The 72,089-nt window shown below is 45.1% G+C and overlaps 2 protein-coding genes across 4 annotated transcripts; one reads left to right on the top strand and one right to left on the bottom strand.

The window, feature by feature from the left end:
• The first annotated feature begins 1,032 nt into the window (after window positions 1-1,032).
• LOC126539799 (uncharacterized) lies at window positions 1,033-2,239 on the top strand. Its single transcript, XM_050186630.2, has one exon. The coding sequence runs from the start codon at window positions 1,205-1,207 to the stop codon at window positions 2,237-2,239; it is 1,035 nt and encodes a 344-aa protein (XP_050042587.2). The 5' UTR covers window positions 1,033-1,204.
• Window positions 2,240-13,993: 11,754 nt separating this feature from the next.
• LOC126539924 (protein MIS12 homolog) lies at window positions 13,994-58,475 on the bottom strand. Of its 3 annotated transcripts, none has more exons than XM_050186749.2 (5): window positions 58,268-58,475; window positions 54,738-54,805; window positions 52,077-52,175; window positions 50,094-50,240; window positions 13,994-14,304 (listed from the first exon to the last, which is right to left on the bottom strand). In XM_050186749.2, exons 1-5 carry the CDS (start codon window positions 58,329-58,331, stop codon window positions 14,065-14,067), a joined length of 618 nt encoding a protein of 205 aa, XP_050042706.1. In that variant the 5' UTR covers window positions 58,332-58,475; the 3' UTR covers window positions 13,994-14,064. The 3 variants fall into 3 exon arrangements, with proteins under 3 accessions (XP_050042706.1, XP_054931694.1, XP_054931693.1); XM_055075718.1 differs by lacking the exon at window positions 13,994-14,304 and adding an exon at window positions 25,739-27,827; XM_055075719.1 differs by lacking the exon at window positions 52,077-52,175.
• Between the last annotated feature and the right edge of the window lie 13,614 nt (window positions 58,476-72,089).

Below are 72,089 nucleotides of genomic sequence, written 5' to 3' on the forward strand. Positions count from 1 at the left end.
CTGAAGGCGGGCCTAGCAAAAATGAAGCGAGGAACGGCACCGGGACGGGATAAAATTAGTCAAATTACTTGCCAACCTTCCCGACTCTGCCTACTCCACACTCCTCGCTTACATGAACTCCATTTGAATCGGGGAAACACCCCTCCCAATTGATTGGAAGACCGCTCTGGTCACCTTCATTCCCAAAGCTGGTAAAGCCATCAACACAGACAGCCTCCGCCCCATCTCCCTTACTTCTTGTGTGGGAAAATTAATGGAGACGATGGTGCGCGACAGGCTGTCTGAGTTTCTGGAGAACAAAAATGTTTTCGCAGACACCATGTTCGGATTCCGCCCACACCGGTCCGCACAGGATGTCTTGCTTCAACTTGACCGAGAAATTCTCGACCCGATCGAATATCCCCTAAGTGACAAAGTAGTACTCGCTTTGGATTTGAAGGGGGCCTTCGACAACGTGACCCACGAAATTATTCTAACACATCTTTCCCAAACAGATTGCGGCCGAAACACCTTTAACCACATTAGGCAATTTCTCACTGACCGACAATCATACATTCGGATTCAGGACAGCGAACACGGCCCATACCAATTAGGCACGTGAGGGACCCCGCAGGGAGCGGTCCTCTCGCCCCTCCTATTCAATTTGGCGATGATGAGACTTCCCGCTCAGCTGGAGAGGGTCGACGGCATCCAGCACGCGCTGTATGCCGACGACATCACCATCTGGGCTAAACACGGCTCGGTAGGAGAAATGGAGGCCAACCTGCAGCAAGCGGCGGACATCGTAGACAACTATGCCCGTCGATGCGGCCTTCAGTGCTCCCCGTCCAAATCTGAATTTGTGCACATACGCCCCTCACCAAAGTGCACTACCAAAATCGACCTCTCCCTTAACAGTGGACCCATACCCGAACACGACGAGATCCGAGTACTGGGGCTCTTTATTCACAAAAATCGAAAAGCTGACACAACATTGGCCAAATTGCGTAAGGTGGGGGACCAGGTGGGCCGGATGGTCCGCCGATGCAAAGACGCCTTGCGGCTGGCGCATGCATTTGTAACCAGTCGAGTCCTTTACTCGGCTCCATACCTCCACCTACGCAAACTTGACGAGAATGCACTCGAAGTCATTCTCCGTAAAATCTACAAGCGTGCCCTCGACCTCCCGGTCAGTACCTCCAACCTGCGCCTCCTGGGCCTGGGGATGGTGAACACCTTTAAAGAGCTGCGAGAGGCACACTTGATGAACCAATACACGAGACTCTCTAAAACGCCGTCGGGTCGCCGCCTCCTTGCCCGACTACACATCCATCATTCAATACATACGGAAGAGCACGTACATATCCCATCACAGTGGAGGTATGCCCTGCACGTGCGCCCTCTTCCGGTCAACATGACACGAGAGGACCATAGCGGCAGACGCCTCGCGCGGGCGGAAGCCTTGGCTCGCCACTACGGACACAAACACGGAGTCTTCTACGTGGACGCCTCCGGCCCGTACCATGGGGGTTGGTACACGGCCGCAGTCGTCCACCAAAACACAGCAGTAAATGGACTCACTTTCCGTGCACACATTACACACGCGGAGGTGGTTGCCATCGCGCTAGCCGCCGCAGATCAACACTCAAGGGTCATCATCACCGACTCGAGGGGTGCTTGCCGCAATATTGAGCAGGGGCACATACCGTACCTTGCCTACAAAATTTTGCAAAACAGCGACTATCTCGGTGCCCCCTCGCACCGTACGATTATCTGGACTCCCGCTCGCACGGGCCTCGAAGGAAACGAGACGGCCGATGCCGTCGCCCGCGCGCTCACTTTCCGGGCATCACCTTCGTCCCCCACCGATCCGGACCCCGAACCCAATCCCGCCTATACTTTCAAAGAGATCGTTCAGCTCTACCAATCTGGCCATGCCATCTATCCCAAGCCCTGTAAGGGCCTCACAAAGGCGGAGGAGCGCATTCTCCTTCGCCTTTATACCAAAACTGTGCTGTGCCCGGCAGCCTTAAAATACTTTGACCCCGCTTGCACGGGGGAGTGCCCGCACTGTGGGGAAAAGTCCTCAGACATTTTCCACATGGTATGGGCATGTCAAAAAACCCCAAATCTAACCCCCCTACCCAACCTTTCCCGGGAGGACTGGGAGGCAGCCCTGCTCGGCTGCTCTGACCTGACGGCCCAACGGGCCTTGGTCGAGCGGGCCCGGGGGGCGGCCGGCGCCAATGGGCTCCCGTAAGGGGGAGCCCACCTAGTGTTGATGCAAACCCTATCTAAATAAATGTTTTTCAGACAGATTGTTTTCGACCGACGCTTTTGACGCTTCGGCGCGCGCCGAAGTTTTCCGACGCGTGCCAGTGGTTGGGGCATTAGGCTTCGCGGCAACTGGAGCGTATGTAATCGTAATGTTTAGCTGGAAACGCTTGCCGCGAACGCTATGCAAGAAGGCGAGCTTTGTGATGGGACCACGGCCTCTTGCGTAGTCCGCGAAGCGGTAGAGTCACTGGAAAAAAATTCAGAGTACCGCAAAGGTTGGGATTTGAATGGCAACACTGAGCGGCCACCGCCATATACCTTCCAAGCCGACTGCGTCGCGGGAAGGCCGCCGTGTGTGTTGGAAAAGCTTGATATTCAGTGACACATCGGGTTGAGAAGTTGCGAAGAACGAAAATAAAATGTTACTTTGTGCGAAGTAATGCAGCCGGTGGTTGTTTTGCACGCTGTTACGTTTCGCCTACGACGCGCGGTATAGCCGGCGCGGATGCAACGGACGCCGGGGCTTCATTCAAAGCGGCGGACATTTTGGCCCGTTCAGCGCTGCCGCAACGCCTCCCCGCCAAGCGTGACCAGGCATGTTTCAATGCCACGTGTCTTCGTGTGTGCGTGTGTGTGTGTGTGCATGTTGGTGCCCACGCTTGTCAAAGCGCGGCAGCCGGGGAGAGGAGCTCCCCCAAATGTGAAGCGAGGAGGTCTGTCAGGCGCCGGCCCGGCGGATGGGTCACCTTCTAGTCTCAACGTGCCCGAGCACCGCCGTCACGTGGCCTCATCGCAAGCCGTTCCTTCTTGACCTCGACTCCGAGAGTATAAAAGCAGCTGCCCCCGGACGCCGAGAGAGGCTCCGATTTCTTCTGTCGAGTAACGTGCTCTCCCGTCTCTCCACTTCGGTCGACCTGACCGCCCGCTCTTTTGCGATGCTAGAATAAACAAGTTGTTCTGTTACCAGTCGACTCATGCTTTGCCGGGACATTCGGATGCTTCCAGTTGTGCCCCAGGCCGCCAGGCCAACGCTACCCTTGGGGCTTGCGACCCAGATGCAACAACGGGTGCCAGCGGTGAGATTGCAACAACTGTCTGCCAGCGGTGAGATCGCGACAGCGGAGGCCAGCAGCGAAGATATGCGGTTGACTGTATGCTGAGCAGCACAACGACCATCCGGGAGCAGTGCAACGAGCCCTGTGTGATGACTGGTTGCCTGTAGCGGAACAACTGCGCTGAATTCTTGGCTGCGAGGTTTGGTGAGTGCGGGACTTTCTTCTTCTGAGTTTTGCCAGGCTTTTGTTAGTGTCAGAAACAGAGCTGGTAATTGTGGTTGTCGTTGCTGCCGGGTTAGTTTGCGGCAAGACAATAGTAGGCAGTAGAGAAAGCAGCATTCAGAGCAGCCATGGATTGGAAGTCGTTGCGCAAACCGAGATTGCTGGAGCTTGCAAGAGAGTTGGGTCTGGATGTCTCAGACAAACTCAGAAAACCAGAACTGCTAAGGGCTATTCTTGAGTTAGAAGCTGAGGATGACGAGCTGTCGGAATGCCTTGAGACCATTGAGGAAAGGGAGACGGCAAAAGACAGGAGCGCGAATGTAAAGAGCAGAAAGAGAAAGAGAGAGAGCAACAAGCGAAAGAGGAGCGCGACCGTCAACACGCTTTGGAAATGAAGCGTCTCGAGGTAGAGATGGAACGCGCTCGTAATGGAAGTGAGGCACACAGTGCAGGAGAACGAGTATCGTTCAAAATGACTGACCTGATGCGGCCGTTTAAGCTTGGAGAGGACATTGGTTTGTTCCTGGTTAACTTTGAGCGAACGTGCGAGAAGCAGGGGTTCTCTCGGGAAACGTGGCCACAGCGCTTGCTCACTTTGTTACCCGGCGAGGCGGCCGACGTAGTCGCTCGCTTGAAGAGAGAGGAGGCAGAGGATTTCGACAAAGTTAAATCGAGTCTGCTAAAAAAGTACAGGCTGTCAGCGGAGGCGTTCCGTCGGAAGTTTCGGGAAAATGAGAAAGGCAGAAGTGAGTCATACACAGAGTTTGCCTACAGGCTTATGTCAAACATGCAGGAGTGGCTCAAAGAAGAGAAAGCGTTTGATGACCACGAGAAAGTTCTGCAGTGTTTCGGGCTGGAACAGTTTTATAGTCGGTTACCTGAGAACGTGCGGTACTGGGTCTTGGATAGGCCAGACGTTAGTACGGTGGCTAAAGCCGCTGAGTTAGCCGAGGAGTTTGTGACGCGTCGGGCTCGCGGAGCTAAGGACGGTCAAAAGGGTGAATTTGGCTCCAAGTTTGAGATGCCGAAGTTCACACCCATGAGAGCAAAGGGGAACACCCGTAGTGCGGATGCGAGTGAAAGCAGTCCGACCGAACCTAAGGAGATGGCGGTAGCCGAAGCCGAACGCAGAAAGCGGTTCGAGACGAGGCAAGCGCGCGTGTGTTATACGTGCCAGAAGCCGGGTCACTTTTCGGCGCAGTGTCCGGAAACAAAAACAAAAGTCGTTATTTTGTCATTATGCAGCACTGACGAGAACATGAAGCTTCTCGAGCCTTACATGCGAGACCTCATCGTGAACGGGAAAGAGTGCCGAGTGCTTCGCGATTCCGCAGCTACGATGGATGTAGTTCACCCCTCTTACGTAGAACCCGATATGTTCACGGGCGAGTGCGCATGGATCAAGCAAGCCGTGGAAGCTTACAGCGTGTGTCTGCCCGTAGCAAAAGTGCTTATTGAAGGACCTTTCGGAGCACTTGAGACGGAGGCGGCAGTGTCATCTATGCTGCCCCCCTAGTACCCGTACCTATTTTCGAACAAGTCCGATCACCTCCTGCGCGAGAAGGGGCTTTTGTTTGGTGAGGCTAGCGTTCAGGCCTTAACCAGATCGAAGGTTCGGGAGCTCGCTGCAAAGGCGGTAGTTGCGGGGCCGACGTTGTCGAACAATGAGAAAGGGTCAGAGGCGCAGCAAGCTGATATTCAGAGCACGCCCGAACTGAATAAAATTGAGCCTGTAGCGTTAAAGGCACCAGATACTGGAGAGGAAATGCCCGACACGGGAAAGTTAGAAGAGCTATCTGCAGATTTGCTCATCGCGCCTACGTCAGACGGACTTAATAGGTTGCTAAAAGTCAGCCGGGCGGCTTTGATAGCCGAGCAAAAGAAGGATGGCAGCCTAGAAAACATACGCTGCTTTGTCAAGGAAGGTATCGCCAAGAAGAATGCTCGCTTTGTGGAAAGAGGTGGGGTCCTGTACCGGAAGTATCTAGACCGCAGGGGAGTGGAGTTCGATCAGCTGATCGTGCCTCAGTGCTACCGTCAGGATCTGTTGCGCTTGTCGCATGGGGGTTCGTGGTCCGGACACCTAGGAGTTAAGAAAACTAAGGACCGTCTCTTGCAAGAGTACTATTGGCCAGGGTGTTTTCGGGACGCAGACCACTTTGTGAGGACATGTGACACCTGTCAGCGGGTGGGCAAACCAGGGGACAAATCGAGGGCGCCGTTGAAGTTGGTACCTATCATTACGGAGCCTTTTAGACGGCTCGTTATTGATACAGTGGGACCTCTGCCGGTAACAGCCACGGGGTACAGACACATTTTGACTGTGATCTGCCCAGCGACAAAGTTCCCTGAAGCAGTGCCGCTTAAAGAACTCAGCTCAGTTGAGATAGTCAATGCACTACTGTCCATATTTGCGCGAGTTGGTTTTCCTGCGGAAATCCAGTCAGATCAGGGCACGGTGTTTACGAGCGCTTTGACGACAGCCTTTCTCGAAAGGTGCGGGGTAAAGCTGTTACACAGCTCAGTGTACCACCCACAGTCGAATTCCGTTGAGAAGCTCCACTCCGTCATGAAGCGCGTGTTGAGAGCATTGTGTTTTGAACAACAAACTGACTGGGAGCTGTGTCTGCCTGGGGTGATGTTTGCATTAAGGACCGCGCCGCATGCGGCTACGGGGTTTTCGCCAGCTGAGCTGGTGTACGGTCGCTCGCTGCGGTCTCCGCTTCGCATGCTTCGAGAATCGTGGGAAGGCAGGGGCGACGACCCAGTCGTGGTGGAGTACGTGCTTCGGCTCTTCGAACGCTTAAGAAGGGCACAGGAGTTGTCAGGTGAAGCAATGGCAAAGGCCCAGCAGAGAGCCAAGGTTTATTATGATCGGACAGCCAGGGCCCGTCGTTTTGAGGTGGGCGATGAGGTCATGATATTGCGCACGTCGCTAAAGAACAAACTCGACGTGCAGTGGGAGGGCCCAGCACGGATTGTTCAAAAACTGTCGGACGTTAACTACGTGGTGAGTCTGCCAGGAAAGCGGAAGGCACAGCAAGTTTACCACTGTAATCTGCTCAAACCCTATAAACAACGGGAAGCAGTGGTGTGCATGATGGTAAACGTTCCCGAAGAGCTTCCGGTCGAGCTTCCGGGACTAGGCTCAGTGACGAACAGGAAAGACACCGATCAAGTCATTAGTGACTTAATCAGTAAAGCATCGCTGTCGCCTGAGCAGAAAACCGAACTACACCAGCTCTTACAAGAGTTTCAAGGTCTGTTCTCTGAGAGGCCTGGTAGGACTTCTGTCCTTACTCTTGACATAGAACTTACCTCCCCAGAGCCAGTACGGTCCAAGGCGTACCGGGTGTCACCCCGCCAGACCGATATTATGGAGGCTGAGGTAAAGAAAATGCTACAGCTCGGTGTTATTGAGGCGGGTGAGAGTGATTATACCTCCCCTTTGATTTTAGTTGAGGTACCGGGCAAGGAACCTCGTCCTTGCGTCGACTACCGCAGGCTTAATTCCATCACTAAGGATCAAATTTATCCGATCCCTAACATCGAGGAGCGCCTTGAGAAAGTTAGTAGCGCTCAGTTTATTTCCACCCTAGATCTTGTCAGGGGTTATTGGCAGGTTCCACTTACAGAAGAGGCTAGTAGGTATGCGGCGTTCATTTCACCAATGGGAACGTTCCGTCCTAAAGTTTTGAGTTTCGGTTTGAAGAACGCGCCATACTGCTTTTCAAGCCTCATGGATAAAGTGTTGCGGGGACAGCAAGAATTCGCTTTACCGTATCTAGACGACGTAGCGATATTCTCCGCATCCTGGCCTGAGCATATGGCCCACTTGCGGGCAGTGCTAACCCGCCTGCGCGATGCGGGCTTGACAGTCAAGGCTCCCAAGTGCCAGTTAGCACAGGCCGAGGTTGTCTACCTCGGTCACGTGATTGGACGGGGTCGTCGCCGCCCCTCTGAAATAAAGGTGGCCGCTGTGCGAGACTTCCCGCAACCGCGCACGAAGACCGATATTCGGTCGTTCTTAGGTGTCGCTGGCTACTATCAGAGGTACATCCCCAGGTACTCTGATATCGCGGCTCCCCTGACGGATGCTCTAAGAAAAACAGAGCCCCAAACAGTCGTATGGGACGAGACAAAGGAAAGAGCTTTTAGCGCCCTAACAAGCCAGCCTGTGCTACGATCGCCAGACTACACAAAAGGGTTCGTTGTTCAGTGCGATGCTAGTGAGCGAGGCATGGGCGTTGTACTGTGCCAACGGGAAAATGGAGAAGTGGAACACCCCGTCCTGTATGCTAGTCGTAAGCTGACCAGTCGTGAGCAGGCGTACAGCGCCACCGAGAAAGAGTGTGCGTGTCTCGTGTGGGCCGTTCAGAAATTGTCATGCTACCTAGCCGGCTCGAGGTTTATCATTGAGACGGATCACTGCCCTCTCCAATGGCTGCAGACCATCTCTCCCAAAAATGGCCGCCTCCTGCGCTGGAGCCTCGCTTTGCAACAATATTCCTTTGAGGTGCGTTACAAAAAGGGGAGTCTCAACGGTAACGCCGATGGCTTAAGTCGAAGCCCCTAACGTAAGAATCAGCCTCAAAGTTATTTGTTACTGATGTTTTTCTTCCTGAGGCAGGATTTTTAACATATTACTTTTGTGTAGTGTTTCAAAGTGATGACGTGCTTTCTAGTGCAATTTTCCAATTTGTGGACGTGTTCTGGGTGCTGCTAGACTACTGTAAGGAACTAGGCAGTAGTATAAAAGGTGAAAGAGCCTGGCAGGGCTTAGTGAGGGTTGTGTCGTGCTTGCTGACTAAGCGGTTGAGTTTCGGCGTAGTTCTAACGCTTGCTGGGAACGAGAGAAAAATGGCAACTCTCCCGAAGTCATTTTGCAGTGTCCTGTGTGAACCTGAACGTGACAACGAGGCCTTCTCTGTGCGCTGCGCTCAAGAAACGCCGAGGGACGACCGACTTCGGTTATGAGCATCATCGAGCGACATCCCTCCGGACAGCGGATGCAGTCCCCTGACCATCGGGATCTCCTTCCCCCGGCGGGGCGGTCTGTTACGTTTCGCCTACGACGCGCGGTATAGCCGGCGCGGATGCAACGGACGCCGGGGCTTCGTTCAAAACGGCGGACATTTTGGCCCGTTCAGCGCCGCCGATACGCCTCCCCGCCAAGCGCGTCCAGGCATGTTTCAATGCCACGTGTCTTCGTGTGCGCGTGTGTGTGTGTGCATGTTGGTGCCCACGCTTGTCAAGGCGCGGCAGCCGGGGAGAGGAGCTCCCCAAGTGTGAAGCGAGGTCTGACCGGCACCGGCCCGGCGGATGCGTCACCTTCCAGTCTCGACGTGCCCGAGCGCCGCCGTCACGTGGTCTCATCCAGAGACGTTCCTTCTTGCCCGCGACTGCGAGAGTATAAAAGCAGCTGCCCCCGGACGCCAAGAGAGAGGCTCCGATTTCGTCCGTTGAGTTACGTGCTCTCCCGTCTCTCCACTTCGGTCGACCTGACCGCCCGCTCTTTTGCGATGCTAGAATAAACAAGTTGTTATGTTACCAGTCGACTCATGCTTTGCCAGGACCTTCGGATGCTTCCAGTTGTGCCCCAGGCCGCCAGGCCAACGCTACCCTTGGGGCTTGCGACCCATTTGCAACAACGGGCGTCAGCGCTGAGATTCCAACAAGATGATCGTTTGGACACCTGCCTTTCTGACCAATGTAGCATGCGCCACATTTCAAGGGGATTCCGTATGCAACCCTCAGCACGCGATCCACGTAACGGTTGCGGTGCTTGACTTCACACTGGGCTTTTTCTTTCTTGATAGGGGTGCTTTTCTTCGATATCAAACAAAGCTTGCATGGGGCAGAAAACACTACACGTACACCAACCCACTCACCAACTTTTTAAGTCGATGGGCGATTTGATGCTTGTATGGAATCACCCCAACCTTACATTCCTTTTCTGTGGGCTGCTTTTCGGTGACCATGGCTTCTCTGTTAGGTTTTCTTCTTTTTCTGTGGATTTCCTCAGCTACTGAGACGAGTAATCCATCAGGATAGCCCAGGGCTTTCAGGTGTTTAGTCTGTGGTGGCAGGACCGGTCTAATGCATTAGAGAAGCAGGCCTGAACAACAGACCTCTTTACCAGTTTACTGTGTGCTGTTGAAAAGGGCAGGAGTGGCTTGTGCGCTCGGGGTTCATATGTCCAGCAAACATGATCATTAGAACACACAAGCTTGAGGTCGAGGAAACGAAGGGAATCATCTTGTGGCATTTCATGTGTTAAGACCAGGGCGGATAGACATTCTTCAAATATACCATCCAGTTGTGATGAAGTGGAGAACTCCAAGGCACCACACTGTAAAACTACCAATAAGTCGTCCATATATCTGAAGATTCTGAGAACCTTAGTTCCTTCTAATTGTTGCTGCAAAGCTCTGTCTGATTTTGCCAAAAACAGGTCACTCAACAAATGCACAACACGATGGACACTCCTTTGTTCTGAAGATATATTTCGTCATTGCTTTCCACGTATATGGATTCAAAGTAAAACTGCACCAGAGTGAGGAAATTTCCTGTGCTTAACCCTGCTCGGTCTTGAAAGTCAACCTTACCGAAATCTTCAATGCATTCGCTGATGCATTCCAACAGCCTACTGTGTGGGAACGAGTAATAAAGGTCCTTAATGTCGATCGAGAATGCAACAAGCTTACCACATTCATTAAGCTTAAGAAAATTAATCAAAAACAGGTTCTCTGTGGATAATGACTACAGATTTCGTTGCAGGAACAGCCCCACTTCTTTCTACCATGCTCCTCTTTCTGAAACGATGATGCGGAAGAGAACACCAGATTTTCTAGTTTTTGCCGAAAAGAACATCTCTGAACCCGCGTTCTTGCTTTTCTTGATTTGTTTTTCCAAGGCATGTAATTCTAAATCCTGGCAAATTTGCTTCGCCCTAGTCTTCACTTTCAATAAATTCACACCAGTACGAGTGAAATACTGAGCTAATGGCATTCCGAAATTTTCTTATTTTTTATGTCATTTTCCCTCAGTTTTTTTCTATATAACACCTCGTATCAGACATTAAAATTGCAGTTGGCAGTAAGCGCTTGTTGTTTTTTCCTGTGTCCCTTGTGCCGCTTTGCGCTGCTTCACACAGTTTACTATTTGCCTTTAGTGTCGCTTACAACACAAAAGCTTAGAATATGTGGTATAATTTAGATGAAGTACCTCTGCAGGCATGAATATGACAAGAAACTTCTTGAATTGTAAACAGAGGGAGGCAGCTGCTGGAGCAGCCAGCATTTCCATAATGATGATTTTCTTCCCATTGTGTGCCACATGTGCACCTACATGTGGTCCAGCTTCAAAGTCCAATGCTCAAAAGTAACTGACACTAGCATTCCAATTTACGAACCAGTATAGCAGCATGCAGCTAACTTGGGAGCGACTAGTGATGTGCTGTCGTGTTTAGTAACGTGCGAGCAATGGCCAGGCTGCTTTCTAAGATGAGATGGTGATGCTAACAAGCGATGCAAGAGGAAAAAAAAGTGAAGACTGTTTTGCCATTCCAGCAATATACATGAACCCTTACATCTTCCATTGTCTGCTTTCTTTGGATGTGGAGCGCCTTTAACCTAAAAAGATAACACACTGACCCATTAAGGAGTGCAGCGGGTCACTAAGGAAGTCTATATTCTGGGTTGGCCATTTATATTGCTATCGCTTCATGATACACATGCCACATCGATGGAAAGCAGACGACAGAATGCACAGGGTTTGATGTGCTTTGTTGGAATGGCAGAACCATCTCCACTTGCTCCTTGACTGTGTTACTCGTTATCACTAGCTCAACCAGGAGAGCACACCAGCCACAACTTGATATTCATACCGAACATATTACATAAATACACAGGCGTACCCTTTACAGAGTGACACACATGCTTCACAGGTTCATTGCGCACAGCCTTAACTTGCAGACATTGAAGTCAAAACAGCACAAAAACATGGGATGAAGCAAAAAGACGGACAACACAGTGTTGACCTGTGCCTAATGTTTATTGAGCATTGTGTAGAGAATATACATTTACACTGAAAAGTGGGCTAGACAAGTGTAAGGGCAATCTGCACATGCGATTCCATATAAAATGCCACTAACCTAGCTGTGCATTTCGAAATAGTACATCCAAAAGTTTGGCCTCTTTATATCAAACAGATTAATTTAAGTTGTGCTAACCCATCTTGTGCCTTTATTTGTTATCCTATATGCTTAGTATATGCCATTCATTCTCTGGTTTTTAGACTGTCATAGAATGTTTATGTTATCCTTAATGAAGTGCACATGATAACAAAGAAGAACATAGCATGTGTTTGCATCCCTTCAGTAAATCTGTTCAACAAATTGGCCACATTTTTTTACTTAGAATTGAATCTAATCCCCTTCTCAAAATCGCCATTGCCTTGTGTTGCCCTTCTTTCCAGTCCTGTTTGATAAGGTACCTACCATTTCTCAGCTTTGGTCAAGTTCTCCGAGTGCATCCTCTCACAGGCGTTTACCAATTGTGGTACGCAGGTGTGCGTCAACCGTGTTACCAGACCCGCCAGACAGGCTGGTTAGTCTGTCCTCGTGTGTCATGCGGGGAGCTTTTGTCTGCCCCCTTGTGTGGCGATTCCCTGAAAGTGCACATGTAGTTTCAGCATGTTTCGAGGTGGTTTACCTTATACTCGAGAAAAGTTGCTGCGCAACAGTGAAAGTCGTTCGGGGACGAACAGACGAGGAGGCAGTGTGGGACGGATGCAGTCATCGGAAGGTAAGAGCCCAGTGAGTGTCCCCATTGGCCGAACGTGATGAAACTTGTACAGGCTGCCGATTGGACGAAAATGACGAGACCTGTACTGGCTCGACGATTGGCTGAAAGCGATATGACCCCGACGGACTGAAGGGCTTATAAGCCTTCAACCAGGAACCATTGGAAAGGGAGAAACGTTCAGAGACATGCTTCTTGCCGCGGGCCACAGCGCACGATTTGCTGCCGGCCAATGATGACTTCTCTTTTATTTTAATTGTTTCTAAGTCCTGTACTTAAAGTAAATAAATCTCTAATTCTTAAAGTCCACCTTACCGTCGGCCAGCTGCTGCACTCAATGAATGCATACTCCACATGTAGCACGCGATAAACATCAACTGCAGCTCGTTGCTCTGTTGTTCATCTTGTTTCGTGTCATACTTTTACGCTGTTTTGCTCCAAGATGCACCAGATAGCCCACTTTAACACCTTATTTCTAATGTTTAAAATACTTGTTTAGATTGACTCTTCTCTACTTAGCCCAGCATGACATACAGTCATAATTGTTCAGTTAAAAGGGTGTGAGAACCTTGAATGTTGCTCACAAATTTCAACATCTGCACAACTCAGTACTAGTGAAGCACAGTTAAGTGGGCTTCCAATATCTGAAACTAGTTGTGAATTTTCTGCCAATGTATTATTTTCTTTACTCAGCTGTTTGCTCTTGTACTGCAGCATGCGGTTGCTAGATGAGCACTGACTACTATTCCACTACAGAAACAATGCTGTCACTTTTACACTTTAGGCACCATAAAGGAAGATGCTGCACCCTGCTTGAAACTTGACTTCCACTAATTGGACCCCGACAGCACCAATGAAACTGATCGAATTATCTGGCGAAAAATTGTCGCAGTCACAGCCAACAGGTGAAGCATCAATTGTGAAGGCAAATTAGTAGACAGCTATACGAAGTAAGGATAGTAGCTTTATCGGCCATATAAATTCGCGAACATTCGCTTACTAACTAAATTAACAAGCATGGTGGCAAGTGCACACAGACATAAACACATGTCACTCGATGATTGCGGGCACTCGCTCAGGAGAGGCAGCAGCAGCAAGCGAATTGACCTTTGTGCTGTCTCTCGCTTTAATGTGAACTAAGCAGCAACAACACAGCGTACAAGAAGCTACGAGCCCGCAGTGCAGCTAGACTAATCTGTCTCCATTACAGATTGCTTTCAAGATAGGACTCGCGTGGCAGTGCTCAGCCAAGTTATAAGCAGCTGCCCCTGGAGTAAAACTCCCCCGTCCAGTTGCCTTGCACACAGTGAAAGACAATGTGTATCCTCCCCCCCCCCTTCCTCGTCTGAGATCAAGCCACCACCCTCGGCTCACCCTCCCGCCCTTTCAGTCCCACCTACAGCATGCAGTGTGGGACCATGATGTTATCACAATTAAGACTATGTACAGAACATCACGCTGACGGTAGAAATGCACCTGGAAGTGTCCATATAGTTACTATCATAATAAAATGCCAAAACACACCTCTGATTCATCTAGCAGTATTGACCCGATTCTAACGCCCCCGAATCAAACGAGCACCCACTTTCTATGTGCCCAAAGTGTAAAACAAACATAAAAATGACATTCAAGCTCCTAAATAAAGCCAACACCAAATGCACACCTAACCTTTTATCAAGTAATATAGGCAAGGTTATAATATGCATTACACAATGGCAATTGGTTTCCTAAATCGCCGCATTTGTGGCTCCCGAGAGACCTTCAGCTTTTCTGCACAGTCCCGGCACATCTTGAGTGTCCAGGTGCAAGCGGGCAACACCCTCTGCTGGCACCATGGTGGTCTTGTTGCTCATTTCCGCTGCTTGCTGAGCCACCTCCTCAATGCTCCGCAGCTTGGCTCGTAGTTGTTCTCGCAAAACATCTTGTAGGGCCAGCTCTTCCTTAAGGGCCTGCTGTCGTGCAGTCTCCTGAGTGTACACACAGAATTTATAGCAGTATTTGCGGGAAAAAAGAAATTCACCCAGAAAATACATAAAATAGCACTGTTTCTAGATATTACCATGATGTTCATGGACTATCTAGCATTCTGGCATTACTCACACAGATCATTTAATCAGTGCTCAATTTTTTTATCTAAGCATTCAAAAGTTATAAAAATGGTATAGCTGCATCCTGCCTCAAGTCCCTTGAGTAAGTCATGTGCACACAATGAACATTGGCAGAACAGAATGAACCAGCGAGATCGTGCGTTTAATTACAAGCATGTTTCTCTATCGTTGCCACTACCTGTGGATGTGGGAAAAGGGTACTACTACACCACATCGTCTAGTTCATGCAAAGGTCGCACCAAGCAAACAGCGCAAGGAGAACATAGTGTCACGAGCATACCTTACATTCACTCTTTGTCACAGACTTAAAAAAAGTAAGCAGTCAATCTGAGGTCAACATGTTTACAGTTGGCAGTAAGCTACGAAAGATATGCACTTCCATGCAGAACATTTGAAGTCAACATGAAAACTTGACAGGTGTTATGAAGGCACACAAAGAAGTTTATAGTATGCCATATCAGAGAAGTGTATAAAATTACATTTAGTTGCAATGAACGAGAAGAAGAATGGGATTGGGATCTGAGAGACTCAATTTTTTGTTTATCGCAACAATATGAAGTGACAAAGATCCACGAAAGCCATAGTAGACGTTAATTGGTATGTTTAAATTAAATGTATAAACAATAAAGTGAAGTGAAATAAAAGTGGCTGAAAAGAAATCTTGCCAAAGCTAGGGGTCATACACACATCCTTCATATTGCACATGCAATGCTCTCATCAATTAAGCTATTGGGGCACCATCCTGTGCCCATTTTATTCGGTGTTTGTGTAAGACATTAGCCCTGGACATACAGATTGTAGCCTCAAAAACCTATCGAGTGAGTCGTTGACTGGCAGAATGCTGTCTGACCATCAGTACACTGTCACAGATGTCATGACAGTGTAATGCAATCCCAATTTCAAGGACAGAAACGTTCCATGCTGTCACAGGAATGAAGAAGTGCGTCTTACAGTCAAAGCATGCCATATAAATAATTGTGGTAGCATGAGCGTAAGTCAGCCTTCGATTATCTTCTGTAGAGAACTGTCATGCCTTTCAAAAGTGAACATATGGCGTCCATGGTTGACAGCTCAGTGCTGCCTTCCCTGGGGCACGTGCAAACATTTTTTCTTGTTGTCCTTCACATCCACTACAGTGCGGCCTTTTAGTTCATAGCAGGCATTTATGCCACCCTTTTCATTCATCCTGTGTCCACATTTTCCACTGCTGCCTTTTTAATATCACGGCTAAAACAACATTCTTCGGGATGTCGTGAAACAAACCACTGCTGTCAATGATAAGGAAGCTTTTTCCTTCATTACCCACAAAAAATAAAAGCTAAGGTATCAAGATACTTTTGAAGTAACAATTTCCTTCAAAAAATTGAATTTTTCTTTTAATTTTATGGTTTTATGCAATCAAATGTACTCCTCTACCTATCGCCAAAAGAATATTGGCTCTACCTTATGCCGTTCAAAAGTTACGGGCTAATTTGCAGTATATACCGTAATTCGTGGAACTTAAACTGACAGATTTCAGTTGTACATTTCTTACCTTTATATTCTAGATCGATAATATGTAAGTATAATTTTTTCGCAAACATCAATTATATGATGTGAAAAACGTAATAGTTTACAATATTTCGGTAATATATTGCTTAACGGGCCCCTCACTAGGTCTGGCCATTTTGAGCTGACAAGCACAGAGAACACAATGCACGATAACGATCATCTGCAAAGTATTACATCGCTACGCGCCATGGAAAGGCCTGAAATTTCAAGCCGAACACCATTTTTCCTTCTCCTCGTGGTCACCCTGCTCCAAGCCAGAGGATGACGTACACATGCTAGTGCGCCTACGTACATATGTTTGAGCTCTGACATCCCTCATGGTGACACTTCAAGAATTATTCAAGGCAACATCTGTTATTTGAGTAATATGTTGCTTGAACAGATGAATTAAAGCTTAGCGAAATAATAAAATATACAAACTAAATGTCTGCATGTTTTTGTTTTACTTTGCATCGCAGCAAGAGAGATGTACTTCCGTTTCGTCTGCTTGTTCCAACGTCGCGTATGCAGACGCCGAAACAGTCATTTTCTAGCGTGTTCCAGCATGGGATCATGCTCTGTGATTCGCTTATGTCTGTCTCAGTATTCGTGTAGCACTGACTCATACCGCTAGTCAGGTGTCCTCGTGCACAGCGCGCAAAATTGTGCGCTGCGCGAAACGAGACAATCACAACAGCTCGTGCACAACGTTGTCAGTGGAAGTGCACTGCACCACAAAAAGCGAGGTGAAAAAAAGAATGAAGGCGGGGCGGCTCGTGACGTGCGCGTCGCGCAATTCTCGAGCTCCGGTATAAGAAAACGCAGAGAAGGAATTTCGCTTGCAGAGGCTAGACGAGGCAAGTGGAGAGAGCGTATATGTTTGCAGTAAAGCTCGCCTCTTGAAATCATGGGTTCGTGGCACTGAAATATTTCTATCTAGGCATTAATGAGCCGATTTGAAAAAAGTTTGCCGTGTGGCCTGGTGAGGGGCCCTCTAAATTTCACATAAGGCACTTCACTGGCCTGATCTGGCAATAGCCGTAGGAACAGTCCACATTTCAGAAGCGCCAGCAATCGGAGCATATGGAAGCATTTACTGGTGAGCAGTTGAGATAAGCAAGAGATGGTTTAGAGCATTGATGGGGGGAAAAGGAGGAAAGAGATGGACAGAACCAGAATCGTTACAGGCACAGGTAGCTAAAATATGTATACAGGTTTAGTGAAGAAAGAAAAAAATCAAGGAAAGATAGGCAATACGCTAGACTGTGGTAGATGTAAAACCTGTTTAGATCAAGTAGGCTAGGTGAATATTTGTTGCATACCCTCCCCCCCGCCCCATATATCTGTCACTTTCACAGCAGGAACCACACAACTTTAGATGCATTCCAGGAAATCTAATTGAGCTCCGCTTTCTTTTCATGAAGGTATCTTGTCAGATATCTGATTGAGCAAAGCAGCCCAGAAAGAAATATGAGGTTATAAATGGGTAAAACACGACGAGGAGGATGCTCAAGATGAGGCTTGTTACATCTCTAAAGAGTATTAGTCCTCGGGCACCTTGCTTTCATTTCTATCATTCAACTTATAATTCTTATTCTCGTTTTTCTTGAAACGAAAATTTGAAAATTTTTGCACTGCAATATCATTTATGGACATTTACTCAAGGAAAATTTTCTAAGGAAACTTGGCAAGCTGTCTTATTATGTATCAAGGTAAGTGATCAACTAGGATTATTAAATTCCACTCATTTTATATTATTGCCAGTTTTCTCAAAGTATTGCTTTGTGAAAAGGCAGTTTTTCTTTGTGTTTTCAGTTTCTTTTCTCGATAATTCCACAAATATGCATCACATGTTTTTTATTCTGGTTAATTGCACAGCTCCATAGGTAGTCCTTAATTAACTCTAAAGCATTTTGGGATGGAGCAATTGGTTTCAAAGGTACCAATGCTCAAGTGCTGGGCAATTTATTTCTTGGCACCTTTTAAAGAAAGAAATCGAAATAAAAAAGACATTTTTTTAGAACATTAAATGCATAAATAGCATTAAAACCGTCTTTCTGACAAGGGACACCAGTACCATAATTTTATCTACTACATAAAAATTTTGTGTCTCCTCATACGTTAAATGAAGAAGGCTTAGCAAGCAATAGACCACCAACAAACACAAAGCTAATAACTAAATTGGATTGGCTTGACCCTTCAAATGCAATGACCTTGTGAATAGACAAAGTCCAAGAGGCTTAGCCAGAAATGAAATTTGTGGCTTTTAAGCACTTCATGAAGACTAAAGGCTTTCAAGGCCATTCAACCCTTTCAGGGTAAATTTCTCTCGCCACATGTGACCACCCAGGGTCGATATTTTTTTATTGCAGATTCCAATTCTGAGGGACCTATTTTGAAAATTTACCGTAATTTTTCTAGGGTGACCATAAAGTGAAAAACAAATATTTTGGGCTGGTATATATGTACTGTTTATTCATGAATAACAACAATAAAGAAAGGAAATGAACTTCTAAGAATTAAAAATTTGATGCATTGTTATACATATAGTTCAAGGTTTAGAAAATGCGCACACGAGAATATTTCGCAAGTGTCAAATGTTCCTGCTCTTACACTAACATTTACGTCCATAGTGTAATCAAACTGCGTAGGTGAATGCACTCAAGAAAACTCTGTGGTTGTGTGCCTGTCAGAAATGCAATACATGTGACAAACTTCCGCTAATCTTCATCCTATCGCCAACCAGAGGCGATTTGTTTTCGCGAGTATAAAAAAAATAAAATAAGGAAAAGCATGCACGGCGGCATTCTTCCTATGCGCACCCTTGTGAGCACTAAACGAGCAAGAAACAGGCGGTCACCCTTTGAGCGATTAGTAACGAGATAGCCATAAGTTTTGCAAGCGCAAGAAGCCGAAACTGCCCGCGGAGCAAAACCCAAACTGACGCCCACCCGCACAGGCGCCAATAAAACAAACCATGCAACGAAAACTGAAAGGGAGGTGCAAGAAAAAAATTCTCTGTATTCCCATATAGTCGCAGCATATGCCAGAAAAGAAAAAAGGAAATTGGCACGCTCTTTAAATGTACAGACGACGCCGTAAGTATACGGCATCGCCCATTTTGGACATGTTCGTGGTGCCTTATACTGTATTTACGTCATTGGCCTTGAAAGGGTTCAATGAAACCAGGACTGCTGCGAACCCCACAAACACTTGCACACAGACAGAGCACATCACCACATTGTTTACCTAGGCATGACAAAAGGCAAGAGGTGTGGCTGAATCAACGTGGTAAGAGATAGCTGGAGAAAAGGCAATGGCTTAGTGCACAAGTCAGTAAACTGCGAAGCGCAAGGTGGAGAACAATGTATATTTGGCCTGCAACTGGGGGTGGAGCATGGAAATGCCTATGTGCAGGGATTCCAATGTGCATAGTGCCCCTACCTATCTATCAGCGTTACACAACAGCCCTTCATGACGCACCCACAGCCCAGCAGTAGTGATCAACCGTCAAGCTTGAGCTTCCTTCAACACTTGTGCCTTGCTTCGTCAGTTTGCCCTCTTTCATCGCTGTAGATGTGAGGACATTCACGCTATAAGTTGCCTACCCGAGTTGACGTAATGGTGAAATATGGTGAAGTAGGTTTACACGTCACACGAGCTCACATTCACTCAAAAGTACAATCTGCTTTTCAAGAAAAATCATTTCTCCATTAGCATTAGTGCTTTAGTGCCTTCCAGTTTTCTTTTTTTTAAATGAAAATAAAATAAAGATGTTTTGCGTGTGAACTACAAAGAGCTAGGTAGTTCCAATATGCGACACTGCTTCTGCTCCATGCAGAGTGCTACAACAGCAGTCCATCACCCAGAGTGATGAATCCAAGTACCTTAACAGCAGATGTAGAAATATGCATGTTGTTGAAAGATGTACCATGATGCCATAAAGTATGGTAACGTACGGTTGAACTTGAATTTTATTTTTGTATCTATACAACGTGCACATGACAGGGGCACAGACAAAAAGCCATAAAATCGGCCTGACTAGGTCCGTGTCCCTTGTTGGTTTCTTTTGGCATCACATAGCAATGCGTGCATAAATACAAGATGAACAGATGTATTGGAAAAACAATATAAATATAAACAATGTGTGGATAAATGGGACTATTTGTACAAAGTTACTTTTGCACAGCGGCGAAAAATTGACATGAATGCTGAAATTGTAATTGTCATACAAGTTACAAAAAACAGGAACAGGAAAACAACAAAATGCAGACAACATAAATCACTTTTCATTTACATACGAGTAAAATTCACAGAAATACAAAACTAAATAAGTCACTGTGCAATTAATGCTTAGAATGCCTGTACATCAGAACAAAACACAAAGAAAAGCACTAAGCATACATGTGAATGACAATATGAGTGGCAAGTTTGGCACCTAATTGAAATAATAAGTATGGCGATTAATGAAGAGAGTTAAGTAGAGATGGTAGTTCATGGTGCAGCATTTGATTCCCGTAGTTAGTTCTTGAGTGCGGAATATGCCAAGTTTCTCTGCGACGTATACGGAAACTGCTTGTATTTAATGTTAGCCTTGACATGTGCACGAGAAAATTAGTGCTACCGTTCTGTTAAAAAGCATTTTAGCAAAATTGTATTATAACGCCGATAAAATCGGTCTACATCTAATTGACAAAAAAGAGGATCAGTATGTACATCAAATGAAGAGCTTGAAATTGCACGGATGGCTTTCTTTTGCAATAAATATAGAATGTTGACATTATTGTAAGTCTTGTTGCCCCATACGAGGTGACAATAGTTAACATGAGATAAAAAAAGAGAATTATAAAGTAGGAGCTTCACTCTTAATGGTAAAAGGAAGCGTAATCTTATTAGTATTCCAACAACTCGTGCAAGTTTTTTAGCAATAATGTTAACATGGTCATTCCACAGCATATTCTCTTGGAATATGACACCTAAGGTTTTAACCGATAGTAGTATGTCTATGAAAGATGCACCTATTCTTAGATGTCCGTCAATGCTATGCCTTTTGTTTTTTGGCTGAAAAAGCACGCCTTTTGTTTTGGTAGTATTAATAGTTAATGAGTTGAGTTGAATAAACTCCACTGGTTTCTTTGGGCTAGTGTATCATTAGCAACACACAGCAATTCTTTCACGTCCTTAGAAGTTATGAATAAACTAGTGTCATCGGCATAGATAACAGATTGTGCGCCAGTATTGATATTAGCTATCTCATTTATATACAGGTTAAACAATACTGGTCCTAGTACGCTTCCTTGAGGAACTCCAGAGAATATAGGCAAAACTTTTGAACAGTTGTTACCTACGACAACGGTCTGATACCTGTACTGCAAATAACTTCTAATTAAGTTCAGGAAAGTTCCCCTAAAGCCATAAATGTCAGGTTTTGTTAGTAGAGTATTGTGACTAAGGGTGTCAAAAGCCTTCGAAAAATCAATAAATATACCGAGAGTAACTACATTGTCTTCAAAGCCTCGCAAAATTATCTCTTTTTGCATCAGTAAAGCTATTTCTGTTAAACGACCTTTTCTAAACCCATACTGGTAATCTGTATTTACATTGTGCTTTTTACAAAAAGGGGTCACTCTTGTATTAATCAATTTCTCGAGACATTTAGAAAAAATAGGCAGGATAGATATTGGCCTATAATTTGAAAGCTCGTTTCTGTTGCCAAATTTGAAAAGTGCTGTTACCTTTGCTATCTGCATGCGCCGAGGAAATATACCATTTGCCAATGAAAGATTGTACACGTGCTCCAAGACAGGACAGACTAGGTCTAGAACATGCTTAGCTGGGCGAATCTGCAAATCATCAATATCGCAACTTTTGCTATCTGGAAGGCTAAGAAACGTGCTGTTGATTTCATGAGTGTCATTGGGGCTTAGGAATGCACTTTCGACGACTTTTGGTTTTACATATTCTGTGCAACGAGGATCGTAGAAACTATTCACCAGCGATACAAAATGATTGTTAAAAGCGTCAGCCAATGCCATGCCTGACGTCGGCTGATTATTTATTTCTAACTCTGCTGCATTCTCTGGCTGATTGTTTACACGAAGTAAACCGTTTAGTTTTTTTCCAGGTGATATTGGTTCGCATTATTGTTTCTTCATTACATAATTTCTCGAAATATTGCGATTTTGCTACCGTTAGAGTACCATTAACGTTATTCCAGAATTTTTTTAACTCGGCTAAATCTTTGCATTCCTTGTGCCTAGGAATTGCTTGAAAAGAGCATCTTTTTGTTTGATCAACTTCAACCTACTGTCAGTAATCCAAGGTTTCCTTGCTTTTTTCGCTTTTGTTGTTTTGCCTTTAGATGACTTTCTGTAAGCGCTCTGAAAAAAGGATAAAAACAACTCGTCCACTTTGCCACAGTCTTTTTCGTTATACACGTCTTGCCAGTTTATGCGCAATATTTCGTTGTGAAATTTCTCAAGCGTGCATGGGTTAATATCCTGAAATGTGAAGTGTTGATCTTTAAAAAGATGCGAGGGCAACACAGGTGAATTAACAAGTAGAAAAATAGGCAAGTGGTCACTGACGTGAGCAGTGATGACACCTGATTCAATGCCTTGTGTGTCAAAATTCGTAATGAAAACATCGAGTAAACTTTGGCAGTCACCTTGAATACGAGTAGGAGCAATAATTGTATTAATGCAAGCATTTGATTGAAGTACCCGCAATGTGTCTCTGTGAAGTGGGCTATTGTGTAACATGTTAATATCAATATCACCACCCAAAACTAAACTGTAGTCGTTATCGTTAACCCAGGATAGCAAATTGTCAATGTATTTAAGAAAATTAACCACATTCCCTCCCGGTGGGCGATATACCACAGAAAGAATGCTGTGACCATGAAGAACAGTCAAAATTTCAAAGTCGGCAGTAATTTGAGTAAAGTCTTTCCAACAATTCACAACGCAAGTTAGTCCTAGTAAGCAACAGAACACCACCGCCCTTTTTATTGCACCAATTCAGATAATGAGAGATATAGTCTGATATTTGCAGCGCTTCTTCGTTGCGATACCATGTTTCGCACATCATGACAATGTCGAATAAAAAAAAACAAAAGAAGACAGCAATGCATTGAGATCATCGTCCTTATTGCCTGCAGATTGCGTGTTTAAATGTAAAAAGGATGTGCACTAATTTCTCTTAGAAAATATTTTACCAACGTCGGTTGGTGTGAACAGTCTTTCAGCCATGTTTAACCCTTTCGCTGTCACGGACGTACCGGTACGTCATCGCGCTTCCCCCCCACAGTGTCACTGACGTACCGGTACGTTCTCTATCGCGCGTTCAAAATTTCGCGCCTGAGCCCTAAGCTGGCGCTCCCGGACTTGGCCACGCCATCTGTTGACTCTTCCTACAAGTTCGTATTTTCGCCCCGACCTGTGTTAGTACACGTATCGAAGAGTACGGTGCAACTGCCATGCCCCCCTCTCCTTTTGCCGAGTGGCGCGGTGGCTCCGCGTTCGCTGGATCATGCGTTGCGCGCGTGTGGTTATGGGTTCAAGGGTTGTTGTTTTTATTTTTCTTCTGTTGGTGTGTCTGCTACGGCGCGTCAAGTTCAGGCGCACGCGCCGCCGTTGCCTCTCCGAAAAGGGTGACTCGATTGCTGCTTTCGCTCTCTCGCCGCACCCTCACTTCCGACTTGCAGCAGTAAACGTAAAGCCCTTCGAACTTTGTTTTAGCCTTTTTCCATCTCCCTCTTCTTGATCACACAACGTCCCATTTGTCTCCGTTGTGCGGGCGACTGAAAGCGCATCCTCCCTGCGCGCGGTTACTTTCGGATAGCTGAGTGGCGCGAGACCTTCGTCTGCTCATTGGAGCGGTGGCTCTTACGATTCAGAATACGAGCCGAGCTCGGATTTGGACTCGGACAGCGTTCAATGCGACGAAGAGATGAGTTCCGCATCGTCAGATTCGGATGTTGAACGGATGTTATAGTCAGGCTGATGATGATGATGATGTTTCCTAATAACAGCTGCAGAACATTGAAATGTGCATATTGCATTGACTATGTTATTTGTATACCAATCATAATCAAAAATAAATTGCTATGTTCATTCCCTGTTATGCTCGTTCCCTGAAACTAAGCCGACACTGGGGGTGCGTCACGGCCAGAAAGGTCCGACAGCGAAAGGGTTAACTGCTGCAGTAAGGACGACGTCTGATGCACACTTGCAAGCGCTTACTCCATTTTATCAAGGTCTTGAACTGCAGATATGCGTAGCGCCCGTGAGGTGTCAGTTTCCTGCGCGAAAATTTTACCATCTCAAGTCCATGCGTACTTCCACCGTTTGTCTTTCTTTCGCGCAACAACTTGCCCAAGAAGCTTCTTTAGTGTTGGGCGCAGGTGCTCATTTACGAAAATAGAAGCATGACCAGATTGACCGAGATCAGTGGCAGATATAAGCTTTTTTCGCGCCTTTTCAATGAGCCCATCACACTTTGAATGCAAACGAAACTGAAAGACAAAATTCGGACAGCCACCGTCTTTCCGCGGCACATGGTGACAAACATTGACGTCTGTGTCACAGATAGGCTCATTGACCAGGCTGCCGAGCTTCGCTACTACTGCAAAAAGATTTTCATTTTCAGTGAATGGCACACCTTTAATTTCAATGCTTCTATTTCCTGAGTACTGTTTCTGGGTTGTCACCCTCTCCTCAAGGCCAGACACTTGCTAAGCAGTGTTTTCCTTCTTTAAAGAAGCTTTTCCTTTTTCAATTGCAGCACACTGTCTTGTCATTGCATCAAACTGGTTGCTGAAGAAATCAATAGAATGCTTCATATCTTTGAATTCCTTTCGGAGTTCTTTTTCAATAGCACTTCACATGTCACGCATTTCTTGCCGAATGTCTTTTAGGAACTTGGCTAGTTTAGGCATCACTTTAGTACCGGACATTTACACTTCACGTTTGGCAGCAGCGACGGAGTAAGTAAGAAAAGGAAACATACAAGATTCTGCACAAACCTGTGTGTAGGATGATCAAAGTAAGTAAATATGTCAGCTCCGCCGCCACTGCTGCCAAAGTGCCGGTCAGGTAGAAGATGCAGGTCCCTTATAGCCAGGGGCAGTGCCAGTCGAAGGTCACGGGGCGCTGATTTCACTCGAAAAGCTACGTCAGCCGTAACTGTGTATGCCACCCAACCGAAGACGGTATGATGTGGCAAAATGGGAACAATCCTGCGCAGACGCAGCCGTGAAGCCCCCAAGTGGCAGTCGACATTGTTGTGCCTCGAGGCAAAACCTGTGTGTAGGACGATCAAAGTAAGTAAATATGCCGGCTCCGCCGCCACTGCTGCCAAAGTGCCGGTCAGGTAGAAGATGCAGGTCCTTTATAGCCAGGGGCAGTGCCAGTTCAAGGTCACGGGGCGCTGATTTCACTAGAAAAGCTACGTCAGCCGTAAGTGCATATCCCACCAAACTGAAGACGGTATGATGTGGCAAAATGGGAACAATCCTGCGCAGACGCAGCCGAGAAGCCCCCAAGTGGCAGTCGACATTGTTGCGCCTCGAGGCAAAACCTGTGCGCAGGACGATCAAAGTAAGTAAATATGCCGGCTCCGCCGCCACTGCTGCCAAAGTGCCGGTCAGGTAGAAGATGCAGGTCCTTTATAGCCAGGGGCAGTGCCAGTCGAAGGTCACAGGGCGCCGATTTCACTCTGAAAGCTACGTCAGCCGTAAGTGCGTATGCCACCCAACCGAAGATAGACATTAGACATTTAGACATTTATTTCATCATAAATTTGTACATCAACATAAGCAAACAACTGTTGGGCCCATAGCCAAGGCTAGTGTGGGCCCATGTGGTATACATGCGTTTGTGCTGCGGCGATCAGGACAGTGATGAACAAATGCGTATTGATTATACATAATTGTACAGGATGAGAAAAAAGAGGAAAAAAAGAAAACATACATCAGTGCAACAATAGAATAGTATTACTGAAAAAATATCACCACAAAGACAAAGCAACATTCTTAACTAATTTTTAAGAGATATAATCTTTTTATGGAAAATAAAAAGTTACTGGCACTCTTCACTTCTATTGGTAAGGTGTTCCATATCTTTGTACCTTGATACTGAATTAGTCTTTGACCATATGTGTTTCGGGTAACTGGTAAATTGAAATTTATTTTAGTGGCGTGTCTAGTATTTCGTGTAGGAATCACAAATATACTAAACAACAATGAGTGATTGCGACATATTATGTTATTCACTAAAATAGCAACTTTCATTTCGGAGGATAGGGTAAAGGGAAGTACTTTCAACCTGAAAAATAAATGACTGCTGGATTCAAATGGACTAGAAAACGTCATTATCCGCACCACTCTCTTTTGTAAGCGCGAAATTGGATCCAAATATGTTTTAAATGTGGACGACCATGATTCGCAACAGTATGTCATATGACAATGAAAGAGAGAAAAGTAGATTATTTTCAGTACCGAAATATCGAAGCATGCCCTCGCCTTTAAGAGCCCATAACACGGTGACGCTAGCTTCGAACATACGTTATCAATGTGTGGTTTCCAGTTTAAACTACTGTCTAGTGTCACGCCGAGATATTTAATTGTGTTCACCTGCTCCAGAATGCTATTATCAAGATATATTTTCAGAGGTGCACTGTTAACATGACTATGCCTAGAATGAAAAATCATGTAGTGAGTTTTAGCTTTGTTGAGTGTAAGGTTTTTTTTTTTATAGGGTTATTATAGGGTTATGTATGATGTGGCAAAACGGGAACAATCCCATGCAGATGCAGCCGTGAAGCCCCCCAAGTGGCAGTCAACGTCGTTGTGCCTCGAGGCAGGCAAAACCTGTGTGTGGGACGATCAAAGTAAGTAAATATGTCGGCGTGCTGTACCACGGTTACAGCACGTGGTCCCGACCCACTTGCAGAAGCGTAACCAACCAGCCCTAGCCACATAATGGACTACATCCCTGATGTTATTACACTACACGTGTCTGACAATGCACTTGGAGAGCTACAGCAGCAGTGAGTGAGCCAAGCGATCACACAATGCCTATACTAGTCAGTTACAACCTAAAAACTACAAACAAATATTGTCTGCCTGCAAAAGTGTACTGCACATGCCTGCGTGCCTCCGTGCTACAAAAAGTGTAGTTCCTGACAAACGTGAGTATTTTCCAACTATGGGAATATGTGTTACACTGCTACATTACAAATGAATGTCACAAATGTCACAATGTTACAAAAGGTCAAAAAAAAATTCACCAAGCTAATGTAAGTCAGTTGTGAATGCACAGAGTTCAGTCAATAAAGCTATAGTATATGTGTTGCTTAAAGGAATCCTGAAATTATTTTCACAATTTTGTGCAAACGTACCGAGTCATTAGGGTAGGTCCTTCTGATCATTAAGTGAGACATCTAAGCGTTCCGCATAAAGCATGTAATTTATTATAGAGTTTTAAAAATGTGCATCGTTAACCAATCGCAACAGTGCCGCTCTTGGGAGTTTTCAGCCGCCCCATTACCTGCTTTGTAGAGACGTCAGTCAAGCGAGCTATTAGATTGGCTAACCAAGTTGCATCATTGGGAATGTTTGAGACATGCTGCCTTAAACTCATTTTTAATAGCACTCATACGCATAGTAATTTATGTGCCCTTAAAAATAAGCAAACAAATGTAATAATCCTAGGCGTTCCTTGCAGCTCATCTGCTATTGCTCTGGCAATGGGGCAGCACGAAGGGGTTTTCACATGAAGATAGTAGCAGCAATGTCTTCTTTGGGAGCAGGAACGTGAATGGTACCAGCGCTGCATTATGCCAGACTTGCCCTGCAGGTATGTACAAGGAGTTAAGTGCAGCGACTACATGGTGTAGAAGACGACAGCGCTGCCCGTCAAGGTCAACATCAACTGAACTTCACCTTTCAAGCTAATAGCATTTGCTGGACCTACCAGCCACGAAGTAACAAACCTGTGCTGCCATATCATTCCGCGCACTCAAAACTTGTAAAAAGAGCTATTGTCAGCACGTGTTTCCAAAATTTCTCTCCGAAAATCGTGCACACACATGATGATAAACAGTTTTAAACAGCAGTCAAAGAGGCTGACTAATCCTGGTTACCCAACGCATTTTCAAGTGTCTGTTGCCGAGAAGCTTCTCTGGCAACTAAAATCAGAAATACAATGTCATCCGAATCCGGTGCTTGGTGAACAGAAGCATTTTGTTGTATTGCCTTGCATGCATAAGATTTCCCACAATCTGAAAAGAATTGGACAATGGGCGAATGCAACCGTCGTATTCTAGGCCTTGAAGAAACTTGCCACAATGTGCAAGACAGGAAAAGCTGACAAAAGTGCAAGAATGCATGGTCAAGCATCAGAAACCTTACGTCACTTGCGATGAAGGTGTCGTGTACCGAATTCCCTTGTCATGCGGGAACCACTATATCGGACAAACCGGTGGGTGCTTGAACGAACACCTTATGGAACATGCTCGCAATATCAGGTATGGGCGAAGGGAAATACTTGCTGATCACATCCTCTCCTGTTAGTCAAAGACGTACAAGCCGTTCCTTGATAAATGTGTTGTCATAGGAAGGAGCAAAGACAGGGTAACTCGAGAAATCATTGAAGCTGAAAAGATAAACAGAGCAGGACGCACATGTGTGAGCAGATCTTCTATTTTCCTCTATGATAAAGAGCTAGCGTTTCCGAGACACTGATACCGGTTGTATAAGCGATAGGTTTTTCTTCGGGCTTATAAAAGTTATGTATGTAAAAATATAATTTGTTGGAAGTTAGCGCTCATACTGTTAGTGTGTGTTTGAATTTTTACTGTCCCGTACTCTGCACGCTATTCAGTGCTATTCAAATCATGTACCAACAAGCCCAAAAAGCTACGCTGCTGAACATCAACTACTTAGTCAACATAGTGGTCACCTGCAGCTTTGAAGAGAAAGGTGCTTTCAGCAGTAACCACAGGTTCTGCATTTGTCAGAGCCAAGTTTTCTAGATAATTTGCCAAGAATGATAGCTGAGAAACGCCCTAACAAGCCAATATAAAAAAAATTGCAAAGGAGATTGCTTGTGCTTTATCACGTGTCAAAACATCCATCAGAAAGCCGCAATTTTGAGTTAGACTTTGGTGTAGTGACCAAGTGGTTGAGCCACCATTTTGGTACAGCATTTTGCTATCTATATATTTCAAAAAATCTTGCTTGAATGCTTAAAAAAATTTTGAAACTTCTGAATCAGACAATGATTGGCTGCATGTGTAAATGTCTCTTAATATTTATAAGGAAATAAGAGTGAGACGACCTGTTTAGTCTGCCTTTTAATGAACTTCCTCTTCTTCTCTTCCTGCACCCCAAGTCTCGGTCGTCGTCTTTTTCTTATCTTCACGGAGATTCCGCTTCAGGCACTTCACAATATTGTAAATATTGTGAGCGTAACACATGCTTGACTTTCAACTTCATCTCCACATATCCTCATCCATTGTACATCTTCATCTGTATATATCATCAGCAGCAGCACAGCTTGATCCTTGTGGTAGTAGCACGAGCTCGGCTGGAATAAAGCAGTTCCTTAGAAGTGGTGGACAGTGCTTTTCAAGGAGTTAAGTGCCTGTCACACGTTCTCACTGGAGCTCCGCTCGGGTCGCCGCATAACACCTCCGGCCATACTCGCTTCATCGAATCCGAGCACTCCGAGGCCACTGCTCCACAGAAGCCTTCGCCTTCCGTCGTGACCATCAACAGTCACCAGCGCGACCCCCAAATCTTCACTGGTGTATGCGGGCATGACATAGAGGACTGGCTCAAAAACTACGACCTTGTCAGAGACTTCAACAAGTGAGACAGTTCACAGAAGTTACGGAACGTCCCGGTCTACCTGTCCGATGCCGCAAAAACCTGGTTTTGGAACCATGAGCCCGATCTTTCTGACTGGGTGACGTTCACGCAACAGCTTCGGCAGATTTTCGGTGCCCCAGCTGTTCGTGCTGGAGCCATGAAGAAGCAGCTTGGAGAGCGCATCAAATTCGCTGGGGAATTGTACAGCTCATACGCTGAGGATGTGCTTGCATTGTGCAAGCGTGTGAATGCCACTATGTCCCAGAGTAACCAAATATGCCACATTATCAAAGGCATAAGCACTGTTGCCTTCAATGCCCTTGCTACGCTAAATTCTGCTACCATCCAGGATGTGATAACTACTTGCTAGCGACTTGAGGAGCACCAGTCCCTTTGGCTATGCACCGATACCTCCAACGTTCATCTCCCTTCAACCATGGACTTGCGAATGCTTATCCGCGACATTGTCTGTAAAGAGCTTCATGGGCGATGCTCTTCCTGCACTCTACAAAGTACCATCCCTTCTCCACTGACTGCCTTGCGTGGCATCATTCGGCAGGAGATCACGTCTGCATCACGTCTACCGTGCTCCGACGGCCCCTGCACTCATCAGGTACCAACATATGCCGATGTTGCGGTGCTCTCTCCAGCCATCATCGCCCCTTCGCCTACACCAGGAGACCACCCTCCAGTGGCTTTGTTGTCCCTTCCAGTGCATGTACAGCGTTACTACGCTCCACGTCCTGCTAGGCCCACTTGCTACTACTGTGGCTATCGAGGAAACATCTCCCGATTTTGTCGAAGGCGTCAATAAGATGTGCAACGTGGCTACGCTCCCAAGGAACGTACAAGCGCCCATCCAACATTGGGCTATCAGCGCACATCTTACTGCTCCTTTTATCACCAGTCAGTGTCAGTATTTCAACAGTGCCACCTGAGTCAGGGTCGCTGCCAAGTAATGCCTCTTCTACACCATTGTTGGCAACCATGAGCCCTGACCTAACGCCTGCCCAAAGTCAAGATCTCCTCCCATTATTGAACAAACACCATTACTTGTTCGACATCAATTCACCCGTCCTCCGTATGACTACCGCCGCTAATCACCAAATACTGATTGGTGGCTCCCGCATTGTTCAGCGGCACCCATATTGCGTGTCTATTACAGAGTGCAAGATCATCGAGGAAAACATATCAGCCATGCTTAGACGAAATGTAGGTCCTTCCTCGAGTCCCTGGTCTTCCCCAGTCGTTCTAGTGCAGAAGAAAGACAGCTCAGTGAGTTTTTGCGTTGATTACCATGCGCTGAACAAAATCCCGCATGAAGATGTTTACCCCCTGCCATGGATTGACAATGCACTAGATTTGCTCCATGGTGCCGAATATTTTTCTAGCCTTGACCTTAGATCAGGCTACTGGCAAATACCGATGTCCTAATCTGACGAAGAAAAATGGCGTTTGCTACCTTTGATGGACTCTGAGTTCAGTGTGATGCCTTTTGGACTCCGCAACGTGCCCACCACCTTCAAACGCATGACCGATAACGTCTTGCGTGGTTTGAAATGGCAAACCTGTTTGTGCTATCTCGACGACATTGTAGTGTTTTCGACCACGTTCTCACAACATTTGCAACGTCTTGAAGTCCTTGCCTGTCTAGAAAACCCTGGCCTACAGCTCAATAAAAAAAAGTGCAGTTTCGCCAGCAAGACCATCAAAGTTCTGGGGCACATATTCAGCAAAGAAGGTATTTGACCGGACCTTGAGAAGCTTGCCGCCGTCGTCGAATTTTGCGGTCTACTGCGTCAAAAAGAACTGTGCAGTTTGTTTTGGACTTGCTTTTTAGTTCTGGCGCTTCATACGCAACTTCGCTGAGCTTGCGTCCCCGCTCCATCAACTCCTCGCCAGTAATGCGCCCTTCATTTGGTCCGACGAATGTGAACATGCTTTCCTGGCTTTGAAACATGCCCTTACGTCAGACCCAGTACTGTGCCAGTCCGATCCGAGTACGCCCACCATCCTTCACACTGACGCTAGCAGTCATGGTCTCGGTGCCATTCTCCTGCAACGTAATAACACCTTCCGCGAACGAGTAATTGCTTATGCTAGTCGTACACTAACCACTGCAGAGAAGACTTACACTACTGTATAACCAAGCAGAAGTGCCTGGCTGTTGTTTGGGCAGTGCGAAAATTTTGCTTAGATCTTCACGGCTGCTATTTCACAGTCGTTACCGACCATAATGCACTGTGCTGGCTTTCATCGCTAAAGAATTTATCAGGTCGCCTGGGTCGCTGGGTGCTTCACCTACAGGAGTACGATTTCGATGTCACCTACAGGGCTGGAAAGAAGCTTCAAGACGCCGCTGCTCTATCTCGCTACCCTCTGCTGAATCATGACGATTCACTATCGCCTCTCCGTACTAGCATACGTTCCGAGTCCTCTTCATCAGCTTTACCCATCACTACTGTCGGTTGGCTAAGACCCGACAGTCCATCTGTCCTTGTGTCCCACCAACATATCAACCCATACTGCCGAACTATTCTCCAACGCATGGAAGGTTCTTCGTCACCTCCAAACGCCCGACTTCGTCGAACACTTAATTCAAGCTGCACAATGGGGCTTTACATCGCTACATTTATCGCCTCACAATGGCTACAAATGAGTCCTGGTCATACCATGTTCTCCGCAACGTGAGGTGCTCGAAGCCTTTCACAATCATCTGATGGCCGGTCATCTAGGCTACCACAAGACTTAAGACAGAATACGAAGTCGCTGCTCCTGGCCTGGCCTGTCTTCAACCGTTGTGAACTACGTTGCATCCTGCGTTCATTGTCAGAGCCACAAATGCCTGACAACAGCTCCTTCTGGCTCTTTACAACCTCTACCTTGTCCCGCTTCGCCTTTCGAAGTAGTTGGAACATACGTTCTCCTCAGTGACCACGGCAGAGTCTTCCTCTCTTCTATCCTTACCAAAGTTCTGTGCACCTCTAACACAATTCACAAGACGACTTCCAGTTACCATCCGCAGACCAACGGCTTGATGGAGCGTTTTCATCGTACCCTCTCTGACATGATTGTGATGTACATCTGCCCAGACCACACGAACTGGGATGCAATCCTGCCGTTCATGACATTCGCCTATAACGTGGCTACGCAACGTAACATCGGTTTTTCACCTTTTTTCCTTGCTTATGGCCGTTCACCAAGTTTCGTTCTTGATGTATCTTCTTTCGACTCCTGTACTCCCAGAAGCTCCTTTCTCAGAGCAATTTGTGTCTTGCCTCGCGGACTGTTGTCACCTTGCCCGCCTTACCACCAGCATATCCTAGGACACTCGCAAGTTTCGTTACGACATGACCCACCGTGCTGTGACTTTTTCTCCTGGCGATGAAGTTCTTCTTTGGACTCCTGTGCGCATTCCCGGCTTATGCGAAAAATTTATCATGCATTTTATTGGACCTCACATAGTCATTGAGCAGACATCAGCTTTCAATTACCGTGTCTCGCCCCTTAGAGCGCTGCCCGATTCCCGTTGCCGTGGGACAGAGATAGTGCATGTCTCTCGCTTAAAACCACATACCGCATTTCATAATACTTCCGCACGGCCAGGCGGCCACTTCCACAGCGAGAGGGAATTAGTGTGAGCGCAACATATGCCTGACTTTCAATTTCACCATCTTCACATATCATCATCCAATGTACATTTTCTTCATCTGTATATATCATCACCAGCAGCACAGCTTGATCCTCGTGGTAGTAGACGAGCGCGGCTGGAATAAAGCGGTTTCTTACAATATCACTGCATTCTGAGCAAACGCAGGCAATGAAAAAAAAGAGAGCGGTGTAGTAGTAATGTCTCTGCCTTCCACGTAGAAAGTGTGGGTTCGATTCACAATGGATGTTCTTTCTTGAATGCTAATGGCATTCTTTGCCTACTTCAGCTGTTTTCAGCCCGTCCATCAGTCCGTCCGTCCGTCCATCTATTTATCTATACTCTTACGCCGACTCAGTGTCTCAAGTTTGTTACCTGCTTGGGCCGCTTGCTAGTTATGTGCTCTTGGTCGTGATGCCATCATGGTTGTTCCATTGCATCATTCCAGCTGCATGATTTTACTCTCGTCATGCCATCGTTGTCATGCCTTCTATGCTGACCCAATGGCCCAAGTTGTCTAATAGCTTGGGCCAGTAAGTATGGGCTCCTGGTTGTGACGCCGTTGTAGCCGTTCCAGCTTTGTCATCCAACACTCGTCTTGTCGTCGTAATAGTCGTCGCACAGTCATCATGATTCGTTGCCACACTGCCATAGTGATTTTATCATGGTCATAATCATCATCATTCCAGCTTTGTGATCTGACTCTTGTCATGCTCTCATCATCACGCCTTCTACTTTGACCCAGTGGTCCAATAGCTTGGGTCAGTAGGTATGTGTTCAGGGTCAAGATGCTGTCATGGTCATTGCACCATCACCATTCCAGCTTTGCCATCCGACTCTTGCCATGCCCTCGTCTTCACAACGTCGTAGTCATCATGCTGTCAATTTATCATTGACATCACTTCTGTAACGTCATCCCATCATCACGTCACCTTCGTTTCTCTATCAACGTCAATCTTTCTTCATCACTAATTTGTAATCATACTGTCATCATTAAACAATGATTATTGCGCCTTAGTCATGTCATGATCAGACCATCGTCATGATGCTGTCATGGTTGTGCCATCATCATCACTTTACTCTCGTCATATCACCGTCAAGCAATCTTCGCCATACAGGTTTCATGATACAGTCATCATACACTTGTCATCCCATTGTCCTCATGCTGTTGTCTTGCCATCGTCCCTGCAACATTGTCATACCGCTGTTGTCATGCCATCGTCGTCATGTTGTCATTTCACCATCGTCGTCACTTCAGTATTGTCACCTCATTGTCATCATGCCATCGTCCTCATACCATCTTCGCTGATAAATTGGTGCATTCCTTGTTTGCATTTCATTGTAATCATGCTGCCGTCATTCAATCGTGATTTTGCTGTTATTGTCATGCCATCGTCGTCCTTGTGTCACGGTCACACAGACACTATCATGCAACCCTTGTCATACCATCATCATCATGCCGTCTTGGTCATGTGATCGTTAATTTTGTTTCTTCACCCGGCAGCTGTCATACCGTCTATGTCACACCTTCATCGTCATCTCATTGTCGTCATGCTGTCGTCATTATATGCCTTCGTCGTTCCATAAATATCATCACTTTTTCCTCATTCCATCATCACTGCATCAGTCTCATTCAGTCATTGCGGTGATGCTACTGGCCCAACCCATTTCGGAGCAGCTTATGGAGGAGCCAAAAATGCATTTCGGAGCATTAAAATTTACTTTCAGTGCAGGTTTACGAAAGTGATTGCAAACTATATTATATTAGGCTTTTACATTGACAATGCACACAAAAGCAGTAAGTTGTCACTTGTTCATAAATTCAAACAGTAAAAATGACCCCCCCCCCCTTCTTTTTATCACAGTCCTTGCTGTGGACTGCAATGGGCGGTGGTGTCCTCAGATGTGCTTAAAAAAGCATGGAAGCACTTGGACATGCTACATGCAGAATTCAGAAGCATTTCAATAACATTCAGGGTGATCTTGCTCCTATAAATGTATTCTTTAGGATGGAGCACTCTTTTGAGAAAAGTCACTGCCAGTGGCATGAAATATTTACTTATTTTTCCCTGTGCTGTGATTCACTGACAACCATTTACACGAAATACTGCGATGGCCGACACTGCTGGAGCAGTTCACTTTTGCTCGTCATGCAGCTCGATGTGCGCCGCACCCCGTCGCAAAGTGCGCACATAGGCACATGACCTTTAACTGTGCACTGCAACGCTGTCAGATTAGGCTGCGATCAGTGAATTCAGTTTAGTGCTTTCTGACTACACGCGAACTTTCCCCATTCTGTCAAGTAAGCGCAAAAGCAACTTTGCGAAAGTGTTTGCTGCAATTGCCAGCCTGTCACTCGTGGCCTGAATCTCGGCTTCCGAACACCAGTTGAGCCCGCGATCTCACGCCCAATCAACAAAGTGGTTTACTGGTTCGAACAAAGTGGAGGTCATTTCACCGCAATGACCTGCCTGCCACTGTGTCAGCTGGCAGCGGATTTTGTCAGGGCCGTATACAATACAGCAAGGTTTAGCCGGCGGCGCTTCGTCATTACCCAACGGTGAAAGTTGCTGTTTGGTGCCGAGTCGACCAAGTTCTCGGCAGCAGCTGTACGCCATTCTTACGCCGTGAAATCGCCACTCCAAGAAAAACGGCGGACAGGCGACAAATTGAAGAGCGGTAAAGTTGTTCATGGCTGCCATGCGCACGCCAATGTGTGCGTTATGTTCGAAAAGTTGAGCGAGACTCCACACGGCGTCCGAAACTTTAGTCACCATTTTACATTGGTCATACAGAAGCAAGTGGTCTGGCTCAGCGCCAACGCAATTGCTTGCTGCTGCCAGAAACTCGAGGTTGTCCCGTTGCCTGAGTAACCCTCATGCATCGGGTTGGAAGGTATTGAATATAGATAGCAACCCACGGGAGAAACATCAGTAGAATCCCTTGACTCGGCCCACCGCGAAGTGCAGCCGTTGGTCAAGGCGACGCTACTTTACATTGTGTGGTAAAACAGCACTCAAGGACAAAGTTCCTTCGTTCTTTTTTTTGAAAGCATGAGCAACCCTTTTGGTGCAGAGTGGCCGTAGATTTCACACATTTTGCTGAAATTTAGAAGGATGTAGCAGAAGTTGCCTCTCAGGGCAGTTTGGCGCAATTGGCGCAGCAATAGCATCACTGTCATTGTCATGCTTCCATGCTCATGGGAGTGGAGGCACAGGCGTGGAAGCCATTGGCAAGCGAGTGCCATAGCAAAGTGGGATGACATCAGAGTATGTGGCATACAGCCGAGACAACGGAAGTCTCAGCGAGTTTCAGCGAGGAAGTCTCACCATTACAAGTGTCAAATAAGCAGTACTTTAGGAATAAGGTCTGTCGCCACATTGTCCGACTGCTTTTTTCATTACCGTTGAATGACGTGATCAGACGAGTTCTGCCATAATATATTTTTGTTTTGCTTTCCTCCTCAATTTCTTTTTTTTTTTATTCTAGAGCATTGAAAGTTTCACAAATGGACAATTTCACCACATTCACAAGTTGGAAGCAGTGCTTTCTTTTTTCTGCTGACGGCTACAACGAAATCTTAATAGTGCAATATAGAAACAATCAAATTGAATATTTTCATGTTATTAAAAGGTTATCCAAGTGAATACCAGAAACAGCTACATTATAGTGTATACATTGCATATAGGCTCACAGCAATGCAGTGAACTCCCACGGCAGCATCCGTCTGTTTTCGCTTAACGTAGAATTAAAAAAAAACATAGCCACCGAACATTGTGCGTAGTGTCGCTGTGTCTCCATGCAGACTGCGCACAGTTTGTCCTTAAACTTGGCGTCATGTATGTAGCACAGGCGTAGGGCAAAAAACTGCCTAGGAAAGAGATGTGGGAACATGCTCATTTCAAATCAACCGCAAGTAGACAACACTTGCATCACCGCTTGAAGGAGGCGGGACATGGCGATGGCTGCATGGTGCAAAAGCTTAGGGGAAATGCCACGGCTTGCAGAGAGGGTCACATTTAACCACTTGAACTGGTGTTATTACAGCACACTGATACGGAATTCTTGAGAGGTACCCTTTGTGCCTAGGTGTACGACAAAAGCCATTTTAGGGACCCTCAAATGGCACCTTCCACAGATGGCAAACTTGGAGTTTCAGAAAAACGAAAGCAAATTCCAAAGGCAATGCTTTTCAAAACTATTCATCATAATCATCATCAGCCTGTTTCACGTCCACTGCAGGCCGAAGGCCTCTCCCTGCAATCTCCTATTACCCCTGTCCTCTGCCAACCGGTTCCAACTAGCACCCGCAAATTTCCTCATTTCGTCGCACCACCTTGTCTTCTGCCATCCTCTACTGCGCTTCCCTTCTCTTGGTACCCATTCTGTCACCCTAATGGTCCAACATGACCAGCCCAGCACCATTTTTTTTCTCTTAATGTCTATTAGAATATTGTCTATACCCATTTGCTCTCTGATCCAAACTGCTCTCTTTCTATCTCTTAAAGTTATGCCCAGCATTCTTTGTTCCATCACTCTTTGCACGGTCCTTAACTTGTTCTCAAGCTTCTTTGTCAGTATCCAAGTCTCTGCCCCAAATGTCAGCACCGGTAAAATGCACCGATTGTATACTTTCTTTTTCAATGATAACGGTAAGCTCTCAGTCAGGAGCTCACAATGTCTGCCGTATGCGACCCAACCCATTTTTATTCTTCTGTGAATTTCCTTCTCATGGTCATGGTTCCCTGTGATTAGTTGATCAAGGTAAACGTACTCTAGAGGCTGACTTGCGATCTTGAATTCTTGTTATCTTGCCCGGTTATTTATCATTATCTTTGTCTTCTGCATATTAATCTTCAACCCGTCTTACACTCTACCTGTTAAGGTCCTCAACCATTTGTTGTAACTCTTCCGCAGTGTTGCCGAATAGAACAATGTCAGCAAACCGAAGGTTGCCGAGGTATTCGCCGTCGATCCTTACTCCTAAACCTTCCCAGTTTAATAGCTTGAATACTTCTTCCAAACATGCAGTAAATAGCATTGCAGAAATTGTGCCTCCTTGTCTGACCCCTTTCTTTATAGGTATCTTCCTACTTTTCTTGTGTAGAATTAAGGTGGCTGTGGAATCTCTGTAGATATTTTCCAGGGTATTTACGTAAGCGGTTTGTACTCCTTGATTACGCAATGCCTGTATGACTTGCTGGTGTCTCTACTGAATCAAATGCTTTTTCGTAATCTATGAAAGCCATATAGAGAGGCTTACTGTACTCTGCGGATTTCTCGATAACCTGATTAATGACATGGATGTGATCCATTGTAGAGTATCCCTTCCTGAAGCCCGCCTGTTCCCTTGGCTGACTAAAGTCCAGTGTTGCCCACATTTTATTGGAGATTATTTTGGTAAGTATTTTATATAATACTGGGAGTAAGCTAATGGGCCTATAATTTTTCAGTTCTTTAACATCTCCCTTTTTATGAATTGGTATAAGGTTTGCATACGTCCAGTTTTCTGGGACCCTTGCAGTCGATAGACACTTCGTATAGAGAGCCGCCAGTTTTCCTAGCATTATGTCTCCTCCATCTTTGAATAAGTCGACTGTTATTCCACCCTCTCCTGCCACTTTTCCCTGTTTCATGCCTTGCAAGGCCCTTCTGACCTCATCTCTAGTTATGGGAGGAGTTTCTGTATACTGTTCATTATTGTTTCGAATAGAGTACTCCTGGGTCCTCTGGGTACTGTACAGGTCAGTATAGAATTCTTCCACTGCTTTTATTATACTTTCGAAATTGCTGATGATATTACCCTGCTTATCCTTTAGTGCATACATCTTGGTTTGTCCTACGCCAAGTTTCTTTCTCACTGATTTCAAGCTGCTTCATGCGCCCATTTTTTAAGGCTTCTTCAGCCTTTCTCTCGAGTTGGACACTTTCACTTTTTGTCGTTTCTTTATTAGGTCCTTTGTTACTTGGGAGAGCTTGCCTACTGGTCACCTTGGTGCCTGGCCTCCCACTTCAATTGCTGCCTCTGAAGCCAACCTAGTTACAGTTTCATTCATTAGCTGTATGTCATCATCTCTCTGTTCTAAGGCTGCATATTTGCTTGCAAGTACCAGCCTGAATTTGTCTGCTTTTACCCTTACTGCCCCTAGCTTGACCTGTTTCTTCTTGACCAATTTCGCTCTTTCTCTCTTCAAATTGAGGTGAATTGTAGCCCTCACTAACCTATGATCCCTGCACTTTACCCTACCTATCACTTGTACATCCTGCACTATGCTGGGATCGGCAGAAAGTATGAAATCAATTTAATTTCTCGTTTCACCATTAGGATTTTTTCAGGTCCACTTTCTGTTGTTATGCTTCCTGAAAAAGGTGTTCATTATTCGAAGCTTATTTCTCTCTGCGAATTCTAGCAGCATCTCTCCTCTAGCTTTCCTAGAATTGATGCCGTAGTTGCCAAGTACTTGTTCTCCAGCCTGCTTTTTCCCCACTTTTGCATGGAAGTGCGAAAATAGTATAAATTTCTTCCTTTCTTTGCAGTTTGTCGCTGTGATTATAGCATATTACAACAAATGATCACAGCTGATAATGTTTGAGATACGAGTTCTTAGATTTGGTACGGTTTGAAGATTGCATCGACTTTATCGATGTTACCAGTGGGAAAAAAATAGTATAATTCACGCATCCCGTACAGCATTTCTTTTTGCTTTATTGGAAAAGTATGCGTTGAGATTTTGAATTCAGACTTCTAATTGTCTCATCCAAAACCTCAGCTTCGTAGCTTCAGTACCTTCCCGCAAAAATGGGCAAAAGGACGACAAGAATTCTAAATATTGCTTAATTTCAGTCGCATAATTAGGAAAACTAATAAAGGTACATGAATGAAATTTTGCGCCCTAAATGGAAATTCCTTGAACTCTACTAATGTATCCAAAATTTAGCTTCCATGAGTGTGTAGTTGGCGGGCTGTTTACAACAGAAGTTGCAATATTTGGCAATCTTCAAAAGCAAATTATCCAAAAAGTAAAAATTCAACATTAATTTGCTGTGTCTAGGAAAGAGATAAATATGTCCTAAAGCTACAGAGAAGCTGCAATGCAGTAAATGCAGTGGTTTCTTCTAAATATGGTCACAATTGAGACAGAGTTCGCAAAAACTCTGTATCTCATGCTTGTTCTTGAACATCTATTTCTAAATCACATTAATCAATTTCTTTATATTACATATAGTTGGAATCTACAAGAATGAAGCTTTTTTATGGTATATGCAACAACTTTACATCCTAAGCAGAAGAGCCGCCACGGTTGCTCCAAAAGTACTAAAAACGGGGGGGCTCGTGCCGCCGGAGTAACCTTAAATTGGAGCCACCTTAAAGTCCCTAACAAGAAGGTACGACTGGTAGTTGTTTTAGAAGTGATCTCAAGTCAATAAAAGTAACATTTAGGTGTGGTTCAAGACATACAGAACATACTGTGATTGTTTAGAACAAAGCACAGTGACTTCGACAGCTTCATATTTGGTTTTAAGCTTCACTTTGCGAGTTGTCCACTATAATCGCGGCACCTCCAGAGAGCTTACCTGCTTGCTCTCAGTCGCACCAAAATACTTTGTACTTCTTTAAAATGTTCTTGAGCGACCACAAAAGAAAGAAGGTTTGGGCCGCACTCATAGCAGAAATTTCCCAACCAGTGCCCCAAATGCGCCTGTGGAGGTGGGGCCGCCTCCCCAACCTGGAGCACCACGCCGGAGGTGTGCTTGTACCTATTTTACCAGCAGGCACCCGGCGGCAGCACTTGCCTCCCACAGACACAGCGAATACTCTTCAATGAGGCTGTCTGTGGTTGGATAAAGGCGCGTTCACAGTGGCGGGAAAACGCGCAACGCAGAATGTTTTCCGCGCGCCGCTTCCCGCACAAACCGGTTTTTCTCCCGCAGACAGGCTGCTGTGCCGTCCCGCAGAGCGATGGGTCCGGTAGCTATTTTTCCCGCACCGCTGACGAGAACAGCCAATGGGGGCCGACCGTGAACAGTGATGTCGGTCCCAGTTCAGTGACCCCGTTGGCGGAGGCTGTGCGCGTGCTGCGGGACACTCGGCGGTTTCTTTGCCAGCATGAACATGCGACTTCAGGCGACGGTGCAGAAGCAGCGAACAAGCAAGTATAGGTACGTTTACCGTAGCCAACAGCTCATCGTTCGAACCAGCCATCCTCGTGACAAAAAGGGCGACGGGAGGAGAGGTAGCAGACGATCAAGACGACGACGCTGGAAAAGAGCGCGCTTTCCAGTCTTCTCTGGTGTCACATGACTATCCCCTTCTCTCTCTGCTCGTTAGGGTCCTCCCTCAATGCCTCCTCTCTCGACATTCCAAGACAACCGCAGTGAGAAAACACGCGCAGTGTGAGCGTCATTCCGAGGAGCTTCGAGGCAGCGTCGACGTTGACGCTGTGCCGCTGCGGGAAGTCTCCCGCTAGTGTGAGTGCGCCTTTAGAGGCACCCAAAGACCGTGCACGAAATCTCTATAGAACCTTCTCACAGTGATCCCGTGGGCGCCACCATGTTTTATCACGTGGTGAGGCATCCATTGATTGCCTCAGCTGCTCCATATTTACAACGGATGTGCACGACGCCCCGGTGCGGTTCAGCAAACGCCTCTTTTGGCAGATATTGTAAACGGTGTATGGGTGAACGACACAAAGCTTTGGCCATAGCTTCAGAGTACGATGTAAGCGCTCTCGGAGCTCATTATGCCTTGTCCAAATGCCGCAAGCAGCGCATATGGTGCTTGTTCTAAAAGCAGCACTAGAAATGTATTCCAAGCTGTCGAAACTTTCCATTTATGAATCAAATCAGGATCAGTGCATTTTGCTCTTCTTTCTTTATCTGGCAAACACTTCAAGGCAGTGGCTTGTCATTTTTCTGACTCGGTAAGGTTCCTTGGTGCGGTCACTATGGGATTGTTTAGTTCCTGCCCAATCACTCGCGGGTGTGCTCAGTTCCGATAGATTTGTTCTTGCTGCGCACAAGGCTTGGTACAAAGATGTGTACTTTGTAATATAGATGTATTGCAACATTTGTGTTGTCAAGCTAGAACCGCATGGCGCGTTTTTCGCTCGCGAAAAACGCGACGCGACAGCACCCGTCAGAAAAAACAGAGCGGTGCTTTCACGCCACGTTTTCCGAGTTGCCAGACAACCTAACTCCCCACGACATGAATTGTATTTTTTACTGCATATCTTATATGCCCTTAAACTTACAGAACATTACAATAAAACAGTCCTTGGATAATTAGACCGACATTTTTTCCGAAGTGTATTTATCAAGCTTCATTGCAAACAGCAAGATTGTAGAATTGTGTGCGAAAATGTGACTATGTACCTTCCGCATCACGGTCACATGTGTTTCCGTCGACACGTGCGCCAGTTCTGCAGAGAAAAAAAAAATGCGCAGAGAGCAGGGCCATCTGGTGGCAAAACCAAAAAACCAAAATGTCATGTGACCAAACACCACGTGACTTACCTGAACTCTTATTGGCGGACGCACTGCGCGATGTGTTTTTGTTTTTCTACTCCGAGCAGCAGCACACGACGGCGCAATTTCGTGATGGAACATGCTGGGCACGCGTCAAAATGATGCACACGTCCCACCATCCGCGTGTCAATCGCGCCTGAAATCGTGCCATGCGGTTCCGCCTTCACAGAATAGTCACCGTCACCCTTGCTTCGATGCCTTGATTCAAGTATACGCCCACGAGTAATTTCTTGATATGTTGGTGATAGAGCAGGCGTAAGTTTGTATGAGAGTTGGGGTGGTTGGGTACAGATAACGTGGAAGAAACTTAATATGCCAGGATGCGCCGCTACTGCCTTTGTCACTGTGTAACCAGCGTTTCTCGCTAATTCCGACGTTCTGGGGTGGAAGTCTTTTCTTTGGAGATTAGCAATACTAAGCTGGCAGATGAGTGATTTTTCTTTATCCTTGAGGAAAGCCATGCATCATGAAGACCTGGCAATACAGGCAGTCCCTATGTAGCAGCGATCTGTGGTCTTGGTCACACAAATTCATTCCATTCCTTGATACGCCAGTCACTATTTTTGCAGCGAATTACGGCACACGTCTTCCCTCTACTGTGCATTTTGCAGCATGAATGGAGTACAGTGCGTTAACGAACACCCAGTTGGATTTCAGACAGCCGATCGCACAGTAACAGGGCGGAAGCATTAACGGTTTTGTGTTCCTGCACTTTTGTCGAGGCAACAAGGCGGCACACCACCGGAAGTCCCATCTCATACCTCTTCAGCAAACCTTTTCGCGAAAAGGGTCTGCTGGGTCCCCTTTAAAGGTGTGAAACCCCACAAGGAGCCGAGCACCAGACCAGGAGACATCTCTGCCCATTGGAAAAAAAAACGGTGGTTTTCCAGCAGCACTGGGATTTCAACTCAGTGCCTCCCGCATGTGAGGGGGACGCTCTACCGCTAGGCCACCATTGTGGTGCCTAGGGTGGAATCGGAGGGCCCCTCTTACCACTGGCGAAAAGTGGCACAGAAAAGGCATCGCACAAAATCGCAGCCCTGTTATGTTGCCAGGGATTGAATATTCGGTGCAAGCATTGGTTGTAGTTTCATTTATCTGTGGTGACAGCCCCACAATGGTCGAGATGCGGACTAATCCGATCATAGGCAAGCATATATGTGCGCAGCAACATGTTCGCAAATTCGGCAAAGACCAGTTTTAGGACCTAACTAACGAATGTTTGGGCCCATATAAATGCAGGGGCATTTGCCGGGACCGTCGGCCGGGATCGAATTACAACGAAAAATCTAAACTGGAGAAGAATTAACAGAATTTTACTCTACTGTAATAAGACATTGTGCGCAACGGTTATTGCTTGAAAATCGTCTTGGCTGTGCTCACACTTGGGAAGCGAAAAGAGAGTGGAAACGTCAATGCGGGCAAAAATTCTTTTACACACAGGTATAAGATGTTCACATTTGTTTTGCCACAGCCACTGCCACTCTCGCCAAATCTACCTCCGCGTGGTGGCGCTTGTCACCACGCCATTTTAAGCAATATGTTCATTCATTGATCTATTGGTCATCAAAAGGAGTAATTGCATACCTCTGATTGCGTGCGACTTCACCTGCACTGATTTTACCTATGCATATAGAACAGACAAATAAATAGTTTTAGTCGACTTAGTCTGTTGTTTTCTGAAGATGCGCAAAGAGCAGCTGAAGAAGTGGATGCCCCAAAAGAGGCGGTGATAGACTCACTCGGCTCTGCAACAGCGTGAGACGTTGGGAGACAGCAATACTTCGCAGCTGCACCTTCTGCTAGTCACAATCTCCTCAGCAATCTTCATCCAAATGTCGCTGTTGTAGAGGCTGAGTTTTATCGTAGAGCACAGGGAAGCTTTTGATTGTGTTTAACTACATCGCTGCTCACACTTTGGCCGCCACATTCAACGTTCACATGCCAGTGCAGCTTCCGGCAATGCTGAACACTTTCGCCGATGCGAAAAAATTGTTTGGAGAGCGATCCGGCTCACCGCCTAGTTTTCCACCTGCATAGGTGGAAAAGCGAGCGGATTTCTTGGGTTTTTTTCTGCTTTCGCCCCCAATCGACACCAAGTGTGAATGCAGCCTTAGGTCAGGCCGAAAATAGGCATTTTCAATGGTAGATGACATGTCAATCTTCAACACATTCAACGTCTGTTGAGCTTCGCTGAGACACACTGACACTAGCAAGGTCACTAATGGGGTCACCATCAACGGCCCATGGCACGGGCGTGCTGACTGGTCAAGTTCTAATTATGCAGGAAAGGCCAATTTCAGGATTGAAATAACAAAACTTTGGGCGCACAGCAATCTATTGCCGATGGCCTGGGACTTTTGGTCAGGATCAAATCAACTGGAAAATCTAAATAACCGGAGTCGAGTTAAGGGAAGTCTATTGCAGAACCAATCTGTATCACAGTTTCACTTCAAAACAGGCCAAGCAGAGGGGATATTAAAAATGACTTTTGGACACTACTAAACATGGTTTTTGGGCACTAAATGGGTGCTCAGAAACCATGTTTAGTGATCCCCAAGAATTTCTATTGCATTGTGGGGAGTATCAATGTTGTCAAATTTAGTTCAAACCAAGTTTTCAGTACAGCCAACAAGTACAGCACGAGTGCTAACTACGAAATATAATGCTTGCACGAGTCTTCCATGCTTGATGGCATTGCCAATGCCGGCCATTCAGTGTGACAACTCAATCATGTTTCACACAGAAGCGGCACACACAGTTGAGGCCACGTTTGGGTGTACTACTTGTCTCTTTTGTCCAGGGTAAGTCATAATTAAGCATTCTCTGTGGCAATGCAAAAGTGTAGAATCTGTAATGGTATGGCGGCCACACCCGTAATTGCTAGAGCACTGACAATGATAGCAAACAGCTGAAAAATGTGACCTCGTGGCCAGGCCTCACCTGTGACCTGCTGTAAAGCTTATTTTGTGTCATTTATTTTGCTACCTAGATCATAATTATATGGCTGTAAAACATGATTTTGCAGTTTTCATTCAGTGCTCAAAATGCTACATGAACACAGATTGCACATTACATTCATATACATACAATCATTACAGCTTGAGGTCGGAGGTCTGATCTCGGCCATGGCAACTGCATTTCAATGGTGACCAAATGCAGAAATGCCTGTGTACTTAGATTTAGGTCACAATGAAGAATTCCAGGTAGTCAAAACTAATCAGAAGTCCTGTACTATGATGTGCCTCATAACGAAATTGCGGTTTTGGCACAAAAAATGATAGAATTCAATTTTCTAATTTATCATACTTTTAATTGTATCGAATGCACAATATCACCATTGTTTTACAGTGTTATTGATGCTGCCTGAATGTGTTGTAGAGTCCCCTTATTGCACTGAGCCTGTTCTTTTTCCTGTCAATGACACTGGGACAATGAGGCACACGTGGTGTTCCCAACATGAAAGTACCAGGTGTGCACTGTTACTGAGAAAAAACACACATGCCATAATTGATTGCAATTATTGTTGTGGCAACATTGTACCCTAAAGGGAGTAAAACTTTCAAGCATAGAAATGACTGAAAGCCAGGTGTGCAAAGATGTACACAAGAAGGAACTTAAGGGCATCACAAATTCCAACTATCAACTGAAAGGATGCACAGCAGAGCAGTGGAAAGAGAAGGAAAACACAACGACTATCTTCTCCTTTTTCTGTTACTGTGCACCCTTTCATTTGAAAGTTGGCATCGGTGATACCCTTAAGTTCCTGCCTGTGTACGTCTTTGTAACCCAGTTTAGAAACAGGAATCCCAGCGAACTTGCTTAAAGGGACCCTAAAACGATTTTGACAATTTTGTACAAACATATTGAGTCGTTAGAGTAGGTCCTTCTGATCATTAATTGACGCATCTAAGTGCTCTGCGTAAGGTGTGTAACTTATTAAAAGGTTTTAAAAATGTACATTGCTGCCGATCACAGCACACTGCTCGGAAGAATTTTCAGCCGCCCCTACCCATATGCCGTAAATCACCCAATTGACTTCAGTAGGGCAAGCTATTCGAATTGCTGCCCAGGGCGCGTCATCTATAATTTTTCCACCTTTATGGTGAAAAAATGATGGTCGTAACAGTTGGAATGTTAGTTCATTTGTTTCTATAAAAAGAAAGTAACAGAAGAGAATGCACAAGAACAATTTCTCACTACACTTAAGCATCTCCGGCACACAGCAACTTTCGTCTGCTTGTGTTACAACATGCTCCATTTTGGCAAGAGCTCTGCGGTCAGAGTCGGTCTCAGTCTTTTCGCGAGCACTATGATTCGACTTTGTTGCGTTATGGACTGCAAATGTAGCGACTGGCAATATGTTAAGCTGCGACATCGTGTCCCTCTGCAAGGCAGCAGACGAGCAGACTGGCTGCAGTGCATCGGACTGCCACTGTCTGATGGGCGCCAGGATTTGTGCGTTTGTAGCCGTCACTTTACACCGGAAGATTACTAACGCAATAGAATTTCGCGAGTCCAGTATTAGGGTAAACGCAAGTGCAAATGTGAATGGTCTGCACGGTGACCCAACCTCGTGGCACAGAGCTCAACCACACACAGTAGTAGTAATGAAATGTATTCTTCTTTGCTGCTGGCATAAATTTTTTGCAGGAGTGTAATCGTTAACACATTGTTTTTGTAAATGTTTAAAATGTTTTACACTTGGTTAGAGCAATATTAGCACTTTGTTTGGTGGCTCTGCGCCAACAGGTGGCTGGACCGTGCAGACCGATCAGGTCGCTCACGTACATCTACGCTGAAGTTCCTTCATCAGCTTGAGTTTATGCCTCCAGCCATCCGTCGAAACGGCCAGCTTGCCTGTGGTTACAGGAATACCAGACACGTGCAGCGCTGCGACAGAATGCTCACAACGCACGCTGCTTTGATATCTCTCGCTTGAGATCGGCTGCCAAGCAGCTGGCAGAGAGTTTGGAGAGGCTTCGCACGCTAGCCCGCTAGCTCCTAGAGAACCGGAAGTCTACGACACGATGTGCCGCCATGACGCAGAGCCAGTGAAGGCAGAGCTTAGCCCTGATCACTCAGTGAAGGAGTTGAGGAGAAAATGCATGACTATGGAGGAGGGTAACTTGTAATCATCCCTAGCTCTCTTAATATGAGACGTTTCACACAAATTGTGGTGCAAATTATTAACTATAGCTGTACCCTACACATTTACAAAATTTGTCCCAACCGTTTCAGGGGCTCTTTCACATTTCACTGTTCTATCGAAATATAATGGCTAACTTGCGACTGCTCGGAGGGGACCACTGCTTAGAGAATAGCAAATGCACCTTCGCAATCACACAGGAGCTGTTTTCATTTTTGTTTCCAGGAAGTGGGCCTTGTGTAATTGCCGCAGTGATTAAGTGCAAATGTTCCCGGAATAGAATGAGTATGGATGGCCATCCGGCGATGCAATGCCAGAAGTGTGGTTGTAGGCCAGTGTATCATGACTGCAATGTATTATGAGAGTGTGCTGATGGGCTTATTAAGGAGATCATCAAAGCCTTCGTCATTCTACGTAAACAGAACCAAGTACACATTGTTCGCAGTCGAGTAGAGCAGCCACCAGTAATTTTGTTGTTGATGCCATTCAACATATTAATTGCAATTAGATATTAGAATTAGATTGATAGATATTTTTTTTAATTGCTGCTCCAAATGGCACGCTGTCAATGAAGAATTCATATGAAATTTGAAGAAACTTAAAGCTGGCATGTTTCCAGCCAGGTACTTTTGCCCCATTATTTTTTCCAGCTGATAAAGAAAACCCACAAAAAATAAAAAATACCATGTGACTAACCATCTGCCTGCATCAAAAAGCAGCACCCTCAAACACACTGCACAAGAACCAGTGAGCGCACGATTTCCACAATGCATCAACTGCCAGTTATCAGCACTCGTTTATTATGAACACCAAGGCACTGCGTTGTCACGGGGAGGGCATGCCAGCTCTTGCACTAACTGCTATGGCTCTTGTTTGAAAAATTAAACAATTTTACAGCGAAGCTGTTTATGGCTAGGATCTGGAAAAAGATATGTCCGAGATGTTGACAAAAACAAATCATCATGTGGGCTGATCTTGATGATAGTGCAGAAAGGATCCAAGCTCAATGGCACATACCCCTGTGGGATCGCAGACCTGTAACATGCCCTTGAACTACCTTTGTCATACGTAGGACCCAAACAGGTCCCAGACACAAAGGTAAGAACAGATGCTTTTGAAAAAAATGTTTTATACAACTTTTTCAAAAAAGACTGCTCAAACGTTCTCCGCACCAACCGCGCAAAACGTGCTAGTGCCACTGCTCGCGCGTTCATTGTCGTCTTCTTCCGCAACTGCCTCCGTTGTGCAAAAAATTATCATCCGCGATGGCTAAAGCGTTGCCGTCTTCCACAGCTGGCTTCGTTGCCGCTCATCTTTCTAGCATAGAATATCACTTCTCTTCGGTCGCTGTAAGGCCGCGTTTACGGGGTATGAGCCATTCATTGTCTTATGTGACGGACACATTTAATAACAGAGGTGATCTGGGAATGTGAGGGCGTACCTATGTAGCCATGATGACCACAGATTAGGACAATAAATATGTTCGTACCTTTGTTCAAAATTCCAAGTCACCTCTGTATCGTGTGCTAAACCGCTTTGCTGGTCATCCACCTTCACAGAGTGGAATGGCTCACAACTTTTTTTATTATTAATTAAGTTTACATTATGGGGTTTAACATCTCTAAACTGCACAGTGTGCTATAAGGGACGCCGTAGTGAAGGGCTCGGGATTGATTCGACCAGCTGGGGTTCTTAAATGTGCACCTCAGGCACGGCACAATAGCATTTTTGTATTCCACCTTCATTAGGCTCTGGCTGCCACGGCCGAGATCGAACCCACGACTTCGTGCTTACCAGTGCCACGCGAGCGCCACTGAGCCATCACAGTGAATTTAGGCCAGTCTTCCCTGTGCAATAAATCAATTGCTAGACAGCACCATGTTTGTGCAAGCAATCTAGATAATGTGGTTGCATTGCCTTACCTGAGCAATGCGCCTGTGCAGCGACCCGAGCTGTGCCCTAAGGGAGGACACGCTCGGTCTCCTCTCGTCGGGCAACTGCCGATGCACGTCATCTTCAGGGAGCAGCACATGCGATGGCACGTGTGTGATGTTGGACTGCATGAACTCCTGCATAAGCAGTTCAGGGGAGGCTTGTGTGATGTCAATGTAAGAGCTCCAGGCATGGCCACAGCAAAGGGAGATGGCGGGACATTTCAGTTTAGTGCACTAGTGCAAGAGTTGCCACCAAGGGAGGGTACACAGCAGGAGCTTGTCACTAGATGACGCACCAATGCAGTTCGCTCAATGTTCGCACACCCTGTCGGAATTTTGATACCAACAGTACTGCTCATAGATTTTTAACAAACAGAATGCACATTGGCAAAGAAAGCTTCACATGCAAGTGATTTCATAGGAGATGAAACAAAAGTTTATAGCCTTCAGAATTGCAGAATCATCAAGCAAACAGCCAAAGACAAAAGTGCAGAGGCACTTGCTCGTAAAAAAAATGCACTGAAATGTGTGCATGCTGCTAATCTCAGATCACACTTGCACTTGCTTTATCTTTTGCTCACACAGAAAATGGTAAAGATCCAAATATATTTCTTCATTTGAAGGACTAATTTATTTCCAGCTTGTCATGAATGCTTGTTAAGTCAGTTTCTCCTTGCCACAGTTATCTTCAAAAGGAACACAATTGGTGTACGTCAAGAAAAATGAATTCAAATTTCACTAGCATCAGTTTGTCTTCAGCTACCACTTCCAAATGCATAATAGACATTGCCCAATGCTTTGACTTGTGATAGCATCAAGCAAGTAGTACCCCCATTACTGATACCAGAATGATGCATGTGGGTCTTACTTGAAAGCAGTAGCAGCACTTAACCCTTTCAAGGTCAATTATTTGTGTAAAGAATCAATGTTTTGCAATAAATATCGGACAAGAAGCAGCGAAACCATTCTTATATATGTGTGTCAGCAATGCTAATAACATGATTTGTTGACTTTCAGCCACAAGTAAATATAGCTCTCCCTTATACATATTTCACAAATGTCTGCATGTTGTGTCACACTGAGATTAGACCGCTGGTGTTTGGAGCCTGCTACCTAAGGCATATCACCTGCAATGGATGGCATAAAATGGTCTTCAAATCACCAGCGGTTATATTTTAAAAAAATTATGGGGTTTTACGTGCCAAAACCACTTTCTGATTATGAGGCACCCCGTAGTGGGGGACTCCAGAAATTTGGACTACCTGGGGTTCTTTAAGTGTGCACCTAAATCTAAGCACGCAGGTGTTTTCGCATTTCGCTCCTATCAAAATGCAGCCGCCGTGGCCGGGATATGATTCCGCGACCTCATGTTTAGCAGCCCAACGCCATAGCCACAAAGCAACCACAATGGGTACAGTCATATCTTGTACCATTATGATTGTGCAAAATATCTTAGTCTGAAGAACCACATGCTGCTTAGTTGATTTGTTGGCAGTTCACAAGAAGAAACTTCGATTTATTACCAAAAACGCAAGTGAGAATGTTTTCTTCGTTTTCCCAGTTTGTCGTTCAGACGTACGACATATTTTCGCATTATTGACAAGAAGAAAGAAATGCAGACAAGAAAGGGTTCCAAATTAAGTGAAGTGACGAGTGCCACTAACAAGATGAAGAGCTTTGGTTCCAAGAAACTACTACAAACTTTCAGCCCTATTGACTACAGATGTAAAATGGGGAACAGTGCTGTACAATTTAAGGAGTCGATAAAGAAATGTAAAGTGTCGCATAACTTGACTGGCTGAAAGCCACTATGAATGCTGCTGAATGTCACAATCTCCTCAAAAGATCAAAGCTGAAAAGAATACCATCAGCAATGCTACCTGTGCTTTCTTCATTTTATCGCTTCCTTTTCTTTCAAATGCTCGCTACCTTGCACAAGTTACTGCGTCGCCTCATTAGCACGGTACCCACCTCTAACTTGTCAGCATTCTTGTTAAATTCAGGGACCATTTCTTGAAAGATGGACTCCATATTTGCTTCTAGCTCATCAGGAGGAATGCGGCCGGATGCCTGGAGAGCAAGCGAAACAATCTTGTGGATTAACCTGGCGCTATGGCTCAGCACAATGCTGCCAGCTGCAGTGCTCAGAAATGAGCGGGCACACTACTTTTACACTGGCACAACAGCACACCTAACATTACACATGTCTGAAGATCCCACCTAATGGCAACAAGAAACATGTACCTACATTGACATGTCCTGCTGAGCAGAGGCCTGCTAATGAGACAGACAATTGCCTGAGTGAAAATTTTTTTTCTAAAAGCACGAAATTATTATTTGGACTTGTATGGAAGTTCACAGAGGCGAACATATTGTGCTCTCATTTTGCAACGTGCAGTTACATATTTCACTGCATTCTGAGAAAAAACTCAGCTCATATTGCTGTAGGTCTAGTCCCGGTGTGCCGTTGTACATAGAGTGCATGGGCTTGGGCCCATCACATTTACCAAGACCAGGAGGTAATTCACATGTGAGACACATTTCTGTCATGGGTGGGTGCCACTACTGTTACACTAGAATGGTACCAGCCGCCGAGGACATTTTATGTCGTTAATGATTAGTGAGCAACAGTAGCTGTACTGCATTTGAATATGAAAGAAAGTGCAGTTTAACCAATTTATTTTATTTTCCAACTGAACAACTTGCAAATGGACTCATTTGTTTCAAACATCAAGTGATTTGAGTTGCTTATTATGCTTTGCACTGTCATTTGCCAGCCTCCTGGCACGGAGGAAGAATATTTAAGAGTTGAAACTCCAGTCAGCATGGGCGACCTGATAACGTCACAAAAATATGCGCCGACAGAGGTGCATGCAGTGGCAGCACCTTGCGGCGTGTCATGTAAGCCGCAGTGAAAAAAAAAATGCAGATGCCTAAACACGCAGGTCAGGCGCGCTCCCTTCGGCGGCACCCGTGTCTTCCGCTCAAAGCAGATGACAAGCAGACGACACGGACGTTTGCTTCAGCAGGCACGCTGTAACATTGTATTTGTGCACCCTCAAGGCAAACAGCAACATTTTTTATCGGTATCTGTTAGAGGGCCGTAATACTAACCGCGCTGCTAGGCGCAAATTCCCTTCTGAATTTGCTAGACTAAGATGCGACCGCAGGTGTTTCGTTGAAAGCTGCAAAAGCACGTACAAGTCTTGCAGGAAAAAAGTGAGCATCTTTAGGGCTCCGAATGATCCTGAACGTCTGCAAGCACGGGCTGCGGCGATTCCTGGGGACGGCCGTCAGCTCACATTGAGAGATTACGTCTGCGAGAAGCACTTCACGAGTAACATGATGAGACAGGATAAATACTTCATGATTATGTTGCGCTTAGTGTTACACTGACGATTTGTCCTGGCCCAAAGTATGATCGCATGTCGTCACCTTGTCATGTCCTTTTATACCTCCCCCCCCCCCCCCCCCCCCCCATGCCATATCTCCTTGTATATAAGCACCTTCTTTAACAGTATTAAACAGTTGGTAGTTTGCGCTACGTACGTCCACGTCCTTCACTTAAATCGTCAGTGTAACACTAAGTGCAACATAATCATGAACGTCCACCAACTACCCCCCTCATTGTTTTACTAACGGGATAAATGCTATGGTGAGCTTAGAGGCAAGATAATCCTGAACCACCCGAAAAAAAATCTTGACTGCGTCCAGAGGCTGTTCCCTGCATCTTTCTTTCATCTCCAGCATATGCGACATCCCTGAAAAAGAAGCGGACTCACCGGGAAGCATCATAGAATATCAGTCATGCTCCATTAAAAGATCAAGAATGAGTGTATACAACAAGTCAAGAACATGAACGACGGTGAATGAAAGCAATCTTCACACAGTGTGCGAGGCCCATGAGCTTGAGGAAAATCAACTTAGTCACATACTCGAAGAAATTGAGGGCATGTTTGCCTTCAATGAATGCCAGCAGCCATCGCGTGGGCGTCAAACAATAGGGCCTCGTACAACTGGAAATTACAGATCGCCTTATTATAGTGGTCATCGAAAGGAATGCATGTTACTTTTTTACTCTGCTCAAATGGCTGAAGCATAGCGCCAATTGCTGTCCAGGTTACTAGCACTAAAGAAGCGTGCGTGAGTGCCCTCAATAGGATCTTGTGCCAGGCAAACAGCTGAACGTGGGCAACACATGCGACCGGTTGCCTTGCGACCGAAACAGCGGACCTTTTCTGGTCGCCGCAAAAAGCGGAGTTTCCACTCCTAAAGGTTTCTTGCTCCGTGCCTCCTGGTTAGCTCAGATAGCAGACAGACTGACCCAGAAAGGCAGCAGTGCCAGGTTCAAGCCCCAGAACAGGACAAATTTTCACTGAAATGAGATGTTTACTTTTCAAGAACACCAGAAAAGGTCACTTTGAAGCATTCTGTTGCAGCCAAGTGGATGGAAGCTTTTTTTTTGTGTGTGTGTATAAAGTGCTCTTGTACTACATTTTTCTCAACTTCACAAGATTCGAACTTCTGATGACTTTTGATAACTACAAGATAAACTTATGCTCGCTAAATGCCATGGTGAGCAGATATCAACTGCACTTAGATTATCGAAGACCATAAGAAGCAATCTCTCACCTTGTCCTGTAATGTGGTCTTGAGGTCATCCAGGCATTTCTGTGTGTAGTCAAACCAGATACTATAGACTAGAAAAAAAAAAGGAAAGAAAAAGAGCTACACCTTCTGCTGACACCAAACACATAAAACCACATGCCAACTAGGCCACTCATTAGGTCAGGTGCCACACCAGGTTGTTGGACAAAATGATCAAGTGGGCACTACCCAAAATTACAATGCATGCTGTAAATGCTCAAGATGAGACATATTAGTCAAATGCTGCATGTGATCTGGCAACAGATCTACTGGCGGTTCTCTGGCCTTATCGTAAGGTGTTGGTTTCACAGATTAGCACATATACTACACTTCAGCACCACAGAAATTGATGAAGGATTAGAAATAAGCACAGCACACACTGAACTTCCGACTGAAGTATGATCGGACAGGTCAGACATGCAAATGTGATGACGAAATAATTCACAGTCTTTCACCATAAACTAACAGCAATGGCAGGGCACTCTACAGGTCCTGCCCCTTAAGTGAAAAATTTATCTGTGATGGGCCCCTCATTGAGTGCCATCGTAGCAGGTATGGCCTTGCCCACTATTCGAAACATTTTCCAGACAGTTGAAATATAAATACAAATTATTAGTAAGTAACAAAGGACTTGCAAAGAACACTCCATGCAAATAGCACTCTTGGAACAAGGGGTGCAGGCTACATTGAAATTGAAAATGGGGAGTGTGCACACATATGTTTGTGCAATTTATCATGCAATGCAGCATGTCAAGATATTTGCTATAGCAATGACACAAGACTGTGGCCAAAAGCCCCACAACCCTTAGTTTGACAACTTAGAAAACTGCTCTCAGAAAACTGCACAATCACTCTGACCTCTCTTGATCTGGCCCCGTTTTTTTTTTTCTGCTTACTGTAGGTGCCAGCACAATATCAGCAGACCACACCGCTACATGGTATAGTACTCCATCTCCCCTTTCTCCCATGTTTTCAGGAAATAGAATAAAATGCCCGAATTATTGACAGGTATAAGCGATTCCACTCTTTTGAGGAATGCCTCACACAGGCAACGATGTGACTTTGTACTGTACATGGTGAAAATGTAGCACTAAAATAATGAGTACAACACAATAGATATTACGACACAAGTACTTACAAATGATAACTTAAACCTGCAATGAATGTTCTCCATACTATACATTTATTCTGTTTTCAGTGCTTTATTTGCCATATGTGTAACTCTGCTGCTTTGCGATTTTGTGTTCTATTTTCTAAACATTTTATGTTCACTCCTACTCTTCTATAAGATATTCATCACTCTGAGCATATTATAAATTTTCATGCATGTGTATGCATGAACTTAGCGTCACAAGATGGTCGCTGCGCAAGCTGATGCCTCGTGGCCGGTGTGCTTTTATTTCTTGAATTTCATTATTTTCTCTTTTTTTTTCCACACTGCAACAATGTGTCATTATTAATTACACTTTGGTGGCGCCTCTAGCACACAAAAGGAGCTGAGGGGAGCACAGCTGGAATCTGAAATGGTCCACAGGTTTTGGGCTTGCCAACGCCTCGATGTGCCAGGGGTGTAACCACTGCACACAATCGCAACTATGTTCTATTTTGAAAGAAGCAGTTTTAATATACATACGCACCAACACACCACTATGTGACACTAACCACTGTGCAACAGTGAATGGCGCTATTTAACAACAGGATCAAAAAATTCCTGTTTGAAAGCATGCTGGCTTTGCAAAAATGACAATTCACACTTATTTAGCATCACAGATGGTTGGCTAACACACGTCTTTTCATTTTGCAATATGAAATGCCTCTATGATTTTTCTAGTTAGTTGATCCCTATGGTTCAAAAGAATTGTGGTTTCAGTCAAAAGCAGCAAGCGACCACATTTTGAATGATGCTCTATTATATGTGAATGAATGTCCCTCTTAAGAGGAAGCTTTAGCTCGGGTGCTCCTATCTAAATACATGTAAAAGGAGAATTCGTTTTTCTTGGCAACCACAGCACCAAATTTGACGGGGCTTGTTGCATTTAAAAGAAAAACTTAAAATCTAGTGACTGTTGGTTTCGAATTTTCGATTTAGGTCGTCAATTTTTTATTAAAAATTGGCAAAAATCGCAAATTTTCAGAAAACGAAACTATGAAGTTTACAACTCTGTAACTCAGCAAGAATAGGTGATATCGCAATTCTGTGAATTGTACCTAATAGCACATCTAAAGCGGACAAATTTGACATCTTATACATGAATCTCAAAAAATTTATAAATATGCAATTACAACTTTTGCAGAGAACCCTCGTAAACAACGTAACAAATTCACGTAAGATGTAAAATGACATATAAAATTTGTCCGCTTTGAATGATCTAATGGATGCCGTTTACAGAACCGCGATATCTGTTCTTGATGCAGAGCTATTAGCTTGTAAACATTGTGCTTCTATTTTTTTCAAACTGCTGAATTTTTGTAAATCTGTTTAAGAAAATTCAAGCCCTAAATCGAAATTCCGCTTCCAACAGTCACTAGAATTTAACTTTCTCTCTCAAGAGCAGCAAATTTCATTAAAATCGGTCCAGGGGTTATCTCAGAAAAACGTTTTTGCGTTTTTACATGTATTTGAATAGGCCGCGTCGGAGTTGGGCCCGAGCTAAAGCTTCCTCTTAAGTGACCGTTTGTATTGCGACAACTGTGTGTTCATAAAGCGACATGATAGGATGGCTTTCAAATAAGAATGTTTTGTTCCTGTTATCTAGTTAAATAGTGCCATTCACTGTTGCACGGTGTTGCGCTCGTGCATACATACATATTACCGTTGCTTTCTCGAAATAAAACGTAGGTACAAGTGCAGCGGTTGTCTTGTCGGTTCATTCTGCTTCTTTATGTCATGTTCCTGTGCGATGCCTCACTTGTTAATATGAATGGTCACCAACTTGCTCAACTGTCGACATTTCATTTTTTTTTTTTTTGGCATCATGTGGTTGTGTCTAACAAAAATTCGAGCTTTCATTTTCCCCATCTTCCCATTGATGCACGGGTACAAGCAGGCAAGGTGAAAAGATACGACAGTCTCGGCGTTGGCTGCCGCCATCGTCAGAACGCTCATTTTGTCCTAAAAATACGAACTAGAAGAGACGGGCGCATGAAGGACGACTTTGCCGGTTTTACCAACAAAACAAGGAGGGCGGGAGCTTTCACACAGATTTGCAGCACGCGGAACGGGAACTAGGTATCAGATTCAACATTGATAAGCTCGGTAAGCAATCGTTGCAAAAGCAACGACTTTATCGCATCGTGAGCAATTGCTCCACGCCTTCACATCATAAGCTCCGGCCCAGTACGATCATACACCTTTCGCGACGCCACTATCAAAGAAAACTACATAGTAATTTTCGGCTGCAAGTTGTACGACGGCGCCCGCAAACAAACTGCATCGGCTGCAGCGTTTTGAGCAAATGTTACCACCTTACTACAGCTAAAGAATTGTGGGGTTTTACGTGCCAAAAACACCTTACCATCGTCGACAATACTCTTGGGCGAGAAGCCGAAATGCTGGACAGCGTAGCTGTTATCCGTCATGCTTCCGGTCGAAGGGAGCGCCAGCGTTCGTCCGAGCAGTACAATCGCTACTCTGAAATGCTGAGCGACCAGCTAGAGCTTAGAACTTAAGCTAGGGCCGTAAACCGAGCGAGCTGCTGCAAAATACGCGCGCTTCGCAGCTATGGGGCTCTTGCATTGCCCAGGGGGCGCTGCGAAAAAGGTGCTAAAAAGCGCCCTCTGTCCTAAAATTGGTCGTACCAAGCTCGGTCGTCTGCTTCGGAAAGCACGTTTACAATATGGATCCGCCACTTTCGGTTGTGTTGTACCACGGCCTGCAGCGAATATCGGGCGCCGAAGATTTTTTCAGGGGCGGCACACTGCGTAAAGGCAAGAAATTATGCAGTGGCGAATACGTGTATGCCGTTCAAGAATTAAGCGGCGAAGTTTTAGCTCGGTGTCAATCGCAAGTGAAGCGAGTCGCGTACGAAGTGAAACTTCAGGTAAGGTTTGCACGCTGCTAGATTCAGGCGCACAAACGCGAGGAAATGCTTGCTATAAATGAATCCACAGCAGCGATAAGCAGACATCATGTGTACGGAACTGCTCGAGCACACAACGGTACGCGCCGCGATGGCAGCGGTCTTTCATCATGCCGCGATGTACGAACTGCTCGAGCGCACGATCGTACGCGCCGCGACGGCAGCGGTCTTTCGACATGCCGCGAAACGGCGGGTCTCCTGCAATCTTTGTTGACTGCATGCCGCTAAACAAGTAGTTATGCCTGCGTTGTAGTAGCGGCCATCTGTCCCTTTTAGTAACTGGTAATAACTGATGCAATGCATATGAGCTCGCACGTACGTGCGAATCGCGCTGCAGCGCGAGCTCGTGCGCTGCTCGCTTGATGTAGTTTTTAATGACAACGCTCGAAAATCGATCTGCTGTAATCAATACTATCTTGCTGCGCTGCCTCAACATGCTGGCTTGAGGTCAAGTATGAGCACATTTAACTCTCTAACCTGTGCTGCTCGTAGTGGGGTAGTGAATTGTCACCGAATCAACCCGGCCATTTGTGGTCATTTGCACACACCTGGGCACTTCACCACTTCGCACCGGTCGAATTGTTAATTGTCGCTGTGGCCGGGTTTCGAATCGTGAATCACCAGCCATGCCTGCTGCGATGTCGGTCTGCCGTCGGGACTGTAGGTGCAAAAGACCGAATTTTAGAACGCAGATCTATAATCAAGCAAGCTTCAAGACAGGCGAAGCAGTCAGTATGGCGCGAAGTTTCGCTACCCAGCGCGACGAACTGCAGTTATACAGCGCGCCCGACGCTCCGCTTTGTGAAGCCTTGAAGGGAAACGATAGAATCGGATGTTGGGATTCAGGCCTTCTTGTTCATGGCAGCCCACGCAGTATCGACGGTGACGCTTTTTCGATGCTGAGCTAGGTGTCTCCGGATCGGCGTCGCCGATTCCTTCTGCTTCCAGCATTACGTCCCACGGCACACGGAGAGTCCGTTTTCGTTAAGCTATAGGCTGCGACCAGCTCGCAGCGTGGTCGACGTGGTCTGTGAGAAGTGACGAGCCTTTTCGCACTCGCAACAGGGCAGAAGAAAGTGCGAATCGACGCAAAACTCGGCCTAGAAACGTGCTTCGCCACAGCCAGGGCTCAATACGACCCAAGCTGGTACGACCCAGATGTCGTTTCCCGCGCCGCCACCAGGCGCCGCTACTATACCTCAAACTCCAGCGCAAGACGCCCATAGTGCTTATAGCGTCCTCGATCCACCGCACCGGTGCGCACCGGGGCGCCTTGGTGCGCACTTTCATCCTCGATCAACCGCACCGGTGCGCACCGACCATCCTCGATCACCGGAAGCGCACCCTGTTGGAGCGGTTTTCTGCTGCCCCGTCTCGCACCGAGAAAATCGGCGGTGCGCCAGCGTGCAATCCCAGCAAGCAATGCGGGACGCGCGCGCGCACTGCCGACTGCAGAACCGCGGACGCTCTGGCCCGATAGCTGCGGTTGCAACGGAGTTGACGGAGTTAGCTAGTGGAGATGTCGGCAATGAGAAAGGAAGCGCTGCTAGTTGCCGCAATCGATGAGCTTTTTTTCAAGTTCGTCTGACAGCGAAGACGACATGCTGATCGACTTCGTCCAAAAACAATGTGGTGAAGAGCGGCCGAAAGTGAACAGGTTCGTTGAACGGGTCGTCAGGATTAATGATAAAATCCATTGGTGTTTGCTTACAACCAGGTATGTCGGAGCACGCAGTTTGACAAGGTTCAAGCGCTTGCCGCGGATGCTCAGCACCTGCAAACAATAAAATGTTTGCGCGCGCGTGTTCGCACGTTTTGCGCGCCAGGGGCACTGCATGCGAGCACCCTGCACGGGGTGCAGTTTTGTCCTCGATGTTGACCCTCCGCAGTGCGCCACCACCGCGGTGCAAGGCGCACCATTCTGGTTTCGGGGCAACCCCGGGGCAAGGTGATCGAGGACGCTATTAGATTGTATATACTGGCTAGTGTACCGTGCACCCGCTCTTTTCAATGGACGAGCGGGGCGCCGCCTGCAATGAATGCCCACGATGGCCGGCAGAGGCCGCTGCCACATGGGTGGGGGCTTTAGGTGGGGGCCCGCGTGCGCTCAGGAGGTCAGAGTAGGTAGTAATAAAGAAGGTCCCCTAGGGGAACTAGGGGAACATCAGAAGAACATCGTCGTCGATAACAGAAAAAGGAGGAAAGCAAAAACAAGAGCTCGCCATGCAGTAAGCTACATAAACATGCAGGGCGGCAGAAGAAAGGAAAAGTGGGCAGAGATTGAGGAGCAGTTAAATAGAGAACAAATAGGGGTGTACGCGGTTACAGAAACGCACCTTAGAGACTCAGAAGAGCCGCCAGTTATTGAGAATTATGTATGGGAAGGGTGCAACAGAACTAAGTCGGTCTTCGCCTGTGTCCGTGGCTGCAGACACGTGATTGTAGCTGTTTGATGTCATTAAATGTGAGAGCTTGTGGCGAAGTGATTGAGTATGGCCGTAGTGGTTCTGCCCATGTAGTGTTTTGCGGACTTCACCTGTGCCTGTGACTGATCGTGTTGCCCAATAGCTTTGTGGAAAGCGACGTGGTTTGTGTGGATGTCATCGCAGCGTTTGCCAGCTCCTGGGTGGCCCCTGTGCCAGTTATTGATGGCGTTGCCCAGTAGCTTTGTGGAAGTTGATGTACCTTGTGTGGATTTCGTTGCCGCTTATGACTTGCCGTTGCCGCTTAAGCGCGTCCGAGCGCGAAAAACTTCACCGGTTTTTTTTGTAAACAACGTGGACGTCTCGAAATGTTAGCTAGAAATCAACCAGCAGCAAGCCAAGTCTGTATTTTGTGGTTTTTCGAGCTTATGCTCATGCGAGCAGCAGAAGAACGAAAGATCCGTTACATAATGTCAGTTCCATAAAATCAGCTTTGCCGCAATACAGTCATGATATGCGGTGAAGCATACGTAATGTATTGCGGTAAAGTATATGAAAAAGTAGGCAGGAACCACTGCGTTACTGGGGCGATTTTCTTGTATTATGGTCATGGCCGTGCACGAACAACGAAAAATCACGGTCGATGCGCATGGCACAAACCTTGCCTATGCTTCAATTGAAAAAAAAAAAGAAAACGAATTGGAGTGGGTGATGCCAAAAACAAAGCCTTGACTTTTGTATTATCAAAGCAGTTCCGAGAATAGTCAATCATATTCCAAGCTCCTGCATTATTTATGATTGCTTAAGGTATGTGCATATATTGTGCACCAGCCTTAGCACCAATTCTAATGTACTTTAATGATGTAAGTTTAATAACACGTGGCAAATATATAATTTGTGCTGTATGGTGTTGTGCTGTTTATAAGCTGCTGCTTTCATGTGGTAATGTGTACATTGGCTGGGAGAGTTGATGCATCCTCCTTATAGAACTCAGTGAAAGGTGAACCACCTGTCAAGCCATCATTGTTCTTGCGGTTGTACACCAAAATTCGCAAACATGGGGATAGTTATGATATAGAAAGAGTAGCTGAGGTTTAACATATCCACATGCATGCACAGGAGTGCGGGAGTCGACCATCTATCTCTCTAACTCAGGTTGAATATGCATACTTGAGTAACGTGTAACACTTGTTTGGTGTCAGGTTTCTTTTATTGTTAGCCTAGTTTGTGTTTTTTCTCCCATTTGTAGGTTTTAGTGTGTGTTGCTGTGTATGTATATGATTGCTTCCAGAGTGGCTTTCTTGTTGCTAATAAATTTAGAGAAGGCAGCGTTCTTCATTTTGTGCATCAGACAGCAAGTGAGCATGTTTCAAAGGATGTTGGATTTTGTTGCCATAAGCAGCAAAAAGGCATAAGCATATAGACTGCTTGCTGGAGGTACTCTTTATAGCATTAAGGATATTATCATGCTGATAACTCTGTGCACAATAATTAGAAAGATCACATCATGTCTGATATGTCTTCTTGCCACCATGAAATCTTGTCAGATGCATAACACGGGACATACACCACAGATCTTGGCCAGCCATTCTCATTTGTGGTCTCGACCTCCTACCATTGAGCAGACTGGTCCAAGAGACAAAACATGCAACTTTTATCTGATTAAATGTAGTGCATGTTGCACAAAATTAGATTTCAGGTGTTATTGTTGACACAGATACATATCTGTGAGCCTCATAAACTAATGTCAAAGAAAGAGAGTAATACCCATGAAATGCACTCTTGGTAGGATGGCAGGACCATTCTCTTGCAGAGTTAAATAACAACCATGCAGCAGTATCATGATATCAAGCTGAACAATAATTCACTCCAAGAATAGGTTTCTTCATGCAACATTGCACTGATAGTCTTGAAATACAATATCCATTGCTAACATTGCTAACGGAAGGCCTTCCAAATTATGCATGACAGGAGGGCATAATTTAGGAAGCAAGAATGAAAACGGAGCCGGTTAACTATGAAAGTTGTGAATGCAAATCTGGAGAAGTTAGAAAAATGAACCAAATGGAATAGTTTAAAAGTAAGTGGTTTAGAGACAAAAGGCCATTTTATTCCATGCCAGAAAAGCAAGCAGAGGTTGAAATGCTTTCCACATACATACCTTCAAGGTGCATGTACAGGGTCTGCCCTGAGAGCAATGTCAGTAAGGCGATTAAAAATCATTTATTGAATTTGTTGTTACAAAAAGTTTAAAAATCTTCAAAATACTCTTCTTTTGCGTCAATACATCGGCTCCAGTGAGACTTCCAGCTCTCAAATGCGTTGCGGTAGTACTCCTCCGGAATGGCCTTTAATGCTGTGGTGCTAGCTTCTTTGATCACGTCCACTGTCCCAAAATGATTGCCGTTCAGGGGTGTTTTGAGGCATGGAAACATAAAAAAGTCGGGGGGGGGGGGGGAGCCAAGCCTGGGCTGTACGGCGGCTGGGGGATCGTTGGCACCCCTGCTTTAACCAGGTGGTCGGTGACGATGAAGGCACTGTGGGCCAGCACATTATCGTGGTGCAACTTCCAGTTGTGTGAAATGTCCGGCCGGATATGTTGAACCCTGCGTTTCAGTCTTTCGAGGACGTCCACATAAAATTTGGAGTTCACAGTGGTTCCAGGTTCTTCAAACTCATGATGAACCAGTCCGTGGATGTAAAAAAAAAAAAAACGATGAGCATGATCTCGATCTTTGATTTGCTCATCCTGGCTTTCTTCTGGGGAGGGGACGAGTGTGTGTGCCACTCAGATGATTGCCTTTTGGTCTCCAGGCCATATTCAAATACCCAAGTCTCGTCTTCTGTAATGACGTTGTCCAAAAATTTTCGCTCACGTTTGCACATGTTGAGATTTACTTGGCACGCTTCCCCGAGGCGTGACTTTTTGTTATCAGTGAGCACTTTTGGAGCCATTTTTGTGCACGCCTTCCGCATGCCAATATCGTTTGTAACAATTTCATGAACTTGAGTTTTCGGAACGTTTAACATGTCGGCCATTAAACGAACACTTCATCGTTGGTCTGAGTTCAACAGTTCCCTCGCTCGTGTCACATTGTGAGTCGTAGTGGTCGTGGATGGCCATCCAGCGCAGTCCTTGTCGTCGCCCTCTTCCCGGCCTTCCAAAAGGCCTTGTGCCACCGAAACACTTGCCAATCTGACAGGGCATGTTCTTTATAAGCAGTCTTGAGCATAGTAACAGTTTCCGCAGCGGTATTGCCAAGTTTCACACAAAACTTGATCGCAAATCTTTGTTCTAATGAGCGCTGCATTTTCACTTGCACAATAATAAAAAACAGCTCTGACGGACAGGCCCGTCCAACACTCTCCGATGTTCGGAGCACACTGAGTGACGGACCGCCGCTTAGCTGGATTCCGTCACTACTAGTTTCAACCAGTTAGACCGCTCTGACATACAGTCACGTCACAAAAAAAAAAAAAATTAAATGCTATAGCAGAGCTAACTTTGATGGAATGAATGCACAATTATCTCTTTTTGCCGACCAGTTTCTTAATGACTTCTTGTCCCGTACAGTTGAAGAAAACTGGGTCGCGTTCAAAAATATGTTTACTGACGTCGTTAACAAATATATACCGTCCATAACAATTAGGAGTAGGAGCTCTACGCCATGGTTCAACAAGCAACTTCGGCGTCTAAACAACAAAAAAAAGCGATTGTACAGGCAATCCCAGAAATCCAGTCTTGCACCATCGTGGCTTAAATACAAACAGTGCGACAAAGAATACCAAGAGTTACTTAAATCCAGTCGTCGTCACTTTTTCAACCACGACCTGTCATCTATGCTGACTAACAATCCTCGTAAATTTTGGCAAGTAATAAATCCAAGCAATCACCCCGATGTTGTGCTTACCGATCCCACAGGCGCCACTGTTCCCGAGTCAAAGTGTGCACAAATATTAAACAATGCATTCTCGTCTGTTTTCACCCGCGAGGACGTCACTTCATGCCCAAACATAGGTACACTTTCCGATATCATCATGCCGCAGATAAATATTACCGAGTCCGGTATCATATCACTAGTTAATAATCGTAAGGTATCATCTGCATCTGACCACGTTGGGTTCAACAACAAGTTGCTTAAACGTACATCGCAAAGCATTTCGGGAATCTTGTGCGCTCTTTTTTCACAGTCATTATCATCCGGCCAAATTCCTAATGACTGGCGTACAGCCAAGGTCATACCAATTTTTAAATCTGGCGATCGCTCATCACCGCTTAACTACCGGCCTATTTCGTTAACTAGCACCGTTTGCAAACTACTCGAACATATCATACATTCTCAAATCATAAAACACTTAGAAGAACATAACATAATCTTCAAATACCAGCACGGCTTTCGCAAGGGATATTCATGCGATGGGCAACTTGCAGGGTTTACTGATGACTTGCTTTCATGTATTGACGCTGGCTACCAAGTCGACGCAATATTCTTAGATTTTTCCAAAGCTTTTGACCGCGTTCCTCACCACAGGCTACTACTGAAACTTAAACATTTTAACATTGACGCACAAGTCATTGCATGGATAAAAGATTTCTTGTCTTTTCGAACTCAATTCACAAATATTAATCATTGCAACTCCTCTTTTATTCCTGTCACGTCCGGCGTTCCACAAGGGAGCGTGCTTGGCCCTTTGCTTTTTCTAATTTACATTAATGACTTGCCTAACTGCATGTCGTCCAGAGTAAGACTGTTCGCCGATGATTGCGTAATTTACCGTACCATTTCTACTGACACTGATCATCAAGCTTTGCAGTCAGACCTCAACGCAATAAACAGATGGTGTTCAGACTGGCAAATGACCCTAAATCATACTAAAACTAAGTGCATGTCATTTACGCACTCCTCTTCCCGTATTCCAACTTCATACTTTATAGGTAACAATGTTGTCGAACTTACTACCACGACAAATACTTAGGAATCAACTTGCAATCGGATCTAACATGGCATCATCACATCAACGTTACTCTTGCATCTGCTAACCGTACTTTCGGAATCATGAAACACAGACTAAAGCAAGCGCCTTCACACCTAAAGAAACTCGCGTACACCACGTTAATCAGGCCTAAAATTGAATATGCATGTGCCATCTGGGACCCGAGCCAAGACTACATTATACGTAACATTGAATCCCTGCAAAGCCGTGCTGCTCGCTTCATTTTTTCAGATTTTTCTCCGTACTCCAGTGTTACATCTTTAAAACTTCGTGCCGAACTGCCTCCGCTATCACTACGACGGAAACACGCCCGCCTATCTCTCTTTCACAAACTTTATCATCATGATCGTTTGCGCGACGACTTCTTTCAGTCACCCCCTGTCATTTTTCCTCGCCGTGATCACCCCTGCAAAGTCAAACGCCCAGCTTGCCACTCGGCCCATTACGCACAATCATTCATCCCCAAAACCATAGCTGACTGGAATAACCTACCATCTGATATTGCCACTGAAGTTAACACCGATCAATTTCATCAAATGCTGTGGAATCATATCAGAACTTGACGTCTCTATGCGTCTTTGGTGTTAGCTATTTTTTTTCAGGGCTAATTTAATACCTTTGTATCGTATAGTATACCTTTGTACAGTATAGTATAGTATTTTTTGTATAGTATAGTATAGTATCTTGTTTGACATCGTATTGCAGTTTTTTCTCTTTTTGTGTTATCCTTGAACCCCCGGTGTTTCGATTTTCACACTTCATTCTTATCTTTATTCGAACTTTAATCCACTTCCAATATTGGTGTATGCGTATTTTGTGGTGTTCTTACTATGTTTGCTGCATTGTTTATTTTTACTATTTTTTTTTTTCGCATATTCTTATTAGTGTGTTTCGTGTGCCCCCCCTATGTAATACCCTCTCCAAGAGGGCCTTTAGGGTATTTGAATAAATAAATAAATAAATAAATAAACTTACTGACATTACTTTCAGGACAGACCCTTTTTAGATATAAATGTTGGGAACCTGGATGGAGGTGAGGGACATGTACAGTAAAAACAAGATGTATAAGGTCAAAAATTAATTCTTTTAGTCAGAAATTGGTCAGTGGTGTCTGGCTTCTCTTGTTCCCTGGCCCTGGATGGTGAATACAAAGTACATATATATATATATATATAATTGTGTACAATCAAGCATAGAATCATTGCCTTCTACCTGTGCTAACGTATGGGGCAGAAACTTGGAGGTTTCTTGGAGACAAAAAAGGACATTGTGTTGTCATGTTGGAAAGCACTTTTCCGGAGGAGGGTGTGTCAGCCACTGACATAAATTTTAATGAAATTTATACCAATATAGCTGGCATAAAATGTTGAGCTGTCACGAAGTTGAATCAGTTTAGTTTGACAACAGTCTCAAATGATGTTAAGGTGGAAAAAGGTCTTCTTTTATGCGCCTTCTCCAGTGCAAAACACACAAGCTTAGGGAATCCATTTCAGAACCATTGTGTTGGAATATAAATCATGGCTTCATGTTTCAGAATTTCTGCAGACACACCTTGACAGGCTGGGAATCAACGACCAATTCCTTGCTGCCAGCTCTCAGACTGTTGTACACTTCCTGCAGGAGCATAATCTGGGAAAATGGGCAGGCTTTAGTATAGATGCAGAAGTTCTATACAATTCTTTGCCGCAGGTGCGTCTCTTGCAGTTTGTTAAGGACTGCATACACAATCAAACAGGTTAGGGAATTTGCTGAAAGGTGCAAAATTCTTGTTGCAAACTTTCTGGAGCTTCTTGATTTCTATTTAAGGTCAATTTTGGTCTAGTGGGAAGGTAAAATATGTGTCCAGAATACTGGCATCTGCATAGGTTCTGGTGTTGCACCAGTGCTCAGTAATATTTTAAGTTATGTTGACCAGAAAATAATCAAAACCTGAGTGGGCTTGCTCTTAAAATTTTCAGATACGTGGATGATTATTTGTTTTTCATGAGCAAATGATAACTTTCGCAGAGCTGTCATCGAAGTACTGAAGCTATTTAGAGAACAATAGCAAGGTTTCAACTTCACTTTAGAAGTACCTGAAAAAATATGTGCTGCAACTTCTTATATCAGGCTTACTTTTATGTGGGATCACGTATGCTGGGGATATCAGTCGAGAACTTCTAAGCCCCTTCTTGATTATAGGTCTAGCCATTCAAAACTTAAGTACAGTATTGCCACTCACGCAATTAGAGATGCCCCAACCAAGAGCTATCCTCACCTTATCCTTGAAAGTGTAAAGAATCTGGTGACAAGGCTTAATGAGGCAGGTTATTCAGTTTCAGTGGCTTTTTTATATTGAAACACGTTAATTAAGGAACTTAAGGTGCAACCAGGGTGGAAGAAGCTTAAGGAGCAAGAGCGGAACAAAGTTGCCATTATCCCCTCTATTAATTGTCGCACAGGCAGAAAAAGGTGGCTTGTAAGTTCCAGGAGAGGATTGGGTTTTCATTTAAATATAAGCTGAAGGGAATATGTGAAGCAATAAACAAGCACATTCTTCACAACGGGTGTCTGAGCAGGGAGGACTGCAAAGTGAAATATAGCATACAGTTTGTCTCTTGGGCACGAAATGTTGTTTATTCGATTCCTTTTTCTTGAAGCCTACAAAATATATATCAGTCAGACTGATCCACACCTTTCTGTGCATTGTTGCAGCATTGGGCGTTATCCAGTTTTTGAAAGTACTATTCTGCTGTTCACACACTGTGAAAAGCTCTCACATGAATTAATGAAGGCTTATCACATTAGAAAGAAAGGCTCGCTATGTGTTAGCCAGCCATCCATCTCGCTGCAAGATAGCGAGGTTGCCGTGTTAGATCTTAAGTAAAGCCACTGAGTTGCATTGTGCCTTAGTAATTGTTTTTTTACATTGATTAATCAGCCGTGACATGTGTGTTGCCGTCAAAACATGTGCATTCGGTGATGTGAAGGTTGTTTTGGTATGTATCTGCATATGCTAGGGGGCCGGGTGTTGGTCACGTGATGTGTGTTATATATTGGTTGTTTTCTTTCAATAAACTTCATTTGATAGTGCTGTATCCTGTCCCGTTCTATTACTTTTGTCGGCATCTGTCATGCAGTGGCTGCCATGAAGCTTCAACAACTTGCCCAATTTTCTATCGTGTTTTCTATCATATGGAGCATTAGAGTTATGGAATGGGTGCCATGGTGTGTGTGTGTGTGTGTGTGTGTGTGTGTGTGTGTGTGTGTGTGTGTGTGTGTGTGTGTGTGTGTGTGTGTGTGTGTAAAGGTAGAATGGGGGTAAGGTGGGGTGGTAAAAGTAAAATGAAAATATTTTCACATCATGACTAGTCTTTTTAACACATTTACCTACAAAATTAAACACTCTGTTCTTATTAAGCACCTTGTACATAGGTATTCATATTACTAATAATCTTTCAATGCAAATGCATATCAATTTTTTGAGTAATGCTAATAACTGAACACATGGCTTTTTGTGCTGCAAGTTTTCTTGGACTCCTGCTTCCCTTAAACTTATACTGTATAATATGCTTGTAAGATCAAAACTGGAGTATGCTTCATCAATCCGGGATATACCTACAAAAAACACAACTCTCATATTTAGTTGAAGCCATACAAAACCAACCTGTACATTTTATTGTAGCTGCTTATTCCCATACCGCAAGCATATCAACAATTAAAGGTTGCCTTGATTGGCTAGGCAACAAGAAAGCTTACCTGTTTATTTCACAAATCCTCAATTGAAACATGTTTTTATTACCTCCTTGTAGCTCATTGATATATATGTGTGTGCGTGTGTGTGTTCTGAGGCTGCCTTTTACAGGAATAGTAAAGATTGGTTTGGCAAGTTGGCACCTGTACCTTGAGGTTGTAGTTCATTCTCAATGAGATACAAGGAGGTAATAACAGATGTTTCAATTGAGAATTTGTGAATTAAATGGGTAAGTTTTTTTGTTGACAAGCCTGGCCAATCAAGGCAAGCTTTAATTGTTGATATGCTTGCGGTATGGGAATAAGCAGCTACAATAAAATTTGCAGGTTGGTTTTGTATGGCTTCAACTAAATATGAGAGTTGTGTTTTTTGTAGGTATATCCCGGATTGATGAAGCATACTCCAGTTTTTTGATCTTGCAAGCATATTATACAGTATAAGTTTAAGGGAAGCAGGAGTCCAAGAAAAATTGCAGCACAAAAAGCCATGTGTTCAGTTATTAGCGTTAGTCAAAAAGTTGATATGCATTTACACTGAAAGATCACTAGCAAAAAATCTGATAGGGCAACCTAATAAAAATTATATCAGTTTTTTTCTATTGCATTATGAAACAATACAACTGATACACTGATAAAATTACTTTTAGTTCTATTCTGGACGTATCTGTGCTATTCTGCTTGTACAAGTGTACTAGTGTATTCTTTTTATTAGTGTAATAGTGTATTCATATTAGTTTGCCAGATCTATAGTCTATCAGTATCTATGTGTGTTGTATAGGTGTAATGTGCCTCAAGGACAAGCAAGCTTCCTCATTTGCCCAAAAAATGAGTCAGAAATAATGCATTTATATTATCACAAAAGACAATACATATAAATCAAATATGATGCCAAGGATTCAGAAAGGAAAGATTGTTGGAACAAATATACACCATACAACAGCTTAAAAAGAATAAAAATGTGATCACATTTAAAAGAGAAAAGATGTTTACATTGGTTCACAACAAATTTTAGCCTCTTTAAACAGGAGGTTATTGGCAATCAAGCCACCGAATTGGTTCACACGTACACCACGAAGATTATCAGACTTCACAATCTGGAAAGCTAGTGAATGGAAGTGGTGGGTTCTTCATTATTCATTACCATGCCTTCATAGCTTTTTGCCGGATAAGTATGTCAGACATTCCAGTTTGCTTGTGGAGGGTGTCTATATACTTCTACTAGACACCGTCACTTCAGATGACCATAATGAGATCATCTGATCTTCTCTCGGAGTTTGTTGTGAGAGCACAGTCTTTGTATGGATTGGGTGCAATGGCATACAATGTACACCAAATCCTGCATCTTCCTAAAAGTGCGGCTAAACTAGGACCTCATTGGTCGCATTCTTCATTTGTATTTGAAGGTGGAAATGAACTTCTTGGGAAATTGGTCAGTGGAGCTAATGATGTTCCTTTACAAATATTGGAATGTTATGTACTTGCTTGTAAGTTACAGGCAGCTAAAGCTAGTTTAAATCGTTCACCAGAAGCAGTGAGTTTTTTTGGTGCACAGGAGAGGGGAGCTGATCAGCAGACAGTTTCGTTAGGCACTGGAAAGCTGTGCCTGAACTTGGATGAAAGTGAAAAACAGGCTGTAGTCCACAACCGTGGCTGGGACTCAACAAGTGTCACTGAATATTACCGAATGGTCGTCAACCAACAAACATTCCACTCTCTACAGTACACTTGAACTATATAGACTAAAAACAGTGCATTTGTCAGCTTCTCAGGTGCGTTTTCTCTCACTTGTAGAATTCTTACTGGAGCGAATTCTTGTATAATTCTGAAATGCAAGAAACTATTTCCTGTTGAAATTCTCCATGCAAAGCACCTTTCAGTCTGCGTCAGGAGAGGGGAGCCACTAGTTTACGTAACACCCAGCGAAGTTATGCGCCTTTATGTGTTTATAGAAATAGACAACAATATTTTTGAATGGACAATACGAAACCTTTATGAAAGAGACTAATTCCCGTGCTCAAGACATGGCAACGATGAACAGTATGTCTTCAGCCATGGTACATGAATGTCTGGTTATAACAGGTTATAGCTTTATAAAACAACAGTTGGTA

This window comes from Dermacentor andersoni, chromosome 2 (assembly GCF_023375885.2).
Source record: "Dermacentor andersoni chromosome 2, qqDerAnde1_hic_scaffold, whole genome shotgun sequence".
Taxonomy (NCBI): Eukaryota; Metazoa; Arthropoda; class Arachnida; order Ixodida; family Ixodidae; genus Dermacentor; species Dermacentor andersoni.

Excerpts from the sequence above, each read along its gene's own strand:
- LOC126539799 (XM_050186630.2), top strand. The coding sequence starts at position 1,205 with ATGGTGAACACCTTTAAAGAGCTGCGAGAGGCACACTTGATGAACCAA.
- LOC126539924 (XM_050186749.2), bottom strand. The coding sequence starts at position 58,331 with ATGACGGATAACAGCTACGCTGTCCAGCATTTCGGCTTCTCGCCCAAG. Across the intron at positions 54,806-58,267 it reads CAAGAGTATTGTCGACGATG|TCTATAGTATCTGGTTTGAC; the intron begins GTAAGGTGTTTT and ends TTTTTTTTCTAG. Across the intron at positions 14,305-50,093 it reads TGCACAGGCGCATTGCTCAG|GAGACTGCACGACAGCAGGC; the intron begins GTAAGGCAATGC and ends GTGTACACTCAG.